Source organism: Alosa pseudoharengus, unplaced genomic scaffold (genome assembly GCF_046254945.1).
Source record: "Alosa pseudoharengus isolate Yale_2024_CS ecotype anadromous, Long Island Sound unplaced genomic scaffold, YU_APseudo_1.1 YU_APseudo_1.1_scf_2, whole genome shotgun sequence".
Lineage (NCBI taxonomy): Eukaryota > Metazoa > Chordata > Actinopteri > Clupeiformes > Clupeidae > Alosa > Alosa pseudoharengus.
Genome location: NW_027468663.1, coordinates 5,514,469 through 5,585,781, shown reverse-complemented (window position 1 = coordinate 5,585,781; position 71,313 = coordinate 5,514,469). Strand labels below are relative to the sequence as shown.

General features: G+C 41.0%; 5 protein-coding genes across 12 annotated transcripts in view; 3 read left to right on the top strand and 2 right to left on the bottom strand.

The window, feature by feature from the left end:
* wnt3a (wingless-type MMTV integration site family, member 3A) overlaps positions 1-6,204 on the top strand; it is a 13,673-nt gene extending 7,469 nt beyond the window's left edge. The window contains exons 3-4 of the mRNA XM_076295714.1: positions 5,255-5,520; positions 5,725-6,204. Of these exons, the coding sequence (XP_076151829.1) occupies positions 5,255-5,520; positions 5,725-6,204 (746 nt within the window). The remainder of the gene's footprint in view (positions 1-5,254; positions 5,521-5,724) is intronic.
* Positions 6,205-31,088: 24,884 nt separating this feature from the next.
* arf1 (ADP-ribosylation factor 1) lies at positions 31,089-35,233 on the top strand. Its single transcript, XM_076293484.1, has 5 exons — positions 31,089-31,186; positions 32,155-32,335; positions 33,120-33,230; positions 33,340-33,464; positions 33,577-35,233. Exons 2-5 carry the CDS (start codon positions 32,191-32,193, stop codon positions 33,736-33,738), a joined length of 543 nt encoding a protein of 180 aa, XP_076149599.1. The 5' UTR covers positions 31,089-31,186; positions 32,155-32,190; the 3' UTR covers positions 33,739-35,233.
* A 2,371-nt stretch (positions 35,234-37,604) lies between these two features.
* Positions 37,605-43,676, bottom strand: cunh1orf35 (chromosome unknown C1orf35 homolog). Its single transcript, XM_076293478.1, has 9 exons — positions 43,586-43,676; positions 43,267-43,483; positions 40,623-40,773; positions 40,445-40,490; positions 40,265-40,347; positions 39,492-39,564; positions 39,226-39,308; positions 38,953-39,084; positions 37,605-38,416 (listed from the first exon to the last, which is right to left on the bottom strand). Exons 2-9 carry the CDS (start codon positions 43,361-43,363, stop codon positions 38,152-38,154), a joined length of 930 nt encoding a protein of 309 aa, XP_076149593.1. The 5' UTR covers positions 43,364-43,483; positions 43,586-43,676; the 3' UTR covers positions 37,605-38,151.
* On the top strand, positions 42,647-53,014 carry guk1a (guanylate kinase 1a). Of its 8 annotated transcripts, XR_012988529.1 has the most exons (10): positions 43,744-43,853; positions 46,826-46,939; positions 47,040-47,081; positions 48,916-49,012; positions 50,284-50,422; positions 50,517-50,601; positions 50,718-50,803; positions 50,960-51,127; positions 51,252-51,321; positions 51,642-53,014. XR_012988529.1 is itself a non-coding variant. In XM_076293480.1 (8 exons), exons 1-8 carry the CDS (start codon positions 42,707-42,709, stop codon positions 50,993-50,995), a joined length of 624 nt encoding a protein of 207 aa, XP_076149595.1. In that variant the 5' UTR covers positions 42,647-42,706; the 3' UTR covers positions 50,996-53,014. The 8 variants fall into 8 exon arrangements, 4 of the variants coding, with proteins under 4 accessions (XP_076149595.1, XP_076149594.1, XP_076149597.1 ...); XR_012988528.1 differs by having other exon boundaries at positions 51,252-53,014; XR_012988527.1 differs by having other exon boundaries at positions 50,960-51,131; positions 51,252-53,014.
* ipp (intracisternal A particle-promoted polypeptide) lies at positions 52,742-61,352 on the bottom strand. The gene is made up of 10 exons (XM_076293477.1): positions 61,288-61,352; positions 60,301-60,752; positions 59,953-60,164; positions 59,146-59,365; positions 57,804-57,959; positions 57,266-57,433; positions 56,932-57,069; positions 56,701-56,823; positions 55,280-55,500; positions 52,742-54,185 (listed from the first exon to the last, which is right to left on the bottom strand). Exons 2-10 carry the CDS (start codon positions 60,665-60,667, stop codon positions 53,961-53,963), a joined length of 1,830 nt encoding a protein of 609 aa, XP_076149592.1. The 5' UTR covers positions 60,668-60,752; positions 61,288-61,352; the 3' UTR covers positions 52,742-53,960.
* Between the last annotated feature and the right edge of the window lie 9,961 nt (positions 61,353-71,313).

Sequence of the window (71,313 nt, the reverse complement as noted above, 5' to 3'; positions counted from 1 at the left end):
GGCCGTGTCTGTTTGTCTGTCGCCGCAGACGGATGTGTGCTTGTTTCCTCACGACCTTTTTGTTGGGCCCTGAAAAGGGACAGTGGACTTAACGCCTGTCTGTGGGCCCATTACTGCCAATCTCTTGGCTTAAGTTATGTGAAGGACGTTCCTCCAGAAGAGGAGGCAGTGGCTCTGGCCTGTCGCAGGCCTGAGGCCCTCGGGGCAGCGCAGTCCTGTGCGGAGGTCCCATGAGAGAGCCGCTGTTGCTTTCTTAGCGGGAGATCAAAGATGCTGAATCTGCTGAAGTGTCAAGGAGTGCTCTGAGCGGCAGACAGTGAAGGGTGGAATCATATATCGCGGTATGTTAATTATAATGCGGTCATTTTCAGAAAAAAAAAAAACCTTGTGTGGAAACTATGCATCATGAAAACATGACAGCATTTTAAGTCATATTTTTGGTGCAGGTTCTGACAAATATCCAATTAATCACGCCCTTTTTTTCACCTCCTACCTCTCTCACTCTTTCTCTTGTTCTTATTCAGAATTTCACATACTTTAGCAAGAGGCTTTAGCCATCATTTGCCATTTGTGATTTTTTTAAAAGAAATAATGGACAGGTGAATAGAAGAAACAGAATCTGTCCATTGCGATGAGTTATTTTCAATGGTGTCCCAAGTTAGTGCGGGTCCCTCATCTGAATGCTGACACCAACAGGCATAAGCCACACACAAAACCTGACCAAAAGGAGTAGGATAGTGTGGGCACAGCCGGGCCAAGGAAGCAAGGCAGTAGTATCTTTGGTTTTGTTTGAAGCTGGCAGGTTCTTCCCTGCCTCATGCCGCTTCTCCCTGTCTGTCTGTTCCACAGGGCAGCCCGCGGCAGTGTCTGCGTCAGTGTTCATTAATTTACATTAACCAAAGTGTCAAAACACGGCCCTTTGGAATCCGCACAGGATGAAAGGGGAGCCTGTGCAGGTGTTCTCTAGGTGCCAGTGGATTCTGAGGGCCTACTGAGTACAACAGAAGACACTTAGAAAGGCCTTAGAGTTAGAATTGTTACTTATCTTTTGTTGCCCTATAACTTAGTACTTTCTTTGCAACTCACATAAGTGGTAAAAAAAAAAAACATGCATTCCAAGAAGATTTCTATTTCACATCATTTGAGTGGTAACTAAAAATGAATCCCTGGTAGACTAGGGGAAACGTAAATATCAAACTAAAATTAAACTTTGTTAAACTATTTAGTGAACATAAATTTAGAAAGTGTGGGTCTGGCCCGGTCCCAGCAAGCAAATGGATCTGGACGCAGGCCCAGGTCTGAGAGAAAGTGCTGAGCAGCTCCATTTCAAGGCCCTCACTGCTGAGTTAAACTCACCCAGCAAAGGTCACGGAGCCAATGACCTCTGACCTGGAGAGGAGAAACTGTTACAATTTAGGATGTGCTAAGAGCTCCTTGCTTTTCATAAAATGCATGTTTCTTCATGCTGGGGGGAGGCCAGCACATCGGTATATCATTAACTCTGCTGAAGAAAGAAAGAGGGGGTGTGGTAAATGGAGTTGATGGGGGGACCTTAGCCCCACTCCCTGCTGGGCTCTGCTCGGAGCACAATATCTCCGCAACCATGAGATTAAGCCAGAGAGAAAGCGCCTTTCACCATTCACACGCCCTTTAGATTGTTTTATTAAAGCATCTGAATAGGGATTTCCCCGTCTGCCGACAAGCAAGGTCCAACCAATGCATAGTTCTCTGTTGCTATGACTTAACTTGGTCCTCACTAATCACTGGCGAGGGCAAATTTCATATAAAATATCTGGGGCCTTTGTGGGGCTAACGCGCCGTGACAGTGGCTGCACAATGGGGGATTCAAGCCCTCAGCAGGTAATATGGGCGACTCGCCATGCAAGGGTCCGGCTAAGAGCGTCAGAGGGTGGGTGAGGGGTCAGAAGGGAGGTGCGAGTTAGTGTCACAAGCAATCAGACCAATCAGGCTCCCTGTTGCATTCCTTTCTCAGGTATGCCTCGTCCTGTCCCAAGGTGGCATCTCGTTTTTTTTTTTTTTTTTTTTTGGGGGGGGGGGGGGGGGGGGGTTCTTTCTGTCCCTCCCTTTCTTCTCATCTGCCCCGATAATCTGCTTTTCCTCCCTGCGCCCCCACCGGTCCCTTCTTAGCCGTCTCTCCGCTGTGCAGCGTCATTGTCGGCCGGCCACAAGGAACTGACCCACACTTTATTGGCTTCCTGATAATAAAAAGTGAGTGACTGAGTGGTTTTAAATTGAAGTTGAATGGTGGCCTTTCAGACAATTCACACCCCATAGTGACCACAAGACCAGGGCTGGGAAAGACAGAACCTTACCCCAAAGGATATGTGCTATCAGAACAACAACAAAAAATACAGTTTTTCATTATTTCCTCTTTTATTGTATTGAATCGACCAGTACAATAATGCTTTGACCTTGATTGTTTTAATCATATGCTTAAATATAATCATTGGCCTCCATTTAAAAGAACACAAATCCATAATGTTGACTGTTTAAGAACAGACTTGTAAGACAAATATCCATAGACCTTTGATGAACTGTGAAAGCGCTGGGGTTTGGGGGTGGAAGATGCCAGTAGTCAGTCTGCCTCGCCTCACCTCCCTCTGTGCCCCTGATTTCTACTACTAGTTGAAACCTGCTATAAAGGAAGCTTTAGGGAGCTCTCTCTCTCTCTCCCTCCTTTTCCCTCTCTCGCTCCCTCTCTCTCTCCCTCCCTCTCCGTCTCCTTCTTTCTCTCCCTCTCCCTCCATCGCTCTTGCTCTCCCTCTTTCGCTCCCTCTCCCTCTCTGTCTCCCTCTCTCTCTCCATCTCCCTCTCCATCTCCAGCGGGTCCTCTAGCTGCTCTCTCTCCCTGTCACTGTGCAAGACTGCACAAGATCCAGAAGTTTACATCGTCAAAACCTCGCCAATCTCTGCCATGTCATCATAGAAAATGTTGGCGGCAAACAATAGGATTTGGATTGAAATGAAATAAAAGTGAATAGTGAATCATAGTGAATAACTTTGATTGATGTAACTTAGAATTAATTAGTACCTTATGACTAAACACCATTTCACTATCCACAAAAAACCTCAGGAAAGGTATGTCTTAGTCATGGGTAATGAGGCTATTACCCAACACTTGAAAAGTTTTCATTTGAACTGCAAAATGACTGGTAGTTGAGCTGCGGCACAAGCGGTTGCAGTATCCATACCACATCTGAATCCAGGTGCGCATGGAGACCCAGGTCCAAATCCAACCCACAATCATTTCCCAATCCCATCTCTCTCTCCCATGTGCGTCCTGACACTCTTCACTGTCCTATCTCAATAAATGCAAAAAAGCCCAAAAACAGATCCATCATTAACCTGCCTGTGCTGTCATCTCTTTGGATATGCCTGAGCCCCACTGACTCAAAGAGCCCAATGGCATAGACGAGCCCTAGCTCTCCTAATGTAGTCAAAATGACAGCCTCTACATACAAAGCTGTGAGCCAGGGCAAAAAGATCTAACCAGCTTATGGGACAGAACAAGTCATGGTTTACGCCTTCTAAGTTTGTATATTTTGATATGTAGGGCATTTTTACACTGTGGTGGTAGAACATAGTGGCGTAAGAGGAGAAAACAGGTGATGAGACAGGTTAACAAGTCATGGCATCATGACCAGACATCAAAGGACAAAGAGAGGGGTTGCTTGGCATGATATAAGGGAGGTCTTCAGAAGAATAGGCCTGAGGCTGCCTTACTCAGGGATGATTTACGCTGAACCAACACCACTATGAGGGCACGGAGCTGACACCGCCAAACCACAACTTAGCGAGGCTAACACTGCAGAGAGCAAATAGCAAAGACAGGCCTTCCCAACATGGAACCTTAATAAGTTAAAGATCTCCGCAAAACATTTCAAGTCATATGATTTACAAGACGTATTTACAGTATTTAGACTAAACAAAAGAGATGTGCTTGATAATGGAATTACATCTCTGACAGTAATGTTAGATGCTATCTTAACATTCACAATTCACTTAAAGGATTAGTGTGGCCAGCCAGTGTGCTTTACAGATATTTAGGGTCGACATTCATCTCAGTTTTTATCTTAGTTAAGGAACATGAAGTCTTGTCATAACAGGCTTAGCGAAGCTAGATGTACAGTATATTTTACTAGATTTTATAGATAAGTAACTGGTTGTCATCTGCATTGCAACAAATTGAAAATCTTGTTGATTTTCATTTCTTTGTGGAAAAGCATTAGGTCTTCTCAAGGATTTTTTCGAAATTGGATGAGGATATTCATTTGCCAAAGTTGTAATACTCTTGAAAAGGCATATAATGACTGCTATTTTAAGGCATTCAGCATCACCAAATAGTTTCACATGTGTAATTGTCACTTGTCAAAGAAGAGTGAAGAATGGGTGCCATAGATGATATGATCAAGGAACTAAATTCAGAAGTGAAGTTATGCATCAATATGTACCAGTTTTTGGGGGCATATAAGACAACTTTATTTAGTGTGGTGACAGGAGAGAGTAAGGTGAAGGCTTCTGTCTCATTGCCAGCAGGTCATAAGGCCATGGGGGTCAAAAGTATGGTAGCTGTCATTTAAAAAAAAACAATATCAAGGAGATTTGCATTAAGTGCCATTTTCTTTCTAGTTTTCCCAGACTTTGTTTGAGCATGTAAGTTTGGGCACTGTAACACTGCGCTGATCTTCTCCGAAAATCTCCCGCCCCCAGACCTAATGAATTAGAAAGCTAAAATGAGCAGGCAAGGGCGTTCCAAGCTTTATGGGATTTTATCAGTATATCTAGTGGTCTAGGCCAACCTTTTTACCAGGTATTAGTCGCTATTGTAACGGTCAGAACTTCTAGGGTTCTTGGCATACTGTAAGAGGGTTGACTGCACTTGAACACCTTGACCTAGATTCAACAGAACTTGTGCAAACAAAGCGGCAGTGAACAGACACATGTCAGTGCTACTGTGGTACTTTTTCCCTCATAATTCCCTTGATGTTTGTGCCCATGGATGGTTACATATCTACAAGTTGTTGTCTCAGTCCACATTCCACGTTTGGTATGCATGGTATACAGGCCCACTCACTTGTAAAAAATGGGCACAACTCGTGACGATGACAGACTCATCTTGTAGATTATGTTATTTGTTTACTGTGCTTTTGGTTTGTAAATATGGTGTAACTGGAGGTTCATGCATGCACTTAATTGACCTTATTGTTTTTCCTGTGCCTTTCTACCAATCCAGCAACCAGAGAGTCTGCCTTTGTGCACGCCATCGCCTCTGCTGGTGTGGCCTTCGCCGTGACGCGCGCCTGCGCCGAGGGGTCGGCCACCATCTGCGGCTGTGACACGCGGCACAAGGGCCCGCCCGGGGAGGGCTGGAAGTGGGGAGGCTGCAGCGAGGACGTGGAGTTCGGCAGTATGGTGTCCCGAGAGTTCGCCGACGCCCGGGAGAACCGGCCAGACGCACGCTCGGCCATGAACCGGCAAAACAACGAAGCTGGACGGGTGGTGAGCTTTAGATCAATTCTGGGATGGGACTTTAGACAGTGTGTCTTTTTGAGATTTTTTCATTCAAATGTTTTTCCTTCCGTATTACTGTTATTGCTCAAAAAATGCAAGACGTTGTGAGATATGTATTCTGCATTCGGTCACAGGTTATCAGCATTTCTAGCCTTTTGACCTTTGCCTCATCTCTCTGCCCCCCCCCCTCAGTCCATCACTGACCACATGTACCTGAAGTGCAAGTGTCACGGCCTGTCAGGCAGCTGTGAGGTGAAGACGTGCTGGTGGTCCCAGCCTGACTTCCGGGTGATCGGTGACTACATGAAGGACAAGTATGACAGCGCCTCGGAGATGGTGGTGGAGAAGCACCGGGAGTCGCGCGGCTGGGTGGAGACCCTGCGGCCCAAGTATACCTTCTTCAAGCCGCCCACCGACCGTGACCTGGTCTACTATGAGAACTCGCCTAACTTCTGCGAGCCCAACCCAGAGACGGGCTCCTTCGGCACCAGGGACCGCGTCTGCAACCTGACCTCGCACGGCATCGACGGCTGCGACCTGCTCTGCTGTGGCCGGGGCCACAACACCCGGACAGAGAAGCGCAAGGAGAAGTGCCACTGTGTGTTCCACTGGTGCTGCTACGTCAGCTGCCAGGAGTGTGTGCGCGTGTATGACGTCCACACCTGTAAATAATGAGCCGTAAAAAGGCATAGCCTGGCAAGGCACAGCGCGGCCCTCCCTACTACTGACCAAAACCAAACTTCACTGTCCACCAAAACAGCGAGGGCATCAAACACCCAGGGGACATTAGGATGAGATTTGTGTGGATAAAAAGAAAGAGAGACAAACACTGGTCAAGTTAAGCTTACTACTCCATGGAGTCACCCACCAAGGACCAGGCACTCACCTCCATGGTCCTGCTGGTCATGTGATGCTGAAACATCATGGAAGGACATGACTTTCTGAAGGCTTTGCAACTTTCTCTCTGAGAACAAGGCATGGCTTCATTCTAACCATACAATGTTTGAGTAAATGAAACGTGAATAAGGATAATAAGGGTGTTGTACTCCTCGGACAAGTAGAAGTCACCTGGACAGAATGGGCCTCGAACACAGGGAGACATATTACAATTGTCGCATAGCCTCTGTGATCTAAAAACTGTTGATAAAAAATGCACTGACAACGTGACATCTCTTGTCAAAACCATCAGTGACATCAGTGAGTTTAAGTTTCATTTCAATACTGAAAGGTACTCAAAGCACATATGCTTTTTTTTCTGTATGAAATATTTTTTTGTGAGTACAAGGTAGTTCCCGACAGGTGCAACTATATTAGAGTTAGCTTAAAGACTACACAGAAAGCACAATGTACTCATTTTACCTATGTGAGTGTTATCAAACATGTTGACTGAGTGAGTGAGTGTCTCTGTGTCGAGAATAGTGTTAGCTTTTTATTAACCTTTTGGTAAGAATGCACTTGCACCTGAGCGAATGTAGTGTTGCATTGTTTCTCTCTCTGTATGTGTGTGTGTGTGTGTGTGTGTGTGTATGTGTGTGTGTGTGTGTGTGTGTGTGTGTGTGTGTGTGTGTGTGTGTGTGTGTGTGTGTGTGTGTGTGTGTGTGTGTGTGTGTGTGTATGTGTGTGTGTGTGTGTGTGTGTGTGTGTGTGTGTGTGTGTGTGTGTGTGTGTGTGTGTGTGTGTGTGTGCATTTGTATGTGTCTGTCTCTGTGTCTGTCTCTGTGTCTGCTGTATGTACAGTATATATTTACTTTAACTGCATGACTGTCCATGCACATGTGTCATATGTGATGCCTTTTGTTGTGTCTTTGTTTTTATGTTACCTTAGCTTAGCTAGGTCTTACTGATAAGTACAACAACCAACAAACAATCTCCTCCTTATGAGATTATTTGGACCCTTTATTTTAACAGCTTGGTTCAGATGCATAAAAATCCTTTGCCTAATGCCCAATACTAAATTGATCCTGTATTAAGTAGGCTACTTTACTTTGGCTGCTGTCCAGGCAAGTGTCCTGACATTCAGGTTGAATGAAAGCCCATCAGGGAATTATAATGATCTGAGGGAAGGACTGGCACTTCATGAGAGGGAGAAAAGACAACCTCTTTGTGGTTGTGAAATGTAATCAGTATTAGTGGTGTTCCAAAATCCACTGTGTTTTACTAAATTTGTGTGACATTGTGGGAATAGTGACAATGATGCTACACTAATAACTTCAAACTTTTATCAAGCAAATGTTTTTATGTAATGTATTTCTGAACCATTGCTGTACCCATTTCATACATATCAATCAATAACCAACATTAGAATTCTGGACTTGTTAGACTGCTCAGGAAAGCATTAACAATCCTCATGCACCCAAATTATCAATGGCAGCACCATTGAAATTCCAACCATGAAATGCTGCTAATGAATTAACTGTGTGTGTGTGTGTGTGTGTGTGTGTGTGTGTGTGTGTGTGTGTGTGTGCGTGTGTGTGTGTGTGTGTACTTTGTGTTTGTGCATTTTCTTCTTTCTATGAAAGATGCTGTGTAGCTATAGTTTTGAACTAAAATGTGAAGTTTTCTACTAATTCAATTTTCATATAGCTATATGATATCCAAATAGGCATAACATACATGTAATGACACTGTCACTACCACTCAAATCTAGTGTCACTATTACACAATGTTTGGGAAATACATGTTCTTCAGATGTACTGGGTAAGCATTTTGGAAGGCTTTTGAAAACTACTGATTGCTTTGACAAATCAGGATTCTCATTTGATTAAGCATCCTTCCATATGCTACTATAAATTATTCTAAGAAATATCCCTTTTAAGTATTAGCATTATACTGTTCTTTTATGGCAATTGATTAAGAGAAAATCTCTGTAAAATGATTTTATATTCACATTTTTCAAGATGACGGCGTTCTCTACTCAGTTAACTTTGTATTACACATGAGAGGTGCACTAGAAACAAAGAATCCTCTCATGGTGTATGTCGTTCATAACAGGAACCTTAAACTTTCCAGACATTGGTGTATATACATCCAGCACTAAATAAAATGTAACAGTATTGTCAACTGTGTGAGACTGTTGTGTAACCATAGGTATACTACATGCCATATCCATGGGCCTAATGCATGTATGATACATTTAGAGCAACAATTATCTACTCATTCGTTTGTCAGACCCAATCCCACTACTACTAATTGTAAGATGTTGTTTTACATCCTTATTTACCGACTTTGAACAAACTACTGAACAGACATTAACTCTTGACATTATGAAATATCATATCAGACCATATGTGCTATATGTTGTCTCCATATGCCTAGCCATTGCTTGTATTATGTTTTATGTGTTCTGAACATCGATTTGCATTATGTGCATGGTCGTTAAATCCAAAGTTTTGTATGAATTACTTGTGTGTTTCTATGGATTTTTAAAGTCTGATTTTGTATTATTTATTTTACCAGAAATGTATATATTAGGAAGATTATATATTTGCTGACAAAGATCTTTTTCTGGACAGTGTTTTTCCTGTGTAGCACTGTAACAGTTTTACCTCAATGCAGTTTTTGTTTGTGCATATTTTTGTTTCATTTTTTTTCTTTACTGACAATAAACAGACCACACTGTGTGTCTCACTGTCTTCAATAGAGCTATAGATGTTAACTTTATAACAAAATAAAAACAAAAAACATATATATTTGCCTGGACTTTTTATCATCGCTTTCTTTTTTTCATGTAATACTTCAACACCAGGTAAGAACAACACCAAAAGAGAAGGATGTGAAATAGAGGGTGAGAAAGTCATCTGTTGTTTGTCTTGCACAGTTCTGATTGATGAAAATCTATGAAACTCACTCAGGCTTATTTCCATCAATTGCTCATAAATATGGCAACTGGATCAGGGCTGTAGTAGGTCCCTCGAATCCAGTCTTCAGTTTTTTTCTGATCTCTGGCTGGCTTCCAAAATATAGTTTGTTGTTAAGTGACTCTTAACAACATGACTGCATTAGATCATCATGAGACACCTTCATGTGAGTAATAGTTATTGTTACTCCAAAAACAATTGTTTGGCTCTACCATTGAGTAATACTGCTTTTTATTCCATTTCATTCATTCCATTTCATGTCCATTTGCACTTAAACATCCATTTGTACCACATTAATTGTAAGAATTAGTTTTTCAGAAGGGTATATTCACTTACATTTAATTCCAAAATCAGTGAGATCACAATTTATTTATTTATTTATTTATATATATAAATTCTACAGGCAGTCCCATGTTTCATTTTTTTTTTGGAAAACAATTCTCCTTAGAGGTCACTGCATCTATGTGTCTATCAATAACAAGACTATTATAAAGGATGTAAAAATGCAATTCTTCTCCTCACTAAAATTATGCACCTGAACATGTTGGTTTCCATAGACATACAACTTATGTCTTATATCTATACCCTTTATTGGAATGGAAACAAGCAGCATCAATTACTTTCAGAACTCTGTCCCCACAAAAGGCCACAAAAGTTCAATTGACACTGAATAAACATAATCTCTAGTCTTTTGAGATCTCGAAAGTCACTATTGTGACTGGCCTTTATAGGTTCTCACCCCTGCTGACCAGGGATAAGACAGGGGACCAGACAGATTCTAGAACCCAGGAAAACATAAAGAATGGGCCAGATTAAAATCTGGAAAAGACGTCAGTCATTACATTTAAAAGCTGGGAACAGTCCACATATGGGACAATGCTGTCATTCTCTGTGGATTTTCTAAAAAAAAAAAAAAAAGAGTCCCTGTTCCTAATAATAATTTGATTCTTTTGAGAGGCCGCAGAGGGGCTTCTGAGCCCTTAAAAAGATGAGAGGGAGCTGCCCAAGTGAGTGTAGGCTAGTAGCGAAAGAACGCTAAGCAGAGCAGAGTTGACTGCACTACATTATTGGTCTGACATGAATAGGGCCCACCAACACTACAGCTGAGCCGGGACCCCTGATAACTCATTCATCCCCTTACAATGTCCCAACCAGTGGCCCGGGATGAACTATCTAACAGCAGCATCCTAAAATATATTGACACACAACCCCCTCCTGGGTACACAGGGGTCTGTTCCCATTTATGCCTGCAGCCCAGCCATGCCGTTGGCATTCATACGCTGAGCTTTTGGGAGCAGCAGTTGGGACACCCATTGACACAAATGGCTGGCAAAGTCTATACACTATGGAGGTCCATCAGAATGCATACAATAAAAAAAGAACTGGATTATGCTAAAGGAGAAACAAATCCATTCCTATATAGATTTGTCAATGGAGAAAAAAAGAGATTTTAGATGTTTTTTTATGAAAGAGAAATTATGGCATGAATGTTTGGAATGGTGTGGCTGCAACCAGGCCCTGTAGGTTGATGCTATCCTAGTATCCCCCCAGCACACGACCTGTAGAAAAAGTACCTCTCGGCGTCTGGCACTACCAGCCCCAGAGGAAGAAGATGCGTAGTGGTTCTCGGGTTGAAGGGCTTCCTGTCACCAACTGACAATAACCTCAGCAACCTTACCCCTTTCACACAGACGGAGGGAGAAACCGACGCACAAAAAAAAGCATAAGGCAATTCACAGGGTGAACAGAAACCCGGCCTAACAGCCTCCGCTGGCTGAAGGAAATTGTCCCCCTTCCATCCAGCAAACCCACCAAACAAGCCTGTCACCAATGTGAGATACGCATTGTTAGCAGATAGTTGCCATAGGAGGCAACCCCAGCCAGTGTGGGAGATGGCACCAGGAGTGTGAGAACTTTGACACAGTCAGCCAGCCAAGAGGCACCACCCAATAACCATATAAATAGGAGACAATGGGCCTAATAGCAATCAGTGTCCTCCGCCTCCTTTTTATGTCTTGAATTTGCTCCTGTTGGAGAGGGAGAGGAGTCCACCGGGTTGTTACAATGGAGTCTCTGTGCATTTCAATAAACCTGTCTCCCCTCTAAGGAAGAGACAGAGCCCAAATACAAAGCGCTTCTTACGCAATGTGGAATGGCCAGAGAAACAGCAACAACAACAGAAAAAAAATACTCAAGTCACACTTCTGCTCAAACAGTTCTTTTGTGTTGCTCAACCAGAGGCTTTTGATCTCTCAGTTTCAAAGTTAGCTCCTACATATTCACATCATAACTAGTCTACCATTGTTTGTTTGAACTGGATTCCTAGAAATGCACCATAAAACTTTTGGTGTATAATTGTGACAAACATTTTTGTACATTCATATATACTTTTTTCCTAAAGTTGTCAAATAATTTGTACATCAAGGAGCACATTTCACTTCAATGGCAAAGAAAGAAGAGCATATTCTGGTGGGTAGCACTGGAACTGTTTGAAATCAACAGCGTTACATGTACATGTTTTTAGATGCTAAGCTGTCTCTCTTATGTGGAAAGCACCTCACGAATGCAATGTTTTGACTGTATGGTCTGTTTTGATGGCTCATCAATTTAGATATGTTTGTATAAAAGCACATGGCTCTCACACGTAGAGTTAGGATTAACTGAAAACAACTAGATATAATAACTACAGGAGAGGTCGTTTGCCACCATTCAGCTATGTGTTTTTAGCAATTTTATTTGTCTTTTTAGACACCTCACCTATGGTGGCAACTTGAACAGCTTGTACGTCATTTCTAAGGCAATAAAAAAAATGACACATAATCAGTCAAAAGCACCTGTCAGTGTGATATTTAACACACCTTTGAGGGCTTCTGTTGCCACACATAAAGATGTTTCCACATCAGTGATACCAGATTCCCGAAAGAAACATTAAATTATAACATTACATTAAATGTAATCCTCTGTATCCCTGTATATTTATAAAGTGTAAACCCATCATTGAGGATCTGAAAGCACTGCATTCTGCAGATTGCTCCATTACACACAGAGCTCCGACTGGATATGCATGTAGAACAGACACATAATTATGACTGGTATGATGCATACAAATAAATGTCTCAAAAGACATTACCAGAATATGAAGTATTAGGTGTGCCTGCAGAAGTGCACACATTAAAATGATTCTCTTTCAAGATTAGCACACTGAACTGTGTGAAAGATTTCTAGGCGAGCTGGAGCAGCTCGGGTCAAAGTGTTGCTGCTTTACAGGGCGGTGGATGGCCAGGACTCTGAGAGTGGCCTCTGTAGTGTGAGCTTTTTTTTGTGAGGAAGACTTTGAAGTGAGTGTTTTGATGTGCGTGTGCATGTCAGTTCAGAGCCAAGGGCTTTCTCTGACCTAGCAGAAGCAGGTTCTCCACTTCTCCACACAACACTTTACACCACAACCCCATTACCCACTCTGCTTCTGACACTTTATGGACTGTCCTGATGTAAACATTAGTTAAAAGAAAAGGACTTTTAACTACAAATGGTGTTCTATATAATAAATTGCTGTGCCCAACATCAAAGCAGAAATTTACATGTTTACTTTATTGCTCTGTGAAATTAACTGATAATAATTCTAGTTATAATCGGTAAAAATAGGACACTTTGCAATACCTTCTGTGACATACTAAATAGAGTCAACCACATTCTTGGATGGCCTGTCATGGAAACACACAGCATAAAAAGTCTCTGCCACACAGCTATCATTTAAAGGCTCTCCCTCCCCTCTAGTCTGCGACAGCTGGGAGAGTCCCAAATACGTAAGCCTTGCGCAGCTCAGCCACCTGTGCTGGTGTCACCTGCAGGTACTGAGGCAGGTCATCAGCCTGCCTCTCCCGAGGGGAGACCCATCATCATGAGCGCGTGACAGCACCTGTGAAGTACTCTTACTTTGTTTGAAGTGCTTGTTTGTATTGTTGGGGTGAACAAAAGAATTTTGCCACCTTTGTGCTTACAAGGGGACATTAGTCAGAGATAGAGAGGGAGAGAGAGAGAGAGAGGGAGGGAGGGAGGGAGAGAGAGAAAGATAGAGAGAGGGAGAGGGAGAGAGAAGATGAGAGCAAGGGTGGCTGCTCACACCAAAGCAAAAGGATGGAGGGAGGGCAGAGGTGTGCATTCCTTCCCTCAAGGTACAAATGAACAGAATATCCACAGAGCCACTCACCTGACTAATAAGGCCAAACGACAAGGCAAGAGATCACAAGGAGGGCGACTCGCTGTCAACAGTTCAGGTTACACAGTAGAACAAGGGGGGACGCCATGTCTCACTTCACAGACATACGTATCAATACAGCCAAAGATAATCAAGCATCATCAAACAGCTTCCCCCATGAAGGCAAGCACAACAGTTTGCATAGTAGATCACCATGGCGATTAGAACACTGACAGCTGTCATTGCAGTCATTCCAGTCTCAATAATGTATTTGAAATTCTGTAATATTTCACTGGTTCTCACACACCACAGTTCTCTGTGAAGTCACTCTGCAAGCTACATGTCTACAATCTCCAGAACAGAACATGCAGAAATGTGACTCCAAAACGAGTAGGAAAATACTTGGAGATGATATAACCAGAGTGCTGATGAGCACATTTTGAGAACAATAACGAGATATAACCATATCACCATACAGTATCCTTCACAGACACTTGTGTTGTTATTCGCATTCAGATTTGCTTTCATGCCTTTTTACCTTTTTCATGCCAGAAGAAGAACCTTTTCATGAGCGTGGTAGACAGTGGTCGTGTCATTGCCTAGGAGGAGCAGCTCCAGACCCTGAGCCGTAATCACTGCTCCACAGCACGACCGTCCCTACCTGCCCAGATGACACTGATAACGGGCCCGACACAGACAGGTGAGCTGCACTTAGAGAGGCTCGCTTCAGCTGAAGGGAGGGGAGGAAGGGCAGAGGTTGCCTAGAGGTCATACCGACAAGAGGGAAGAGGGGGAAGGGGCAGGGTGTGTGTGTGTGTGTGGGGGGGGGGGGCTGTCACCATTTCACCTCATGCTGTGTTGGGCAGGCTCTTTCAGTAATGACAATCCTCAGATCCCCCTCGGTCCTAAGAATGTTAAATCTTTGGTGTAGTGTAGGAACGAAAATAGCCCAACAGCATTTAGGAGCCCTTTTCCTTTAATATTACAGTTGAAAATTCTGTTGTCGGTGTGAATACAGTAACTATTGCTAATATTACACATTAAAAAAAGGTTTAAAAAAAATAATGATGAGAGAGTCCTACATTATATAAACTGTGTGTGCACGTATGTGTGTGTGTGTGTGGCTGGCTGCGTGTTGGAGGGTGCATCAATTTCAAGGTGGCTAGCAGAGGGAGAGGAGGAGTGGGGTTATCATTAGTGGGGACTGGAGCTGTCCTCCGCTAGTTCCAGTAATTACTTCACAAAGGGTGGTGCCTGCCTTCCCACTGGTTTTCCCACACTGTTGGGCAAGCAGAGAATTCCAAGCCCCCCAGACCTGCAATCTCCTCAGTTTTACCCAGCAAATTACTAAGTAGTCCCATTCTTCACAGCACTGTAATTGCATTTTAGTGCTGTTTTTATTGATGCTGGCCAGGTTGGCCCCCCTCTCATGCTGAGAGGAATGAACCAGCCTTTTAGAGGAGCATGTAGGCTAAATGAATGCTAGCGTTTGTTTAATGAAAACAGGGGGAGACATCTCTTTCTTCTCACTCGCCTACCTGCTGTATGTAGTTACTCAGTTATTACAAGGGTAATTACAAATACATGTTGACACAATTACAAATCTATCAACAACTGGCTTCATTCTTAGTGAAAGTCGTGCCTACAGGGAACAAAATCAACAACAAACAGCTTTATTTGGTAACATGACCAAACCTGTTCATCATTTGTCCATCAGCATTACCTACACAGAAGTAATTTAACTTCAAAAGATTAGGTCTGTGTGATATTGAGCAGTTCACTGAAACCTTATTCATTTGACTATTGCACTCCACACAGCCACTGAAGAGCCAGCAAAAACAGTCAGTCATTCTCCACTCAACAGGCCATGGCACACTGGGATGTTTACGTGTGGGTGTGTATTTGGTAATGTTATCTTACAGGATTGCATGCAGGCTTTGAAACAGGAGACAAAATTAACCAAATGCAGTGCAAATAAGTGTCTGTTGCTGATACCATGTTATTCATTCAGACTGTTTTTATTCTGCGCAAACTTGAATGTTTTTAAAAGATACTGGCAGCATGAAGCAAATATATATAAAGCCCTAATGATTAATTCGGTTTATTTGATGAAAGTTCACAATTGGCTTCCTCTGCTTTGCAAATGAACTTAAAATGTCCCCACTCAAGTGCTCTTTCCCACCCAAACACAATATTTCTCTATGTCCTCTTGTAGAATTCATTAGTATCTATGTCCACGTAAAATTGGTCCAGATCCGCTCACTAAACATCTCATTACTGGATTTAAAGACACTCGGTTGCATTCTTGGCTCCATCAAGCTGTTCTTCACGTCTTAGATATAGTTGCTTTCTTTTCACTGAGCCCACAAATTCTCAACGTTCCTCTGCCGGACAACCACACAGTTGCTGTTTGAGATGAGAAAAGGAGAGAAGGAGAAAAAGAAGGAAAATGGCCTCGGGATTAGTGGATCTGAACAGGATAAAAGGATAATGGATTCTTGGTGTGATCCAGTGTAGTTTGAAAGATGGAGGGTCTTAACCAGGATTTGAGACTTTACACTGCTTTGTGCCATTATTTCCATCCAATGGCATTTGTTCTGAATTGCTAGATTTTGGTGGTCCCACAATTGCTGACAACCATAATATAAAATCACACACGTTCACCAGGAACACAAACACACACACACACACACACACACACACACACACACACACACACACACACACACACACACACACACACAGACACACACACACAGGCGCCCTCCCTCACACAAACCCAATGTGTCATCATGAAGAGTTCTTTCTTAGTAGGCCTCATACAGAGAGCATTGTGCCTACACTTTAGTCTATCATAGAATTAGCCTTGGTTGTCATTTGGGCAAATGAAGCAATGGTCCAATCAATGCAAAGGGCTCAGTGATCATCACAAAGAGGAGGTCTCCATGACAGAACCATCCCCTGTAATTACGACGGTCCTCCTTTCCATTCATCTTCCACATAATCTGTAAATCCCACTTTCACTCGTATCTCCGACACCTGTCGTGACATCAGGAGTGTCAGCCGGCCTGTCAGCGAGGTTCAGCAAAGCGAAAAGACAAGCTCCCCAAGCTACCGCTGCCGCTGCCACCACCACCACCGAGTGCATCAGCCAGAAAAAGGAGAGGCCACAGCAGCCCTGGCAGCTACTGAGGTATTTTATTTTGCCCTGAGGTAGACAGGTGCGCTCAAAAACAACACCGGGAAATATGCGCAAGGCCTCCGCAACAGAGGCTCAGATGTTGGATTAGAGACAAAACACTAATTTCAAGTGACACTGAGAGATCACTGGGACTCATCAATTACTAGAAGTTTGTTGGATTGAAAGGGTAAGGAACAAAATAAGCATTTGAGTTTATGTTATCATCATGTGACATTTAGGTTTAGTGCTCATGTAGAATGTGGGTTTAGAGTTTACTTCCAGGTCAACAGCTCTAACCACAGACTGAACAATAGGAGTCGAGCGGAAATCTTATGCCAAAAAGGAACGATTAGTATCCTGTTCAAACCTTGTGGATAGAGGTGTCACTCACTAAGTAATAGTTCCTGGAGAGGAGTCAACTTCAGAACTAAAACAGCACCCACACCCAGACCACCGGGATCTGTCCCAATGACAGGTCCGAATGAAAGCATCATCAGTGCCCCTGCTCTCTCTCTCTCTCTCTCTCTCTCTCTCTCTCTCTCTCTCTCTCTCTCTCTCTCTCTCTCTCTCTCTCTCTCTCTCTCTCTCTCTCTCTATCTCTCTCTCTCTCTCTCTATCTCCCTCTCTCTCTCTCAAATCCCACATGGGGGAATCCAGAAGCAGCCTGTCAGTCTCCTGGATGCTTCAACTGTGACTGGAAATAAATAAATGGAATAAGGGTGGGCTACAAATCACCTACCATCAAAGTGACAATGGAGGCCACCATGCCAAGTGGAGAGGCCTTTGATTTCCGCCGGTCTAATCAGAGCCAGGCCTCCGCAGAGTCTGCTGCAGCAGGCTGTAAATACCAGGCCATTAGGCAGCCCAGGGACGGGATACGATTGCACTCTCCTTGGCTCCAATGAGTTTGTTTAATCAAGGTATAAACATGGCTGAGGCACGCAAATCCACTATTTAGTGCCTTTGTCAGGGCACACAGTATGTCTGTCTAGCTGGTCATGGAGTACTAGCATCATGCCCAAATTTCCACATTTCTTACTGTTGAATGATACTTTTTGTTATGCACTTTGCATAATTTTGACGATCTGGTTAAATAGTAAAAAATAATAAATAAATAAAAATCCAAAGAGAAACTTACAAACTTACAACCTTCAACCTACAATCACTGTTCAGCAGTCAGTCAGCCATATCTGACATTTAGGTACAAAAAATAGGTACTATTATTTATTGCATAACCCATCTCATAGCAAAATGAAAAGCATATCTTAAGGAAAAGCAACCACTAATATTTTAGATCTACTACTTTTTTAATGTTGAACAATTTTGTTATTTGGAGATAGTATCACAATTAAGAATACAGAACAGCCCTTCTTAGGGCTGATGGATTTGGGGTAATTATTTAATTGGAATTTTTCTTACTGATATTGAGAATGTGATTTGATTTTTGATATAAGTTAATAAAAAATGACGTTAGTCCGCACACTGAAAACTCCTTATAAAAAAGATTTTAATCACCACATGTGACGTTTCGGGCTGAATGCCCTTCTTCAGACATGAAGACAGCAAGAAGACAAGGCACATATATACACACACCAATCAAAAAGTCACCTGACAAATCACCTGTTACAGGTTATTATCTTAAAGTGCAAAGTGTCCATTAAAGTGCAAAGTATCCATTAAAGAGCAAGTGCAGACAAAGTCACATGACAATACTGTGTACTGTACATAGTGCCCCAGACAATCTTAAAGTGGTGATAAAATACAGGCACAATTAAGCAAAAGAGCCACAGCTTATATCACAGTAACATGGCCTAGTTTAAGAAGTCACAGTAACATGGCCTATCTTACCAGAGTAATGATAAAATACAAGTCCAGAAGAGCAAAAAACAAGCAAACAGGCCACAGCTTATACATCACAGTGATGTGACCTAGCTTGGGAAATCACAGTAACATAGCCTAGCTTGAGAGAGCAATGATCTGATACAGTTAGACACAATCAATGACATACAAACAATAAAGTACAGAGAGCCTCTGATAAATATTAGGCCATAAAGGTCGTAGATCAAATTCCTCATTCATTCCTTTGGGAGCTAGAGTGTCAAGCGTATATATCCAGAAGGCCTCCCTCTTTAGTAGTAGCGTATTGATGTCACCCCCCCTAGTGGGTGATTTGACTACTTCGATCCCCCAGTAGCGAAGTGTGGACAGATTGTGGGAGTTGAGGGTGAAATGAACTTACAGGGCTTTTGGAGTCATGATTTCTTATGTTGGATCTATGTTCAGATATTCTATTTTCAATGGCCGAGTGGTCTTGCCATATCTCAGGTCAAGATTCACTATACAGGGCTGCCAACTTTTCAAAAAACCTTGGAGTGAGATTTGGTGGGGCCAACCAAAATTTTGCTGCGAAAATTTTTGTTTGGCTCATTCAGCATTATACCGTACAGTAAAAAAAAACGTACATCAGGCGTGGACGGATTATGAACTTTCGGGCCCCTGGGCCCACATGTATTAAGGGCTCCCCACTAATTGTCGCATATGTGGAAGGGGGGTTTGGGGGTCCTCCCCCAGAATTTTTTTCATTTGTTTGATGTGATTTCCTGTATTCTGGTGCATTTTGGTAGCTTAGAAATCTAGACACACCCTAGCGGCAGCAAATTACATTTGCTTCCAGGGATAGTCTAGCAACTCTCCGTTGGCTTGTGAGCTCGAAAAATTAAACTTCTATCAAGCCAATCAAATCATCTATAGAGTCGTTAGGGGGGCATAACATAATGATTGATGGCAGAGTTGCAACGGTTTGGCTTGAATTCCCTGCTAAACAAAGAAGATGGATATTGCTGTTGGCCAACAGTGTGACACGAGTTTAGCTTGTTTTGAGATGGCAAAAGTTTGAACTAGCCAACTATCTCCACTGGTGGGAAAACGCATGGGACTCAGTGCTGTCCTATTGCGTGCAGAGGGAATTTGAAAGACAACCGATTATCCCGCCCCTCGGACTGAGCACTGCGAACGGTGAGTTCCCAGACCCTACATTTTAATGTGGGTCTGGCTCGTCAGGCTAGCATTTTGGGGATGGCCAATACTAAATTCAATCAGATTCATAGCCTACATCCTGATGTGTTGATATTGAGGCAATGATTCCATGCAAAGGCTTGGGCTTCAGGGCCCCCTGACACCTTGGGCCCCTGGGTCTGGGCTCAGAAGGCCCGTGCAGTAATCCATCCCTGGGACCAGGGTCCCAGAGTTAAATGAACATTGGTATCAAAGGGATCTAGCCTACTACTAGGACCATGGGCGTCGGAGGCATTGTGAAAGTGGGTGGGACATTTAATTTTTTTTTTGACTAGATGCAATTTCCTGAATTCTGGTACATTTTAACAAGTTATTTAGATACTTCTATATAACAAAATAAAGCCAGCCTACGAAATTAATAAAAAGTAAATCATGCATAATTTAAAAATAACTCAATAGGCTACTTGGCTACGCAATAAGGTTTCCATTACAGCACCGCAGACGTTCAATGAACGCATGAAAGCGGATGGTTTGTTTGAAATCCCGACACTCTTTCAACTACATGGAACGTAATAGTGATCATCAAATACCTCCCCAGATTTCAGTGCCCATCAGTCTCAACATTTAACAATATAATCAAACAGTCCAAAAGTAAATTAAATATCAAACTAAACCGTGAATCCAATGAAAATGACAATAAAGCACTAAACAGATGCTGAAAACAGCACTGGTATTTCGCACGGCAAAAGTGAGGGGGTCCAAACTAACAATTTTAAAAAGTGGGTGGGTGTTTTGTAAGGATTTAAGAAATGTTTGTATATTTTAACTTTTAAATGCATCAATCAGGTGCACTTTCAAAATAAATTCAGAGGTCAGACTTGCTTATTTTTATGGAAATATTTGTGCTGTAGCCTAAGCTATTTTGCACTTCAGAATTATAACCATGCACACACAGGTGGAATAGTTATTGTGATATTGCAATAAGTTCACAACCACAAAAACATATGCTACATTTCACAGTTCAGAAATGTTAAAAAATGTGTGTACATTTCAGCACTTCATGAAATTATGCAGAGGTCACCTGTGTTATTCAGCTAGTTTATTTAAGATAATATATATTCGTCATTGTAATGGCCATAGCCTATAACCTACATGCTATTCCCTTTTCAGGATGTACCCATATCTGCATGATGTGAATGTTTGCATATGGCTTATGTCAGGCTTTATATCAATATTTGTGTCTCGTTATTTGATTTTCTTCATATTTTTGCATTAATGTCACTAGGAAGCATGCCAATATAAATATATTCATTTATCTGTAATGGGATTGGCTGGAACCTGACAATATAAGAACCATGATAGTGGGATAATCTATGGTTGAGCAATTTACAAAAATGTATGTAGGCCTACTGACAAATAGTTTACATTAGAATACATTATTTCGCCCCAATGAGGCTATGTAGAAATGTGTTGCAATGTCAAAACCGGATTACTCAGGAACCACTTATTGCACAGAGGCATGCTTTATATCCTCGTATTCGGTACAGTTTGCTGTTTATTGTGATATTGGGTTTGCCACGTGTTGTGTGAAGGGTTAGTGAAATATTAAACCGAGAGTAATGGGTGTGCACTGTGTGCAAAATGCAAATATGATTAGCCTAAATTGCACGTATAGGTTCAATGTTAATTTTTTCTCGCGAATCATTTAGCACAGCAACTTGGCGCTAATATAATTGGAAAGCTTAGATTCCGCACATTCACCTGATGTGTGATATCATATGTAGGGGAGAGTGGGGTGAGTTGTGCCAGTTTTTACTTAAAGTGACTTTAAAGCAGGGGTCTCAAACACCCGGCCCGCGGGCCAAATCCGGTCCGCGCCCTGCCCAATTCCGGCCCGCGACGTATGACAAAATAATAATGTAATCCGGCCCTTGAGGCTATTAATTGCGACAAACAACGATACTGATTAAAATAGACGATAGATCCAGGTACGGTGACAAATCTCATTTGTAGGCCTACTCTGCTCCACTATGTGCAAGACATCCAGAGCTTGATTCAAACCCAAAATCGCTGCGCAAAGTTTTCAGGAAATACTACACGCGAGAAACACAAAGACGTGCATATGTAATGACGCGGAAGCGATGCAGGCCATAGTGTTGCAGAAATTGAAGCAGAAATTAAGCAGAAATAGGCCTACACCAAATGTTGAAAAACGTTCACGTGTGATGAAGTCTTAGGTAAGCTATGTTATTCACCTATTCTAATTCTGAAGGAGAATATCCTTTTGGAGATTATGATCGATCGTCTATGACAGTGATAGTCAAGGTGCGTCTGTGAATGGAGGTGCGTGTATACAACGGTGTCCACTAAGCATACCATGCTTGTTTCGACCCTCTGCCCAACATAGCTTGGAGGTTGCAGTGGTAATCGTGATGAGTGTCCGTAATGGATGTGGTACAGACAGCAGGGCTAGTAGAAATAGGGCTCTAAAGAACTACAAAGTCACCCGCAATATGATGCGAACTTCTGGGTACTGCAGATTACCCGCGATAGGAACTGTTTGACCAGAATACTTTATTGTAGGCCTATATTGTAGTAATCTATTACTAAACCACAACATCTTAGGTGTTGGTATACATCTTAGGTGTTTTCCTGTAAATTTGTTATGTGGGTAATATGAAAAAAGGAAAGTAAACCTGTCCAGTATTTACTGAAAGGTGCATAATTTTGAGGTGCTTGCCAGTGACAAATTAGATGGGTAAATTTACCCCCTTCATAAATTTTTGTTTTACTCAAAGATTTTTACATTTACAGTAGGACTTTATCTCTGACCACTTTCAAGCCATGGCCTTTTGAACTTTTGATATAAAAATCCAATTTCTTAACCCTGATGCCTAGTTTGCCAGGTTTAAAAAAGTTATGAGAGGAAATATTTTTATTTGGTGTGAAACACACACACATACCTGTTTTTATGTTTTTCATTTATTTTATAATTTGTATTAATATTTATTTTATCATTATTTTATTTATAAGCTAAGGTTGCTAGCACAGGTGTCTAAAACTAGATAAAAACACTTGCACTTTCTGTTTGCAGTTTTGTGTGGTATTTGAAAAAAAGAACATTGCATTTTCAGAAATAGCCGGCCCTCCAATCAGATGACGTTGGCAGAATTGGCCCCCAGCTCATTTGAGTTTGAGACCCCTGCTTTAAAGGGAGGCCATGATATTAATGCTTCCAACTACAATATGAACATATATTTCAGGATGTGGTGCATCTCTGGGAACAATCACTTTCAATCTGAAATATATTTAAGAGATATAGCTTTCTGAAAAAAAGTGGTCTTGTGGCACAACTTGCCCCCGGTGCGGGGTAAGTTGTGCCTTTGAAGAGAATGCATTGGGTAAATTGTACGTGCCATCGATTATTGAAGTAAAACAGTATATTTTGATCTCAGACACTGTAATGCTTTATAAAAGCTAGACAAATTCAATACAAAATTACTCATTTAAGGTTTATTTAAAGTTATTTTACAACATCAAAGGCCAATTTTCTACAAGCCTATTGCGCCACACGAGCACATCAAAGGTCATTTTCCATTGTCACACCAGTTTCATCCATGTTGTAGATCTTGTGTGGAGGGAAGTCATACCTGAAATGAGATTAAAGTTTTGTTGATCAGAGAGGTTTACAGCAGATTTAGGTGGTTGGATGTGGTTGTGTAGATGTCAACTCTGCCACAGCTACTACCTAGAGATGATGTTCCCCCTCTCCGGCTTCCTGGTCAGTGTGTGTGTGTGTGAAGTTCACAGCATTTCATGGACTTAGACCTTGAAACATTACTGCTAGTGCTTTTATATGTTCTGCCAGCTCCTTCTCCATACAGTATGCCCTGCCTGTCTTCCTCTTATAACTCTGTGGCATGATGGTATATTTCTATTTTTGGTCTAAAATAAAGAATGTCACATAGTTTTACTAATAAAATGTAAGAATAAAATGCACAATTACAATAAAATAATATGTTTAAAACATTATTTATAAGTGGGGGTGAGTATAAGTGGAACTTAACCCAGGGCCTTTGGCACAAATCACCCCAACCCCACCATTTTGGAAAAAATGCATCATCCATCAGATTTGAGCTAACATCATGCTACCTGTATAGACTTATAATGTAGCTTACCAAAGCACTAAAACATGTGTGAAATGTTTCAAACTTGTCTATAACTGTTTTGACACAACAATCAAAAAAATATGATCATAGAAATTTTACTTTGAAAGGCAAAAAACAGTTCTTTTAACTTAAATGTGCTTACCTCTCATGTAATGAGGCTCTCTTCTCTGCAGGATGATTGAAATGGCTGAGTCTTCAAAAATGTGTGGTCACATGACCAATTTCTTCTATAGTTTCCTAGAAATAGGGGGTGGCACAACTTCCCCACTGGCACCAATCACCCCACTCTCCCCTATAGGTTTAGCTTAGTTGAACCTCATCTGCCAGGTATTTGACCTACCACTTCAGCGTGAAAAATACTCAATAATAGGCCTACTCAAAGCATACCTGAAGCCGGGGAAATGCGGGGGGAATGCGCCTGGGATGGCTTCTGAAGTAGCATCGCAAATGAGAGAAAATTTAGAAAATTCCACAGACAGGGGGTGCTCTTGAACCCTCTCACAGTCTCTGAAAGCATAACCGTGGCTCAACAGGTAGATCTATAGATAGGCTAAACTCATTTTTCAGGCATCTGACCGACTGGGTTGACACTTCAGCGTGAGAAATCGGGGGGGTGGCGTGTGAAACTAATCAAATACGTGTGTCTCACGGCCAATGCGTGAGAGTTGGCACCAATGTATTATACTATATGATACATTTAAAACATGCGATGAAGCATAGGCTACCAATAAGATATCATAGAAATATGAACTACTCACACCCATACTTATACACCGATGGCTGAGGCTGCCATGCAATGCACCAACCTGCACATTGGATCCAAGGATGAAAATGGAAATATACAAATTACATCTAATAGCTTATATCTGATTAGCTAGCATGCGGAGCATGGTACCTCTGATTGATGAGCATGACTGTCTGTCACATAAGGACAACATGAATTTAAAAATTCATATTATGATATATGTATTGACCATTAGGTCAGAGTCGCTAGCTACACACTTACTTGCAACCTTTGCGATTAGCTAATTGCATTTGTTCAATTTGCGATGTCGATTCGATTTCGATTAATCTTTCGGCCCTACTCCTCATCCCCATACTCCGCCTAGAACATTCTGCGTTCCAAGAGGCATGCCAGGAAGTTCATGATCTGACTACATGGTCCACATGGAGAATTAGCGTGGGGCGAAGCCCATTTCCTTATGTGACCAAGGACGGATGCAAAATGTTATGTAAATCCCCTTAACGACCTTTTCAGGCCACCAACAATCGCTACACAAAAGTGATTGGCAGCCGACACCGTGGGGCTCATTTATCCGGTGCCCCAACCCGTCTCGCTCCACATCGCCCCCTGCTGAGAGAGGCGTGGGGTAAAGTGCCCAGCGACTCTGTTTGCCAATGGGTAGAGCCAGCATGGACCCTCTCATGGCAGCCACAGGGGTTGTCGTCATAATGTTCCGTTTGTTTCCTACCCCGCACCACCTCGGAACTTGGCCCTGGGCATCTTCGGGCAGATCGGGTGCCGAAGGGGAGGCGTCCACGCCTGTCCCTCTGGTTTCCCATGCGGCCCGGCCTCCCCTGGGCCCATTGTGCTCTTCACAGACGCACTGTTGTCTCGAGTGCCCCTCCTGGTGCTCACAATGGAAGAGCATGATATGGGCATTGCCATTGTTCGGCTCAGGATTGTTATGATGGGTGCCCCTCGCCTTCTGAGGAGGGTTTGCTATGGATCCACACTCCACTTACCATTGGCCTCGCCTCAGAAAGGCCATCTTTTGCTTATGAGGCCATAATATCCTTTTGACAAGCACAAGCAGACACACACACCACACACACACACACACACAAGGACCCTCACGCCAAGAGCCCGCTGTTCTCAAGCCCCTCACTGGGAGGTTTTCTCATTTCTAAGCTACATCTCCAGGGGGGGTGCTCTGGTTCCCTACTGAGCTGCAAGCCCCACTTCCTACTGCGAGGCCTGTTTTGTCCCTTGGCGGTCTTCCTCCATTCAAGTCCACCCTGACCAGCCTAACTCCCCAGTGAGGCCACGAGAGAAATCCAAGGATTTTCCTCCATTTGTCTTTGGATGACCAGACGAATAAGTAACTGTGAGATTGATGACTTACACCACAGTTCTGTGCCAGCTCATTTGAACAAATGCTGATTCTCATATCTATTCATTTCTATGCACTTTCTAAGGCAGTGATTTCACTTGCTTGTATTGATATGAAACATGCTCTCAAAGAGAGACTTGTGTATGTGTGTGTATGTGTGTGTGTGTGTGTGTGTGTGTGTGTGTGTGTGTGTGTGTGTGTGTGTGCATGATTGCTCTGTGTGTGTGTGTGTGTGTATAAATGTGTGTGTGTGTGTGTGTGTGTGTGTGTGTGTTTGTGTGTGTGTTATTTGGGGGGTATTTCTGTAGATGCTCTCCTCTGTTGTAAGACCTACATGGGCAGACCTGTATCATTAGGTTTTACAGAGGACAAGGAACAGTCATTGATGTGAAGAATTGGGTTACTAAATACCACAGCTCGAGACTTACAGCTGCCATGGACAGAATCTACGCCTGATTACAGGCCATGGTATGTGGACTTGACTGATGGTTATGAACTGTGCAAATGATTGTATGACTTTGGCACCAAGGCATCCATTACATTATTGATTGATTGCATAATGGCTGCTAGTTAGTAATACAGAAATGCATTTTAGATTTTCCTACATGTATTTATTTTATATTTGTTATATGCATACCGGTAATCAATACATTTGTTGGTATGGCACACAGTAAATAGTGATGGTATTACTTCCAGAACAAATACTTATTGGCAGAAATTAAACAACTTGAAGAATTTGAAACTTTACAACTAATGCTGGCTCTTCTTGATAACTGAGGCTAGGTTGGCAGGTGAACAAAAATGATGATAAAATGGAACATGCAACAAAGTTGAAAGCATGCCATGCAGGTGTGTCTCTGCAGTGGTCTGCAATTGTATTTTCCAACTTCATGAGCCATGTAACTGACTGTCTTATGGAAACACATTCTCTTTCTTTAAGTTCTTTACTGAATCAGTACAGCTTCAATGTACGAGCTTGTAAGATCATAATTAGTAAGATACCAGAGCTGTTCACATGGAAGTAAATTATTTTAGATTAGATTTAGTATTAGATTTTGAGAGAGGATTCAGTGCAATTCCACAGGCTAATAAGTAGACTCATACAAATATAACTAATGCTTAAAGTTTGTACTTCTCAGGTGTTACTGCACCAACAATAACAAACTGCTAATCACTGTGTGATATGAGGCCACTATAACTTCCACCAGACCAGGTTTTAACATGAGGCTTTTGCACATGTTTCACGACTGAACAAAAAGTATTGTTGTTTACGTGTAAGGGTATTTTCAAGAAATCACCCAAATATGTGCAGGATGTTTGCATGTCCTTTGGATAGTCCACTTAGTATTCCATCAGTTTTCTTTATGGTTTTCTTGATTTGTGAAAATGCTGTTAAATTAAAGGTTCCTTATATTCTACCAGTTTGTTTTCAAGATCACTACTGTAACGGTCATGCTCCAAGATCCATAATTCAGATCTACTATATTTCAACTAAATATGACCACATATATTTTCTCATTGATGTGATAGATCAGGGGTGGCTAACCAGTCCAGCATGAAGAGCCAAAAAACATTCCACACTACTCAGACACTACACACTACATCAGCAACAGTGAGTTATAGGCCTATGCCTAATAACATAATAATAGGGTTACAGTTTAAATAGCTCTTCTCTTTTTCATTAAAAGTGAATGCTACAAATTATAATTTTCAGGAATGAGTAACAAGTAACAAAAATATCTGAAATACATCACAAATCCCCCCTCAGTCAATGACTTATTAGCATGACCAATGCTCCAATGTAAGAACTGGTGCCAATGTGACCTTTGAGGGTGTCGAGTGTTCCGTTAATTTTCTAAAAAGAAAATGAACAAAAAGACAACGAATCTGCTTCTCTGACAGACCTTTTAAAAAGCCTACATTTACCTTGTACTTGCAAAGGTCATTGCCTTTGGGTAAACTCTTTTTCAGGTTTGAAGCTTTATGGGTCAGTTAAGTCATGGCATACCAAGTACCAAACTAATGTGTAGAACACATTTTTTATACGGTGTTATTACAAAAAGACAAATCCTCCTTTTAAATGTCCTTCTATCTGCGCTTAGCTACGTTTTCCTGATTGCAACAGTAGCAGTGAACCAGGCAGACAAATATGTGTCTGCTTATGTTTCTTTTGGGGCTAGATTGATATCCATCGCATGACGGTAAAATAATTTTAATTACTGTAAAAATAATGAAATGCATTTTGATTTATCAGAAATATATTTCAAAAATAAAAAACCTCTTAAGTCCAAGGAGAAGTGAGAACATCAGGAGGATGCACAAGAGGAGGCAAAGAGCCATATGCGGCTTGCGAGCCACAGGGTAGCCATCCCTGTGATAGATCATTAGGTTCCATCTCATTACTTATTAATATCAAAAAGAGAACATAATTGTGCCGCAAAACTGCATGGTACTAGAAAAAATCTATTATTCAACTATACAAATGATTTATTCAATCTGACATGTCAAAATTTGATGTTGGATGTTATGTGCCTCTTTGGCCTATGGGAGGCGACAGGTCACCTCTAGTCAACAAGGTGAAACTCAAAAGTCTATCCACAATGTTAATATTCCACTTTTAGTCTGGATTTGGTGCTTTGATACTTTTTATTGAATGTATTTAATGGATACATACATTGCTTGCGATGTCATTTTCTAAAGGTCGCGTTCAATGGATTAGAGTTCTGTTTTGGAAATCCTACTCCACATCTGATGAGCCCTCTATTCCATTTCTCATGACACTATAGTTTTAGGATTATGTAATTCTCTATTCAGTCCCATGTAGCAAACTACAAAATCATAGCACAAAAATTAAACCAAAAATGGAAATAAGATGAACACAACAAGACCTCTTCTTAACTGCACCCATTGTCATGAGTATTCTCAAGCTATAGCTGACCAAATTAAAGTGCCATTGCAGGTTTGTTGTGTAAACACAGTCATGTCAACAGCCGTGTTTTTCAACTGGATAAAGTACATATCAGTCTCAAATAATTACAGGTTTAAATTGCTACAAGGACATGGTTGGCAAAGGCATCAACTGTAGCCATAGGATACAGAAAATATACCACTTGTGATTTGACCTTCATCCTCAATTGGTGGTGTATAGGCAAGGCAGGATTAATAATGCTAAAACTGATCATGCTCAGATTCAGATCCTGTAATGTAAACACAAATGACCATGCAAACACAATCAACAGTGACCCTTCTGTTATATTTCCACACACACACAAAAATAATAATAATATTTTGAGTAATTGCATTGTAGAGCAGGTACTGAGAAAGATAAGAACATTATAGGCTACAATACATACTGTCCTTTAAATAGGCCTAATGGTCAATGAACAATTGCAAATGAGCCATCAGGAATAGGCAAGACTTACCAGGAAGTTGAAAAATCAAAGGACTGTATGTTCTGAGGAGGAAAATAACATATATTTATGTATTATATTTATTTATTTATTTTTTCCAAAAATGTCTGCTTGACGCTTTTAGTCAAAATTATACTGTATTCTAACCAGAAGGATGAAATTTGTGCACCTCTGTCACAGTAAGACTTTGCATCAGTTAACACCTGGCTTCTCAGCATACAAGGCCACTGTGTGCGAGTTTGGTCTGAGGGTGTGATTCCTGTGCCAGGGGAGACTCAAGGTTGGGTCGGTGGCCTCCACCCCCAGAATGGCAACAGCTGCTTTCCTTAGACCGTGAGAATACATCATAAAAAGCCAACTATCTGAGAGATCCATGTCCCTTGCCCTCAATTTATTCTGATGGTGTGGTCCACCAACATGAATATGTGCCTTTGTATGCAAAGAAGGAATAGCAGCAATATCATGTCCAAGCAGTTCATTAAACCACTAAAAGCACCTGGCAAGACCCACAAGGCAAGACCCGTCATGCACAGAGACAAGGTGGTTGTGTAATGACAGGCTCAATTCATAACCAATTCAAGTTTGAATGAAAGATTCAAACATCTATGGCAGGTGTTGTTGTTTCACTGACTTGTTGTGCTTGACACTCAGTCAGTAGACCTCTTAGCCAACTGTAACTTGTGTGTTGTGCTTGACACTCAGTCAGTAGACCTCTTAGCCAACTGTAACTTGTGTGTGAGCTGAAACCTTCCATCAAGCTTAGGCCATACCTCCATCAGCATTGGAGTAGTCTGCAGTGCCCACCCAGACCCTACTCATTGACGGATTATGAACTTTTGGGCCCCTGGGCCTAGATGTATTAATCCTGATTTGTTGATATTGAGGCAATGATTCCATGCAAATGCTTGGGTTTCAGGGCCCCCTGACCTCTTGGGCCCCTCGGTAGGCCTGTGCCGTAATCCCTGACCCTGCTGTAGCTGAACCTGGAAATAAAGTAAAATTATCCCGTCTTAAATAGGCGTCCTAAGTCAAAACTAATTTTCTATGAAAAAAAAAAAACTGAAGTCTGGCGTGAGCACATACAGCTTAAACTGATGCATGTTGCATTTGCATCCTTAGGCCAGTGTTTTTCAACATTTTTTGTGCCACGGCACACTTTTGACACTTAAAATGTCCCACGGCACACTAACATCCTGTGTGAAGAAAAAATAAACATATCATAGCCTAAAATTTCTAATAATACATATGGCCTTATTATGGCTTCTATGCAAGACCTGCTCAATAAAACAAGCGCCCTCTGATTCATTTGTAGGTGACTATATCTAATTTAATTGTTGTTATGAACTGGATATGTGATGATTCTGTGAATACTGGATATGGGACCCCCATTGTACAATGCCTGCATACCACAAATAGTGCAATCATACAATCAATGAGGGCATGTGGTTATAAATTATTTGATGCAACAGTTGCTTTTCTGGACCAGTGAGTGACATTTGGGTAATTTTCTGCGGCACACCTGATGATCTGATGAGCAGCAAACCCCAATGCATGAAGCTGGATATGAGAATTGGTCCTCCACCCCACAGAGGTAGCCTACTAGTGATGCTCTCATGCTTAACTGCTTACGGACGTGTTGACGTGGCCGACAAATCGCCATTTTGAGGAAGGGAACGCCTTGAAATCCGTTCAAACAGGGGAAACAAGCAAATAGTAAGACAAGAAATTATTTGTAAAATAATTTACAGTGGTTTTGTTGTAGCTGATACACCATTTTAGAAATGTATATACTAATGGATATGAAGAGTCTTAGCTTGGTATTTACTAGCCTAGCCTACTTGGCGTTAAGCTCGCGACTCGTGACACTCGACTGAGATTTGTTGTCTGCAAGCGGTCAGTAAACTAGTTATGCTAGCGCGCTAGCTAACTCTTTGACAATGTCGAAAAGGCTACATTTAGGAACCAATGTCTGTCGCTGCGTTTTCATTTTCAGTATTGATTAATCGGATTTGGTCATCAGCTATATGTATTATGACCTCAATACACTGGCTAACGATAGTTAACCTGCTCTGCTATAAAGATTCAGTGGCAACATTGTCCCGCAAGCGCAAACGATGTTGCTACCTCTCGTTAACGTTACCTTGCTAGCTTAAAGATGAGAATGTTTTGGTCGCTGACGCTGACAGCAACATAGTCGCACTGAAATATGAAACATTCAAGATGTAACGTTTGCGGTATTTGGTATGAAGCACCTTCATAACGTTAAAAGTAATAGCAAGCTAAAGTTAAGCTGCTGATGACTGAACTCTTTCAAGGCTGCAATGGTTGTTTGGATAAAACAAAAATAAGTAGACAAACGGATTAAGATAGCCTGTCCTCATTGTTTTCGTTAGTTGGTTTACATTTACAAGTAATTTAACTCCTCGCAAATCCCTTACACTCTGGCCAGATAACAATAGCTAACGTCAACAGATCTGACAAACTGTCACAAGTCGAGCAGCGAGGTCATGCAAATTCACGAGTTGTAGCAGAGTAGGCCTAGGCTATGTGTAAAAACATTGCGGAGATGTTAATTTTCCCTCACCTTATGCTACCTCACAATTAATGGGGTAGGTAAGGCGCTCCTGAAATTGGGGGGGGGGGGGATTTAAATGATTAATTTATGTCTCTCCATTTGGCAGATTTCCGAGGAACAATTCCATCCTTCAACCTGAACCATGGGTAACCTCTTTGCTAACTTGTTCAAAGTTTTTGGCAAAAAGGAGATGCGAATTCTCATGGTTGGTCTTGATGCTGCTGGCAAAACGACTATTTTGTACAAGCTCAAACTTGGTGAAATTGTTACCACTATTCCAACTATTGGTGAGTCACTTGGAATTATAAGTAGCCTATTGAAACAGTAGATTGTTCTTATATAAGTATACTCTTTTGATCCCGTAAGGGAAATTTGGTCTCTGCATTTATCCCAATCTGTGAATTAGTGAAACACACTCAGCACACAGTGAACAGAAGCACACACTAATCCCGGCGCAGTGAGCTGCCTACCACAACAGCGGCGCTCGGGGAGCAGTGAGGGGTTAGGTGCCTTGCTCAAGGGCACTTCAGCCGTTCCTACTGGTCGGGGTTCGAACCGGCAACCCTCCGGTTAGAAGTCCGAAGCGCTAACCAGTAGGCCACAGTTGCCCCTAATCATTATTTGCACGTATAAGTATATATACTCTTTTGATCCCATGAGGGAAATTTGGTCTCTGCATTTATCCCAATCCGTGAATTAGTGGAACACACTCAGCACTCCGTGAACACACAGTGAGGTGAAGCACACTAATCCTGGCGCAGTGAACTGCCTGCTACAACAGTGGCGCTTGGGGAGCAGTGAGGGGTTAGGTGCCTTGCTCAAGGGCACTTCAGCCGTTCCTACTGGTCAGTGTTTGAACCGGCAACTCTCCGGTTACAGGTCCGAAGCGCTAATCAGTAGGCCACGGCTGCCCCCAACGTGCATGACCTTCAATAAAGTTTACCTCAAAGCTAATGAAACCATCTATGTAAAGTGCACAGGCAGAACAATGATGAAGACCAGAGTTTCCCACTTCTGTAAAAAAACTAATACTCTCTAGTGTGTAATTGTACCGTTTTCTCTGCCCAACAGGCTTCAATGTAGAAACTGTGGAATACAAGAACATAAGTTTCACAGTTTGGGATGTGGGTGGTCAAGATAAAATTCGACCGTTGTGGCGCCATTACTTCCAGAACACACAGGGTAAGCTTTGCCAACACTTTTTATGTTTTTGTCTGTTTTTTTGTTTTGTTTGTTTGTTTGTTTTCAGGAGAAAAGTTCAGATGACTGTATCATATACTTCTCTCATCAGGTCTCATCTTCGTTGTGGACAGTAATGATAGAGAGCGTGTCAACGAAGCCCGAGAGGAACTTATGAGAATGTTAGCTGAGGATGAGCTCAGAGAAGCAGTTTTACTAGTATTCGCCAACAAACAGGTATCTGATTCCCACCTCTTTGCACTGTATTCATCTCGAAAGAATGATATGTTCTGTGACATTCTGTTCTGTGCTGCTAGCTTGTTTGAGACAACTGTGCCTTTTTCCTCAGGACCTCCCTAATGCCATGAACGCTGCTGAGATCACAGATAAACTGGGACTGCACTCCTTGCGCCACAGAAACTGGTACATCCAGGCCACTTGTGCCACCAGTGGTGATGGCCTGTATGAAGGACTAGATTGGCTTTCCAATCAGCTGCGGAACCAGAAATGATGACCGCATGTCCCATCTCTCCGTTGCTCTGTCTCCTCTCCATCGCTTTTACTCCTCGTGTTGAAAATCAAGCTACTTTGGGGTTGAAAACATAAGGGTGGCGGATGCCGCCCTCATCTCATGTCTGGTCACAGAAATATTTTACTAATGGGAGGATAAACGAGTTCTAGCCATCAGGTCTCTTATTTAATGTAAATAGTCTTGTTTTGGTATGGGGCTGCCTGATGCACTCTTATGCAATATGTAACGTACTCAATATTTCCTTACGATGTTATTTAATAACCCTTTAACAGGCGTTTGATGGAACATGTTTAGGGAGTGAAAAAGGGAGAACAGGAGCAACCTCTAAAGGAATCAGTCTTCTTAAGCACTCCTGTCTCAGTTAGTAGATGCCTTTATGGATAAAATCTCCTCTAACACTTGTGTAAGATTGCACATGTACTGAAAAGTGGGGGAGCAGTTCTAATCATTAAAACTAAATGCCAGATGCCAGTGGATACTGTACAGATACACTACCTGCTACCTTTCCTTTCCTTAATTAATGACTATCATATAAAATGAATGAATTATGAAACAGTTGTTGATACCATAGTTACACTGTATCCTATTGAAAGCAAATGGTCTGTTAATGATCCAGCTTCAAACAGGACTTCTAGTCGGAACCTATCAGTTGTTGAGCTTTATCTATCTGTATTTGGATGCTATTGAAAGGTGTTTTGGAGCGATTTCTATGCATTTTACGTGTGGGCTGTCAAGGTTGGGTGTGATGGCCTTTGCTTTCACCTGCTTTAGTGTAGGAGAACATCATTGTGTCTCAGGTTAATCATGTTCTGCCTTGTTTAAGAACCTGAATGAGCAAAACCGCATGGTAGTGATGGAATGAGTGAGGCTCCGATTGTTTACATTTTTGGCCTACTCAATGCACATCACCCTTGATAACTGGTGCCTAAGGCTTATGGGGGCCCTGTAAGATTAGTTGGTAAACACGTCACTGTCATTGAGCATTGCAATGAAATAACTTCTCATACATGTTGTTCAGTGTGATCTGAGTTCTCCAGGCCTCCATGGCTCTCCTCATGCCTTCTCTCATGTCAAAATCAGCACATGGCCCTCCATTGAATGTGGCATGTTTATAGCAATATGAAATCTATCAGATTTATTCTACAAATACAGTGCCAGGGTGTACTTGTTAAGCTACTGGCTATGGTCTCCAAGTCAACTGTTAAAGTGTACTGTTTGATAGCTTTAGATACCTATTGAATGATTTACCACCTTACTATACAAGATCGTGTGATACGGAAAACTTGAAGCACCAAATCTATTTGTGTTATTTTGGTTTGCTTTAAAGTGCTTGACTTGGAGTTCAAAACGGTGTTAATCTTGTAGATTGGTTATTAGTGTGATTCCTTAACATGAATGTTTTATTTTTTACATGTCAATTTTTCTCAGCTTTGATTTTGACAGAAAAGCACTGTAATTAAAGCAGTTAGAAGAATGGTGTGCTGCTGGTGTTTTAAGGATGTTGCCATGTTTCTTTTTTATTTCCATGCAACTTTCTATATTAGTTTAAACCACTAGTTTACATTCAGTGGGCTCCTGGTTGTACCTGTGTTCCTGTGGTTCATAGCTACCTGAACTTAGAGCCACTTTTGAAATAGGCAGACAGAAGACATGCCGTGCTCATTAACGGATTGATCATTATCAATAGATTGTCATCAATGAAATATTTGATTTATTATTAGTTTTTTTTAATGGTCAGATCCTTTAAGAAGGTGAGGTCCCTAAGACTAAGGTTAACTTGCTCATTTAAAATCACTATGCAAAAAATGGTATGGCGCAAGCATTATTTTAGCTGGAGGGGATAGATTCCAGTACAATAAATTCACAAAGCAACATGAATGGAAGTAGTGTCTCACAATGTGATGCAATGTTTTTAAAAATATTATTATTAACTGTAATATTGTCTTTTGTGCTGAAGACAGCTGCCTTTGACCAAGATTAACCTGAAAAAACCTAAATGACTATGCTAATGGTGGCAAAGAACAGACAGTTCACTTGGAATAAACAAGATATCATTAGTCAAAGAGCAATCTCAATGGTGTCACTGAGCCATTTTAGAATGGCCTGGTTGAAAATAATCCAAAGATCTTTTCAAAAAGCTAAAGTTTACTGGAAATATTTATTGGACCTTTTGACCTCATTTGAGGGAAAGGGGTGCTGAAAATCCTCAGGCCAGCAACATTCAATGTGTGTGTGTGTGATTGCCCAATTAGCTCTACAATGATCTCACTTGCAATAAAGGCAATGTGGAACAGCTTGCAGTGGTACTGTCTATTACAAAGGCCAGATGCAATTTGCTTATCACATACTTGTATCAAATAGATATCTAAAATCCAGATCCAAATATTTCTAATAACATAAACATCTTATAAATTACTATGACAAGTATAATTTCTGACATTGCTTACATCAGAATAGAATTAAGCCAAATACAGCATCTGCTGCCGTTCCATGTGGTCACATAACCCCATCAATTCTATGGGAAATAGTTGGGATCTGAAAACGACTGCCATCCTCTGATCCTAATTATCTGGACTCGGGCTTTGTAGAGAAAATAGTTTTGAGGCTAATGTTTTCTCCCACTGGCTGTGCCCTGCCATCGCTGGGCTCAACCTCCATTGTGGCTGCCTTCCCCCTCGTTCTCATGGGGGCTTTTCTTCTGAATGACTCTTCATGTAAGCTGCGCTGCGCTGCGCTGTGCTGCGTCGTGTCATGGAGCCCTCCACCTCCCGCTGGCTCCCATCCTCACTCACACACCCTGTCGCCCACCGGCCGGCTCCTAAACAACCTCCGGCGACAGACACCTCCCTGCTCACAGAGGCTTTTTTAATAAGTGACAAATGGAAATGGCTGGGCTCTGTGTGGTCAGCGGGGCCGGCCCAGTCGCCAGGGGTGTGCTGGGAGGACAAGAGGGAGGGAAACCAATCTAGGACAACGTTCCTTTGGCCTGATTAGGGTGCCATGGATAATGCAGCCAAGCCCGTAACGCATGGCAGGAGAGTATGATGGTGGGAAAAGGAGGGGTGCGCTCCTTCTCTTTCTCTCTCTCTCTTACAGGGTGTCTTTGTCTCGCCCACTCCCGCTGCTCCATCAGCTTGGGTTTGTGTGTGGCGCTCCTGTGCTACTGGGGCTGTATAAAGGGACCGGCCTGGTTTTTTGCACCCTCTCTTTTGTCTGTGCTTTGCTCTTTTTTAGTGCAACCCCAGGTGCCAGCCAGTAGAATGCCCCCTTTCACAGTGACTCAATGCAAATGCAAACACTACACTCTATTATGACCATTGGAGTACATTCCAGTGCCGCCTCACCAGCCAGGGAGCGGCACTCTGGCCTGGACAAAGGGACAACTCTCACTAGATTGATTAAATAAGGGGAGGGCCAGTACAAGGTAGAGTAGCCCAATTAACACATTTCGACCCAGATGCCATGATAGCATCTCTTAATACTTTGCAAAAGTTTTTTCCACTTCATCCTACATTAGAATCCATGAAAGTAAAGTGACAAATTAGATTTTTTTTTATGATACTGTCTGGTTTGAACTTGAGTTCATAGGTCATGTTTTGCATTGTGCCCCACAGTGCAGTCTGTCAGAGCCTGTAGAACCTAGTAAGTCAATGGAGATGGTGACCTAGTCATCACAGAATCCAGTGTGAAAGGACACTGCTACAACTACCTTAATATAACAGTTACTAATAAACAAATGTATACTCTTCATGCCAGTTTGTCATTTGGGACAGGTGCTAACTGTAGCAACTCAACTGTCCACATGCAGACTGATACAGACTGGAATGACAAACTAAAACTGGTGCTGCATGCTTCCAACCTTCCGATTTTAATACACATCTACAATTTTGGTATAACAATGTTTTATGAGGTCAAAAACAAAAAAAAATGCGTACTTCCTATTCAATCTGTGGTAGTCCTACATAAAAACATTACACAATTAAAAATTCCCAGAGGCTTGCATTTACTGGCTTTCATCCTTTTTTGCTCAACTTTACTGCCAGTGAAGACCTCTCACCTCATCAGCAGCTACAATGAGGCAGAGCTCGGTCACTGTGACATCTGATAACTACACACCTGACCATAGCCGTTTCCACAGTGTCTGTATGTTGACATGATGGGTAGTAGATCTTTGAATGATGCACAAGAAAACCCTTTTGATGGACCGTGTATTTTGCTATGACTCCGATCTGAAGTATTCCACTTGCTAAAGCCAACTTGCCCAACTTGCTGTATGTCTCTGAGAAAGAGCATAGTTAAGAGCATCTTGTTGCAGTCTTTCTCTCTGCATTTCTACATTGGTGAGTAGAGTACGGAGGGTGTGTGTGTGTGTGTGTAAAGTTGACAGGGGCATTAGTCGTCTGAGTCCGTATCATGGCGCCGCCGAAGGCATTGTGCTTGGGATGCTGGGGGGGACCTGCGCTTGGCACTGCGGTGAGGGTGGCAAGACCCCCCGTCAGACGAGGACTCGGAGTCATGCCGCCGCTGGCGTCGCCGGCTGGGAGGGGAGTGGGGGGGGCACTCGCCCTTTGCCCCCCTTCCTAAATGGCTGTCATGGGGCCTGGCTCCACTCTGACTGCTCCATGATGGATTATGACTATGGTGGTCCTTTCTCCGCCTGTGAGGCACAAAACACACCCAGACAATCAATGATTGGGAAAGGGGAGGAGGCTGGCTTGTGTGTGGCAATGTGAATGTTTGTGTGTGTGTTTGGGGGGCGGGGGGTCGTTGGGTGCAGCACATGCTACTACTAACAAACATAAATGATCAGCAACATAATTTACTGAATATACAAGATCTGCAATACAGATGGCAATTTGTCCTCTCTAGCCCTTTTCACAGGTGCAGCTTGAATATTTCACTGTCAAATTTCGTTGTATTTTTGTGTACAATGACAAGAAAAGCTATTCTATATTGTTATTTGTTGGACATATGTCTACTTCTTTATCACTGTAAAAATGTATTGTCAAGTGTCAAAAACAAGAACTAATTTCTTTCCATCTTTCTGTGTACTTCAAATGAGTCATCAATTTCAGCACTAGCCCTTTACACAACTGTGCTTTGGCGCCCTCTAGTGTTGCATCCAATTGGTTACTCATTTTGGTATCCAGTCACCATCTCAGTCCAGTAGAGCATAAGGTACGGACTGGTTACCTCTTATAGTCATCGTCTGAGTCGGAGATAGAGGAGGATGAGTCTCGTCTGTGGCGCTTCTTCTTCTCTTTTTTCTTCTTCTTCTCCTTTTTCTTCTTTTTCTCCTTTTTTCCCTTTTTTTGACTCTCATGCCTTCAGGTCATTTGAAAGACAAGATTATGATTACCAGACATGGAAGAGAGATGCTGCATTGTATTGACACCAACCACACGATGATAAATTATATAAACAATTATTTTACTTTTTAATTCAACAAAAGAGTAGCAATATTACCTTTGTTCTGAATTGTCTCGATCCTGAGTTCCGTCTGTAGTCTTTTTTGAAGAGGCTACTTGAGGTCCATCAGATTTCTGATGCTATAAAAATGCTCTTGATTATTTTCCTTGCATTACAACAAATACCAGCTTGCTGCAGCAAAGGTATGTATATTACAATGATATGGGTATTTGATTCCCAACCATTTATTTGATATACTAATGAATTCATACTACTTATCCCCAACATTCATAAACAATATGCAGACACAAATAAATGTTTACCGTGAAGACAGAGAGTCCTAGCTTTGCTGCCTCTTTTTCTTGTTGGGAGAATACCATATTTCTTGACCCGACACTAAAGACAGTGAAAAGTAACAAACTACAAAGTCATTCCTGCTTCTTGATAAAATGAGCATTTCGTTATGTTTAAGTCAGACCTCTTGTCTCCATAACAGCTTTAAATGAATGGTGCTGGGCACTGTTTATCCATGACATGTGACATGACTCGGCACCAAACATGTTTAATTCCAAACAATGTTGCAATAAATCATTGCTTCCCTCAAACAGGGGTTATCAGTACAAATCCTGGGACTTCCCTGCCTTGTAGGTAGATAGACTCTATATTATAGGAGGTAGGTAGGTAGGTACTCCATTCATCCCAAAGGAAATTATGGCATCCATTAGTGTATGTTATATGTATGCATGTACTATGTAGTTGTATTTGCTCCAACTCCCACCAGCAGACTGAACTCAACCATGGACTGAACTTCTGAATAGCTGGACAAGTGAATCCAGAGCATTAGTGATGGAGTGTCAGTGTGTTAAAGGAGGACACAGAAGCAGGTTTGAGAACCCCTACGCTGGAGCATGGCAACCAGGTCTCTATGATCTAGGCCAGGCAGATCTAGTCCACGCCACAGATCTAGGCAACCCTTGATGGTTAATATTAATGATAATTCAAACAAAATAAATTCAAACAGCTGAATAGCAGCATACAAATTAAACAACCATTGGAGAATCAGGGGGACGGGATTGTAAAAGACAAAAGCCCTCACCTGGAGCTCCCAAGCCCAGAGACTCGATCCACATCCTTCTCATCTCCATCTCCCCCCTCTCTTTTGCACACGTCTGCCAAGTCCTGTTGGTCACATGACAGTATAGATATAGTATGAACATTGCTATAAATGGAATGCTGGAAATAAAAAATGACCTGTTCATTGTTGTCTGGCACAAACCTCTTTAGTAAGACCAGTTGGTTGTTTCTTCACAACCTTGTGCCCCCTAAAAAAGTAATAAAAGTTAACTGCATTCAATGCTCAATTTAGACCTGGATGTTGTCTCGGTTAATAAGAAATCTGAAAATAGAAAACAATATACACAGCATGATGGAAAAGATTAGAATGATTTCCTTACAATGCTGCCATCATTGCCTCCTTTTCAGCCTCCCTTACAGCAGCAAGTTCCTGTTCTTTGGTTAGAGGGGCCCCACTCTTTTTATCTTTAGCATACCATGTCAGGTCTTTTCCTTTCTGCCATCGACCAACAGGTGCCATAAGAGAATTCCCTGGAAAAATAAATGGGATAATTATACTGTAATTCTGCCCAGATTTGACCACAATTAAAAAAAAATATTCCTGACAATGAGTAGCCTATATTGTAATGGAAATACAAACAGTGTTCACAAAATATTAGACATGAGTACATGTAACCACAAAGATATGCAAAATATAAATATAAAAAAGAAACACACAGGTAACAAGGTCAGCAGTGAGTAACAGTGTGGACAGCATGTAAAACGCCTGAACAACAATAGCACCCAGTGTTGACAGTAACAAGGGTAACAATGTGTTATGTTAAGCACTAAGTCGGCCATTATTACTCATGTAATGAACAGGCGATCATGGTGACTGGACAGGAACATATTTTTAACATACTAATTAACCATATTTTTAAAATCTCAAAAAAAAAGAAAAAAAAAAAAAAAACTATTTCCACTATAATTAAACATAACAGGGGGACATTGTATGCTTTACCCCATCAGTAAGGGGCCAGTAAGGGGACACTTTTTTCGCCTCCAGGCAGAAATGATGCAACTGACCGTTACAACACACCAACGTTAAAATAATCAAGGCGCAAGCATAAAAAAGTGAGACTTCTAAAAAACACCAGGCGCTCAAAGTTAAAAATAGTCATATTTTTATTTAGCTAAATATAACATATCATAGCAACAACATGTACACTATCAATGTACAGGGGGGTGTCCATTTTCATCAGAGTAACAGGGGGACAGAGTAACAGGTGGGACGGACACACAAAATATTAAAATATATTTTTATTTGAACAAATAACATGTGGTGGTGAGATGTATTATAAATAGTTATTTGCAATAATAGTTTAAAACTGAATTTGTTTGATTTGTATTACTTATGTTTGCTACTTAGGTTGACAAAACATGACAGTTTGAATTGCTTGAGTCAGAGTAATTATTTTAAAGTGAATTAACCCTGAGTACATCCACCTTGTTTTATATAGTGTGTAGGGAATCAAATGGCACCGTTTGTCAAGATTAAACCAGAGAATGTCTAATAAGGGGAGAACTGCCACTCTCGGAAAACTTCCGGTTTCTGAACTGGTTGCAGTTCCTTCTGTGGTTCCACACGAGGGCGCTCGTCCACGAGTGCAGAATGCATGGAGGTCTATGGAGCTGTACCCCTCAAAATCCACTTTTCTCGGGATATAATTTTTTTTCAAGTAATTGTATTCGAAAGGGGAGGCAAAGAAAATACACTTGGTGGAGTATTATATTTTTAAAAGTCACTTAATTGTTCTAAAAAGCTTTTCAAACGTGTCAATGACGTCACTCATTAGCACAATGCTAGCGTGTTATGGGCAACAACGACCCAAACTGTAAGAAATCAAAAGGACATAAGTACTCGTTCATTCAACTTTTGACCTATAACCCATGTTGAAGTTATACAAACTACAATCAAATCTGAGATTTGTCAACGACAATCAGGTGAAAGAGACAAATTTAGCCGTCTAGCTCCATTGACTCCCATTCATTCTGCATTCATGGCGATCGCCCCCAGTGGAAATATGGTGGAACTGCAACAAAAATACGTACAAATCGGTACAATGGGACTTAATACGGAGTGGCAAGGCTCTCCGTAGACGGGCTCTGATTAAACCATGTGATGAAAATATAGGCAAATACTTCTTGAGCAGTGACGTTATCACTCTACGTTACTGTACAGTCGGCCCTACAAGATAAGACAGAAGCCTACTACAGGCGCTCCATAGGCAATCTGTAGTGGCTTCAGCGTGCCAAATTGCGTAAATCGACAAGCCCTCTTCAGAGAGCCTCCTCGTATTGCCACCGCACATGAGAGCGAGACTTGCTGCTAACAGTACACTTGCTAGCACTTTCGACGTAACTGTTGGTAAAAGCACAGCGGAAACCTAGGGGGAAACAACCCATTAACCCCACAGGAAATGTAATGAGACACTGCATTTATGAAAAGGGTAAGTTGGCATAATTGATCATGTTTTTAGACCGTATTTCTAGTAAAACCATTCTGAGAGACTGATCCAGTTGGCACTACTGCCTTGCGACCTATCAGCTAAAGTTAACGTGGCGAGGACCAAAGTTAGTGTCCAAACTCGTCACTTTCTCTGATCAATGTTGCGGTATTAGCTCGTGAGTGACCTTTTCTACTAGTAACTCTCAACTTACCCAACGTTACATACATATACTAATAACTTTTAAGGATAGCAGCTACATCGAAAGGTTAATGTTAATGTGAGGTGGTGCCACCAATATCTGATATTCAGCTTAATGATAACGTTAGACTTATTACGCAGTGTTAACGTCTTAGATGGTATTTAAATGCTAGCTGATGTGGTTTGGTCTCAATTTACCGTGTGCTAATCATTGATTATTTGCATGTAAAGCAAACAGATCAACTGGCGTTGCCAAACGTTACCCGCGAGAAAACAATAGCATGGGACATTGGATAATGTTATATAGTTAGCTAGCGAGCTAACGTTAGCCACTTACCCAAGTAGTTCTCTCTGTGTTTATCGGTTTTAACATCATCCCAATTGAATTGGTCTTGGCCACCTCTGACACCCCCAGATCTCGAAGAACCAAACATGGCTTGTTTAATCTTAGTTATTAGCTAGGTATAGAAGCTAGTAGAGTGCTTTTACACGTGGAAGTTGACATCTGCTGAAGGCCTTCTTGTCGTTATCATCCGGGGAGTTTCTGGTTCTCTCTGCATAGACGGTAAAAGTAAAAGGTTATCTGTGGTCACCACTAGAGCGGCAATGTTTCAAGATGTCATCCGATACTTGTTCTCAAAGAAGGAAAACTTCACTTTTGTTAGCGCTGTTGGTGTGTGACGAAGTGTCCGTCTTCTTTAGCGAGATATTGTAGTAAATCCGGAGCTTTGGTAGATCACCTTTGTGTATCGTCACACCAACCAACGAGTTTATTTTGGCCCGCCGTGATGACGTAGATCATTCTCTAATGGCTTTCATACGGAAGGCTGTTACTTGACTGCAGGTGGTGGTGAAGACATTCTTCGTTTTCTGGAATACACATTTGCCTGATGTATATGAGATTTTTCTCCCGTATTGCTTCAGGTAGGTTGTTTGAAATTGCATTCACTGTACTGCAGTCGTAGTAGACCTTATGGTCTAGCCCGGTTTCATCACCGTAGACTGAATGCTAACGTTACTTGCTCTGTTCACCTCGGTACATTATCTCTTGCAATGTCTCTCGCAGGACTTACATGTCAGTTGACATAAACATTAGCGATGGAAATGCATACTCGACTCTGTTTATGTGGGTAATGTTAATTAAGTCATGTAGTGTTTGATCCCCAGGGTCTGATGATAGTCTTGAATTGCATCAGGCTATACTTATCATGAATATAATCCTACGTATTTTAAAAGTTGGCAACACAAAATAATACATTTTTTTTTTTGTAGATTGCAGAATAGCCTACTCCTAAAACTAATGAATTGGTTTCACATGTCAAAAGTCATGTGAATCATGTGCTGAATGGTCTACTATTCATTAAGATTTAATTACAGATGTTTTGTAACCAATTAAAAGAAATTGCATTAGTTTAAGTTCTGCTTTTAAATCGTGATATACCATCAATGTAGTCTCACTTGAAATGTTTTAGAATATTCTATTTTGATACTGTTTGAAGTAGACTACACAGTTTTAGTCTATCCTGCAGAAGTCCATGTTGAATTATGTTAAAGATGTCAGATGATTGCCTAAAATGCTGATTTAACTGAAAATAATCCTGAAATGAATGTAGGCCTGTATATGTCAAGTTTGTGGCAGATGCCAGTTTGTCCTTCAATAACATTAAATTGGGGTCTGTACCCAGGCAATACTACTTGATAGTCTTATTTTGAATAATGTAAAGTTGTCTATTGCTTCCAACCAAGCCACTGAACCCTAGCTCTGATTTTGACATGGCATGACATGACAGCCACCTTGAGCTGTAGAGAATGCTTCTGTCATCCGCAGCTGCAAAGGCGTATAGGGTCATGCTGGCCCTGCTACTGCACAAAGACAAGAGAGCTTGTCTTGCAGCTATGTGTTGTTACCATGGGGTTTCAGTTAAGGTTTTAAAAGCAATAAAATAGTGACTTAAGCCAGGACGCAGACCTGATGTAAGTTTTTGTAGAACTGCATAATTTTATCATTAAATTGCAACTATTAATGCTCCATTTTTTTCTCTCTCATATGCTGTCTCGATGTATTTTGTTGACAAAATAGTATACATTGCCAAATGGATTATAATATTTTCTTTGATTAATTTACACATTACGCTTCATTTACTTTGACCCAGTCAGGCTGTGGTAGAGAAATCAATAGCTGGGTTTACAATGGTAAATACCCAGGGAGACAGTATAGCTTTTTTGATAAAGATTAATTTCACCAGTTTCTGTGACAGGAGAAGCAAATAGTTGAAGCTATTTTAAGCATCCTTTGAGTTCCAAGGAGTCCTAGGAGTTTAAGTATCCTTCAAATTTGCTGGGCTACCCTAATCAGTGCTATCTTGATATCGTAGGACCGTTGTCTAATTGACAGACACACAGCAACATTTCATTCCCACACACTGAAATACGTATGTTATCGAGGAACACAAAGCACATGGTTTTGTTGAATTCCTCTAGTTTGAGTAAAACTCATAAGGACAAAAGCTATAGAACTAGACCTAAAACATCAACACACTAGTCTCATTTGCTATTTTCAAAAATAGAAATCCATTTCGTCATCACAGATGCACTGGTAGGAAATGCAAATCATTACATGGGCAGCATCCTGATTTCTTCTAATGGTTCTGCAGTTCTACAAGTCAGTAGGCTGGATTTCCTGGATAGTGATTGGAGGTTTGCTGGTACTTGCCTACGTATCAAGACGCATAACCACTCCTCTGTAATGTAGTACTGTAAGTCATTCAGGGGTTTGTTCCACCCTCACTCACTTTCAGTTCTTCCTCTACAGGTAAGAGATTCTTCAACATAACCAGTGCTTCTCTAGTTAGGAAAAGTCTTAAAGGTAGTCTTTCGGCATTATTTTAGCAAAGAATTCTATATTAAACTCTTATGAGTATGAGTCCTGTTATGAGTAGCTGGAGTTCTGTGTCTTTGCTATGAACAGCCTGTTACCAAAATTGTTGTTTGTACCTTAAAATAATATTTCCGTGGTTCATCAACTCGTAATAGGGGGAACGGCACTTCTGCATTCGCTTCACGGCCCTCTATCGACACTATGTAAGTTTGCCAGATCGGGTAGCGGATCTGTAGTTCGATGGAATGAGACATAAGAAACTACAAATTTGACATGCATGATGTCGCAATACATCGTAGCCTACTTTCATAAAATCATGCAACATATTCTACCTTGTCTATGGACATAGTTATTTACAAAGCCGTTGGATAAACAAATAGCGTGCGTGCGACAGAGGAAAAGTTCTTTGGTGTTGCTTTAATGGGAACAGTGTCAAACAGGGCAGAGCGGAGTAGTTTTGCCAGCGACTCATTCCATTCACAAGGATTGCCTAAGTTCACATGGTGGTGCCATTTCCTATTTAAACATGCTTCCTTAAAAATATCCCGCAGTTGTGGTACTGTTAGTTTGACTTGGTACACAAATCTGATTTTAAGCTGCTGTTTGTGGGTGATGCTGGCAGTTTCTGAGTGGAATATGATCAGTGATGATGTTTGTAATAATTTCCAGACCCCAGCTGAAGAGGCTTTAATTAATTGATTGTTGATTGTATTCACCTTGACAACAAGACTTCTTGCCATGGACCCTTACGTGCTGATTGGTGCTTGGTTGAACGTGTTGTGCCTGTTAATTGTGCTGTGTACCCATGAGTGTGACTAGCTGAGTGATTCATCCTCTTCCGTACATCCCCAGAGTGTTTGGGCACTGCCTCATCTTTTCTGTTGACAATTTGCCTGACACACCAAAAACGTTCAAACTGGTTCGGTTGCATTTTTTTATCTATCTTTTTTTTTCTAAGACCCATCAGCCAGTGTCCATTCCTTCTTTCTGGTCTAACTGGTCTCTCCTCCCTCTGCAGCAATGGCAGGACCGAGGCCAGTGGTGTTAAGTGGACCGTCAGGGGCTGGGAAAAGCACACTGCTTAAGAAGCTCCTCAACGAGTTTGATGGAGTCTTTGGCTTCAGCGTTTCCCGTAAGCATGAACCCTCTTGACTCTCTCCGCACACACTCTATTTGGGCAATGTGTCAGCGTTGAATTGAGTGTCTCAACTCATTTAACTTTCTTCCTCCAGATACAACAAGGAATCCCCGCCCAGGAGAAGTGAATGGCAAAGGTAATGTTGGTTAAATTTTCTGACTTCGTAACAGCCTTGTTTGTCAATTTCTAGCATAACCTTGGGCAGTTTGTTGTATACAGTACCCTCTGGAATTATTGGCACCTTTGGTAAAGTTGATTAAAAACAGGTATAAAAAATAATCCGTTGGTGATTTATTGTAATCTTACAATGAAAACAATGAGGAAAAATCCACCCTTGAAGGGAAGCAAATTTATTCTGAGAAATAGGAAAATCTCATAAAGAAATAAATATTTTTAAGAAAAACACGTTGCTCACAAATATTGGCACCCCTAGAAAAATCTTATATACAAAATTTAACAGAAGCATTTTCCTATCTAATTTCAACTTATTTAAGTTAACCACTGTTTAAAAGTTACAGAAAAAGGTATCATCATGGGGTCACCAAGTCCCCCAAACAATCTTCAAAAGTGACCTCACTGCTAATAGATTATTTAGAGGGCATGCCAGGTAAAGGCCTGTCCAGTCATTTAATTACCAATGTAAACGGCAGGAGTTACTGAATGGTACAGTGTCTTTGTCTGGAAGTGTGGTCTATTGTCAGATGAAATAATAATTGCGTTCTTTAGCTAGAAACACTTTAGGTGTGTTTGGCGTACATAGAAGAACGACTATACTGAAAAGAACCCCATACCTAATGAGAATTATGGTGGAGGGGCTGTGCTATTGTGGGGCTGTTTTTATTTCCAAGGGTCTTAGGAACCTAATTACGGTGCATGGTATCATGAACACCAAAAAAAAAACCTGGACATTTTCAAAGGAAATCTGTCAATCTCTGCCAAGACATTACAAGTTGGTCATGATTGGATCATTCATCAGGTCAATGAACCAAAGCAAATGTCCAGATCAAAACAAATATGGTTTACTGAACACAAAATCAAGCTTCAGCCATTGCCATCTCAGTCCCCTGATCTAAACTCCACAGAAAAACAGTGAGGTGAGTCTAGTGTGGACCTAGGAATCTGGACGATCTGTGGAGATTTGGTAAAGACGAATGGCCTTAAATCCCTTGCTTTGTATTCTCCAACTTTTTGGGGTGTCATAGGAGAATATTACAAGCTGTTTTATTGGCAAAGGGAGGCTTAAGAAGGTATTACAAGCAGGGTTGCCAATAATTGTGAGCAACGTGATTTTGTTAAAAATCTTTATTTCTTTATGAGATTTTACTTATTCTCAGAATAAATTTGCTTCCCTTCAAGGTTGGATTTTTCCTATTTTTTTCATTGTGAGATTACAATAAATCACCAACAGATTATGTATGATACAGGTTTTTAGTCAACTTTAGCAGAGGCGTCAATAATTCTAGAGGGTACTGTATTTTATCACTCTTGAATCCTGATTCCTAGATAGGATGCTCAAAACAGACCAGAAAATAGGATGACTTGAATAGGATGAAGTATTGCATGGCTTGAGTCCTTTTAGGCAAGTCCCTCCACTTGGCAGCCATATTTTAACACATTTTGGACACTTATTGGGCATTTATCTCAGGCAGAACAGCATTGGCACGATGTATTCACATGTCAACTTTTGGCGACGGAATATGTGTGATTGCCATGTGATTGCCATGTTTGCGTTACGAACTCAACTAACCCCATACATTTCTATGGGAGATTTTTTGTGTGCTCTGTCTCCTAATTAGAACATCTCTGGTATACTTCCCTGACACCTGAGACATGCTAGCACCCATGGGTCTCAGCCTCCCCCCCCTTCCAATTTCTGAGGTTGTGAGTCCAATCTGGTGCGGGGCTCATCTACACAAAGCAAGTTACATTTGCACATACATGTCTGTTTATGGCTTTTGCCTTTCCTGCAGATTACCATTATGTGACCAGGGAGGTGATGCAGGCAAGCATTGACAATGGGGAATTCATCGAGAATGCTGAATTTTCTGGGAACATGTACGGAACAAGGTAAAGATAACTTCTTATCACACAAAAAAGCACAATGTTGTAAAAATTTTTATTTTAATGTAATATATAGGAAAAACAAGGACTTAATTTAAGCCCTGTTTCTATTTAAGGGGAACTATGCAGTTTTTTTAGCTTAATTTACCTTAAAGGTCCAGTATGTAGGAAATAATGGAAAATAAACTGTAACCATTCCAAAAATGATCCCCATATGTTGTCAGAGAGTAAGGAAACACGATGAATTGAAGTAATGGCTTATTTGACAACATTTACTCTAACCCGTAAAACCCATGAAAAAAATGAGTTACGGGGCGGAATCTCTTGGAATTTTCGTTTATGTTTTGAACGATAATTCTAGAATAGCGTATTAATAATGGGCTAGCGCGTCCTCCTATTTGGGTTGCCAAATTAGCAAAGGCCAACTGTCAACAGCTGTCAGTTGTAGTCATGAACGCCTACGAGAGGCAGGCAAATTTCCAAAATTAAAACAAGAAACAAATTAAGTGAACATCGGAGGAGCTTCCTGAGACGGTGACGTCTTCGTCAAAGGAAGAATATCAAGTCTGACGCAGAGCTGGCCATATTTCTCCACAACAGGTAGCCTAGGCTAAAGTTCATCGGCATCGCTAACTTCAGCTAAATATGTTACGTTGGTTAGAGAGGTATTTTTTATTTTCACTGTTTCCGTAATGTGTAGCTGGGTCATGGTTGGAGAAACGTTAAAGCAGCTGCAGGTCAACTAACGTTAGCCTTCATTACATCTGGCAACCCAGAAGAGGCTCGCGTCTGGTAGTCTTGAGAACGTTCACCAATGTTTTGATTTTGGCCTACAGAACGTTCGGTAACAATCCTACAAATCGCACCTTTAACTGAACAGCTTCAGAGTCATTGGAATGGTTATATGACTTTATTCGGGTTGAATGGTGGCCGCCTCGCTTCCCCTTAACGCCTGTGAGCAGAAAAACAAGGTAGCGATGGAGTTTCTCAGGCATTGGTCATGGCAGAGCTGGGGAAAAGAAGCAGAAAGCGAGTAAACCGTTGTCGGAGGAACAGGGAAAGAGGAAACTGCAGACTGACCAAGCGAGGTGTGTCGTAAAATGTATACTCTGAAGCTGTAGGGGGAGCTCTGTAGCGAAAACTGTGAGCAAAAAGTGAGGAAACAGTAAAGAAATGGCCAAAATTGCATAGGGCCCCTTCAATATTGTTTGGCAAGGTATGGTCAGTGCTTTGGTTCTATATGCTCATGTACACTGTATACTCCACCCCAACCCCAGCAAAGCTGCCGTGCAGGCTGTGCAGGCAAAGAACCTGATTTGCATACTGGACATTGACATGCAGGGAGTGAAAAACATAAAGAGAACAGATCTGAACCCAATCTACATCTCCATCCAGCCCCCATCAATGCAGGAGCTGGTGAGTAGACAATAACCACAGCGCTGTGGCTGTTTTCATCGGCCTCGCTATGTAATGTCCCACCATACTAAAACATGATTTGTTTTTGCTGTAGGAGAAACGTTTAAGGGATCGAAAAACAGAATCGGAGGAAAGTCTACAAAAGCGTTTGAAAGCAGCATTTGTTGATATGGAGCTGAGTGAGTTGGTTTTTTTTTTCATAGTTATTCCAAAATTATTTACAAATTCACAGTAATTGTTTTTTTTTATTATTATGCTTACTAAAACAAAATGTTCAAATGTTTGCACCCTCAAGGTAAAGAAGATGGACTATTTGATGTTGTCATTGTAAACAATGATCTTAATGAAGCATATGGGAATTTGAAAGAGACTCTTCTTGAGGTAAGAGTCCTATTAATAACATTGCCATTAACATTGCCAGGGCCAACATTCTGCATACAATTGAAACAGGAAAGGAAATAAACATGCTTTAACCTAAACATGTCACTGTCACCCTTTTGATAAAATATCTTTTTTTTCTAATCTTATTTTCCTCAGGAAATTGAAAAAGTAAAAAATACGTCCAAGGCCTAAGATACCACGCAAGCCTCCATACTCCTCACCTCTCCACTCCAGGCTACAGCTACAGGGCTTCTCACATAAACATTCCGGCACTAGACTCCCAATCCCAGCCAGACTCTCTGGGCAGAATGCTCTGAATGAAAAGCAGGTTTGAAATCATGTACAGTGATAGTATGATGGTCAATAATCCCATATAATGATTAGTTTCTTTCCTGAACTAGTATAGCCTCTAACCCCTGATAAACCTATCTTTGTGGTGTCTATGCAGGGGCTGGTGTTCATTTATGCAGTTTTGGAATATTTGGGCTGTAAGTGCTGGCGTAGTTTACACATTCCAGGTATGCCTAGCATTTCTGTCTCTCATTTATCCCAGTAGGTGTCACAGATGATTTGTGGCTCTCCGTTTACCTGTCAGAATGCATTAGCACTAGCAAGAGTGTGAGGGAGGTGCTGACACACAAACAGCCGTGTTTAAGTGTAAATATTGTTAAGACTTAGTGCTTCTTTAATTCCATTGTCATCTTTTCTTTTGATACCACCATGATTTTATTTGTTATCTATTATTTGCCTTTTAGTGTTTTCAACAAAACTAGATTCCTCATTAATACAACAATCTGTTTTCATTATCATTATAATCAATGCAATACTTTTCTTAAAGGAAAACAATAATTTCTGACTCTGATTGCTGCGGCCTGATGTTGTTTCTTTAATGGATCAGTGTGCTGCCCTTTTGTCCAGCATTTTGTCTGAGGACGGTCATCGGCACCAAGTTGATTGTTAATTGCTGTACTGTAAAAAATCCTGGTGTTTACCACTTGTCAGTAATGGGACATCAACAAAGCGTGCATTTCAGTTGCATGCCTACGGCAGCTACAGTATGAAACACAACCAGAAGTCATGCTATTCCACACCAAGAAGCCGACTTCCTTCACTTTCAGCAATCAGGTTATGGATCCTGGCTGTGCTCTGCTGCTCATGAACCCATGCAAGCCTGTTGATATGAAGCTTGTCTATTACTAGACACAGATGTCCTGCCAAGTGTCATGGACTTCTTAGTCTTCAGAGAAGACCCAACACCACATGTAAAGAGAGATCTGAACGGTAAACACATGACCAACATGCTGTTTTTAAAAGGATGTAAAATGTGTGTGGCTATTTATTGGGAAAGCCGTTATAATAATTGGGTTGTGTAAGGATATTGGAAATGGTCTACGTTTATGAGCGGAAGATGTTTTTTCTCGTTTGCTTTCTCCTAAATCTTAATAATGATCAGGTCTCCCAGGTATTTCCACAGTTCAAAGTCTACCTATTCCAACAATTGTTTAACTTAAATATTTATGGATGTGATTTTCAGTTGTTTGAATTTGGTTTTGTTTATTTATTGGACCTCAGGTTGTATTTTGTCATCAAAATTAATTGTGGTGTCATTATGTAATGTGATGCACCTTGTAAAGAAAGCGTATAATCATGCATCATAGGCAGTTGATTCAGGAATGTAGTAAGAACATTTAATGTTATCAGAAAGGAGAATTCAAATGGATAAAAACTTAGCACATTTGGAATCCACAATACTTGAAAAGTGGTTCAACAAAATTCCACAAAGTTGTTTTTTTTTATTATTATTATTATTGTTGTAGCCATTGTCCTAACACGTTTTATACCTTTAGCTGTTTTTTTTAACGAAATGTTTGCTATGGAGTGCATTAGTAACTAATATTTAGAATGAATTAAAACCTAGTATTCATCGATTGAGGCCAGAACATGCCTTTTATAACAGTGCTTTCACAGGGTCAAATGCATTCCTCTTTACACACTTAAGTCCTGTATTGTTTCTTGTGTATAAAAGCCATGCTGGCCACTGACACTTTGACATTGTAAAGGCCTCTAGTAGAATGGAATTTAAGTCATACAAAAGTCTCGGAACAGGATGAAAACTAACTCAACTACCCCCTCTGTCTACATATGTCTTAGTTGTGTTTGTTATTATTTACATTCACTGTACAATTCCAATTAAAGTCCAAGTTCTGAAAAGGTTTTGTGAGAATTCCACATTTTTATTTTCTCTTCATGTCCTTACCTTATCACAGCAGAGTGGTTTCCTCAAATAGATCCTGTGCTTCACATGGATTATGTATGAACATTTTCAATATAAATTAACATTTTTTTTTTAAAAACTTTGTTTTTGCTCTGTCCTGCACAATGTCTTCAGCAGTACCATCAGACCAGGGAGACCACAGGTGTTCCCAAAGTGGCCCCAGAAAAATAAATATATACACAGAACAATGAGGTGGTTCAAAATGTTATTTTAAATTCATGTTCGTCTGATAGGTGTTCCACTGCACACAGCTTCATCAGTTGTAACATTCAACACATTCACAGAGTCTTCACTATGTGAAAAGATATATTACTCTTTGAATTTAAATGAGCTGAAATGCTTTGAAAGGTTAGATTCTGTTCCCATTCAACATTTTGTAAGGTTGATGATGTGCTGCCATGTGTTCCACAAGACAACCTAAACTATGTTGTGTGATGGTGCTAAACTGTAATGGGGAGGCCTTGTATTTTTTCATTCCAGGATCTGAGATTAGAGAGGAAAAACCTGTCTCAGTGAGACAACACATACAATGTGCTAAAACAAGTAGAAAGTGAGATATGAAGTTTAAATAGTCTGGCAGCGATAATGAGATGAAGGTTTACAGTCATGTAAACGCCCATCACAGACGGACGTGATGGCAACACTAGAGTTCGTTGGAGATTCTGTTGAAGGCAATGGACTCTGAGATAAAATGTTTGATCGTAAAGTTCTCCAAGTCTCTGATAATGATGGTGTATCAAAGTCATGAAGGACTGATTTTGTCTGCTGGTTTTTTCACAAGGGCCCATCCACTGAAACAACACACATCCTTCACATTCCTTTGTTGTGTGCAAAGCGTCGGTCCATCTCGGGCCTTAAATTCACATTAGGCCCAGGGGCTCCTCAGAGCACAGCCACACCCCCATCACATCTGCTGGTGATCATGTTGCCGATCTCTGTCCAGGTGTCCAAGTGTGGGTCATAGATCTCCACCGAGTCCACGGTCACCGGGGCGGAGAAGTCCCTGCTGGACACGCGTCCTCCGACTGCATACAGCAGTCCGTTCACCGCCGCCACCGTAACTCCAGCACGTGCCACCGACATTGGCGCCACCTCTACCCACTTCTCCTGCAGAGAAGAGACATAATGCTCTGCAGTTCAATAGGCCATCATAAACAATCACACACACTTAATTAATGGGGGGTGTCATCGGCATCGGTCTCCATCATAAAATGACTTTAGTAAAACAAAGTGCAGTGCAATGCTGTTCTTTGTCTGATGTTATGTATGATAGTGTTTCTGCATGTGTACTAGAGGGCATGTGGTGTGAGTATGTCCTCACCTCCTCATAGCAGGACTTCTCCAGGGAACCCTGGGTCTCGTTCCAGTCCCCCCCCCACCCCCACCGTGTAGATGGGATTGCTTATCCTTATTTGTATTGTATCTTGTATTTTTTATTTCTCATAGTGTGTGTGTGCGTATCTCTGTGTGCCTGTATATATGTGTGTGTGGGAGTGCATTATCATGTGTAACATACTGTATGTGATCCGTATCATCTGCCTGTTTAGTCTAGCCTAGAAATCTAGACGCACCTTAGCGGCAGCAAATGTCATTTGCTGCCAGGGTAGTTTAGGAACTCTCCGTTGGCTTGCGAGCTGGAAAAATTAAACTTCGATCAGGCCAATCACATTGTGTATAGGGTCAGTAGGCGGGCTTAATATAATGATGGCAGAGTTACGACGGTTCGGCATGAATTCCCTGCTACTTGAAAACAAAGAAGATGGATGTTGCTTTTGGCAAACAGCGTGACACGAGTTAAGCTTTTTTTAAGTTGGCAAAAGTTTGAACAACTAGCCAACTAGCCAACTAGCTCCGCTGGTGGGAAAACGCATGGAACTCATGAGTTGTAGCGCTATCCTATTGCGTGCAGACGAAATCTGAAAGACAACCATTTTTCCCGCCCCTCTGACTGAGCACTGTGAATGATGAGTCCCCAGACCCTACATCTTGATGTGGGTCTGGCTTGTCAGGCTATGTTTAGTCATTTGTTAAATGTTGTCAGGTGTCTATTGGATTCTGATCTGTGCCCTGCCAAGGGACTGGAGATGTAAATCAGACTGATGACGGAAATCTGGTACAATATATCAACACTGGAAACATTTATGTTTAAAATTGTACTTGGTACCTTAAAAATAGAAAATCCATTTTATATACGAGCTCACCTCCTCAGGGCAGTACTTCTCGACCGTCTCCAGGGAGCCCAGGGCCTCGTTCCAGCCCCCCACCGCGTAGATGCAGTTGTTGAGACTTGCCACGCCTACATAGGCACGCCGGGTCACCATGACAGGCAGGGCGCTCCAGCGGCGCGAGATGGGGTCGTACACCTCGGCTGAGCGCAGCTCAGTGCCCTCGTCGCTGATGCCACCGATTACATAGATGAAGCCTGACCGCGGTCACAAGAGCAGTGTGGAGAACAATCATCATAAGGAATGGAGTTTATAGGACTGTCAGTGAGGATAAGAGCAGGCTTCACTCAATTTGTCTACTTTTAAACTTTGAGTGCTGGCCTGGATAGTTATACATAAAGGAGAGTAGGAGAGAGGTCGCACTATGCATATACAAGAAGGCACACGCCGAAACGCGCATGTGCAAATAAAAGAGTTTATAGGACTGGACATGGGGACATTCAGAGACTGCACATTTACAATCCATTCTTTACACCTACCTTTTGAACAGAAACAGCAGTTTTAAAGAAGCCCTATGCAACAATTTTAGCAAAAATGACCTTAATTATGCAGGTTGAGAGTCGTTCTGATGGTTCTACAACACTTTCTGGGTTGTTTGGTGGGTGCTTCGTCTCCCTCTATCGCTTCTCCACGGAAAAACCGAATATGCAACTTTCTGAACCCGGACCGGGTAAATCCGGATGTAACTCGGCGGAAGTATCCAATCGCGCCTCGAAAATGTAGTCAGATTGTAGTTTCTAAAAAGACTGCAAAACGGACACCGACTTGGCTTTGTTGCTGTTGAAATTGTAAGTAGCCTACCCTTGGGTGAACTTCGTTTTTGTAATGTAGTTTGATAGTCTCTTGAGCAATGTGTGTGCTCGACCGTTTTATTGTGAGCCCTGTATGTGTTTAGCTTGGTTTCTTGCTAGCTAGTGGGGGTTTAGCGTAGCACGAAGCTGCAGGGGGAGCTATGTCGTGAAAAATGCGAGCCCAAATCCGGCGAAAACCCAGAAACAGCAAAGGAATAACCAGACCTGCATAGGGCTTCTTTAAGAGTACTTCCCGAGATGCTTTATATGTGTATGTATTATTTTATCTGACCACCAGATGGCGACAGAGACCAATTTCATCCAGAGCCATAATATATCTAGGGCTAAGATTTCATCTGGGTTTTTATGCAACAGCCTTAAACTGCACTCAAGGTGGTGGTACTTAAAAGTTATCTCAATCACAGGACTACTCTTGGTCTTTTCCATTTCAGCCAACTAAACAGAAGTGAATGGAAAGCAGGATTGTTGTATACAACCTTATTCAGTACCCAAATTCCCCTCCTGTACTGACTTAAAATAGTGTTACATTACAGCATCAGAAGCTCACTGTTCTTAGTGGCATACTGAAGAATTTTATGTACTTACCCTGCAGCTCACAGCAGCCAAAATAGTAGCGAGGCACAGCCATGGTTCCTATGACCTCCCACTTATTCTCTGCAGGATCATACCGCTCCATGGTCTTCCCAATTTCTGAGCCAATCCAACCACCTTATTGAAAAATAATAGGTTGTATGAAGCTTTCCTTACTGATGCAACTGCTAAAGAAATAAAAAGTGTTTTGGGCATAAATATGCCAGTGTCTGCAGAGGAAGTTACCTAATGCATACAGAGCTCCGTGACACGGGCACACACCCACTCCACAACGCGGGAAAGTCAGTGAGGCCACTGCAGCCCACTGTTTGGTCACTGGGTCGTACCTCTCGGTGCAGTCAAATATCATTGAGTCCTTCTCGCCTGTTAAACACAAACAATTAAATCTGACAGGCCATTCAATCTGCCACCGTGATAGGCATCTCTCGTAGGGGGAAACAAACACTTTGCCAGGTATTTTCTAATCATAATATAATGTCACACATTCAAACACATTCATCTTGAAACAATTACTCCAACTCAAACAGCGCATGTTGGTCACCCACACATACACACACACCTCCCACCACGTAGATCATTCCCTCCAGCACGGCCACCCCCAGTCCACTGCGTGCCTGGTGGAGAGAAGAGACAGTGGTCCAGTACTGACTGAAGGAGTCAAAGCGCTCCACACAGCTCAGAGCCCGGCTGTCGCTCCATCGTCCACCCTGCAGACGCGTGTACCCTCCTGCCAGCCAGCGCAGAAACACCAAATAAGGGAAGAACAGAAACACAGACAGACAGACACATAGATTATTTAATGTAGCCAGGGGATAATCATTCTCACACATCTTTCCATGTTCCATAGCAAAAGAAGGATGGGTGTAGCACCGCACAAAAGGCAGAAGCAGAAGTGTCAGTTAGCAGTTTCTGATTTTAAATTCCTCAGGATTGACTCAATTGACTCTGACCGCCGGTCATTCCCCGGCCCCATCACTCTCTCTTATTCGCTTCCTGTTTATCTCCACTGTCCTCCGCATGAAAGAAATATATCTTTCTATCTATCTATATATTTATCTATAATATATATATTTCAGACTTGACACTCAAACACATACCAATAGCATAAAGGTACTTTCGGGCTTTTCTCCTGGGTCTGGTTTTGGCTGGCTGCAAAAGGCTGCAGATCTTGTTTTCCTTTGGGGATTTGGAGACCTCTGTGTAATCTTTCAGGAGTGTCTGCAGCGCCACTCGCAGGCTGAAGTCAGTAACACCTTAAGGAAAGCAATTCAAATCTTTAAAATACTTGCAGTTACAGTTTTTCTCAGTCGCTTTGGTGCTATTCTCACATCACTATTAACATTTGCACAGCAGTTAGTGCATTTCTCAAAACAATTAGTGCAAACTGCAAAACCTAGTGGATGACCTGCAAAAGTGCGTCACTTGCTCAAAATGGATAGTCCATTCCTCAAAAGCACGTATTCGTGTCAATGAAACTGTCAGTGTCATCAAAATGAGAAGTCCTGACACCATCGTTTATGAACAAGATAGTCAAATGGCTTTGTCATGTTTTCATTATGACAGTTCTCTCAGTGTTTTCCAATGCAAAAAAAAGGTCAGAACTCGGTGACGCTACCTGAACATGCTCAAGACAACACTATACAGTACTTGTACAGCCATTTGAAAACTACAGTAAAGTTACACATTGCTGTAGTTAGGGGAGTAAGTGAGTACAAGACACTGAATACGTACATTTTTACTGTATGCTCTTTGTAATTCTACAGCATTGTGACAGAATTTGATAACTAGTTCAACAATTTTGTATGTAATGACTCAAGCAATGAAATGAAGACTATTAGTTTTATAGGGAACGACTATTCAGTATCCATAAGTATAGTTCATTTTGACTGACATGACATAAGCAAATGATAATGTTAAAAAACAGCAGAGAATTGTATGAAAGCAACTGATACATGTCCAAAAGCATTTGCAATTTGTTCAGAGGAAGGAGAATTTGCTACTCTGATGTGCACAAATGACTAAATGTTGTGGAGGTTGAACTAATAGTTATGAGAATTTTCATTCTGATCTGAAAAAAGCACCAAAGCGACTGAGAAAAACTGTAATTAGTGTTTAACAATACAATTGTATTGCTAATGAGTGAAAGGTATACTTACATATCAAATGAAAAATAATTTCTAACTTTGAAAGAGAAAGACATATATATATATATATATATATTATATTTATATTTTATATTGTATATTTCGGCACTATCAGAAAAGGCTAACTAAATGTATGCTGCATCTCTCTACTGCATCTCTACAGTGTGATGGGAAACTCAGACAACTTTAATGTGCTCAAAGAGACCATTTGCACGGCTCTATGTACAGCACAGAATATACAGAACAAACAATGCACATCAAGGCAAGGAGCGAGGTGCGTCAAAGACGCTCTCACCTTCAATGTATTTGAACAGCCTCTGTGGGGACAGCAGGGGGAAGCGCACTGCGTCCAGGACCTCCACCACATGCTTCTTCCTGCGGGCCACGTCCTGTAACACCCAGTCCATGGCAGCCGTGAACACCTGGTACTCGTCCTCGATCCGCAGCTCCTCACTGCGCAGGAGCTTCACCAGCTGGTCCTTGGTCAGGTTCGGGAACTCCTCGGCTGCACACACCTGAAGTGGAAGCAGATGGTCAGTGTGTTACGGCTCAGCATCCAATTGGATAGACCTAACCAATCAGGGCAATGAAATGGGTGAATCCTGTAGGGAGAACAGCCATAAACATCATTCTTATCGCTATTATCTGTTCGATTTTTTTTTTTTAAAGTTATTGTGCAGTCAATATCTTGCACAACAGACACCATAGTGAAATCTAAACATCGTGCTTCTGTAGCGACACCCTTTTTGATGTAAACAAAATCAACTAAGGTGAATGATTAGGCACTGTTGCTCATCTGTCCATCCTCTTATAAAGCACGCCCTAGCGATATGATTGGCCCGAACACCTCTAGTTCAGGCATAGAGACTTGCTAATGGAACGACTACAGACTGAATTTCCTGAACTCAAATGTTATGGGCTGGGTAAATTCAAGCTGGCCTCCAGGCTACCTTTTTTTCCTACTGCATGAGAAATTCATGTATAATACATACCGCAAGGCACGGCAAGTTTATTAAATATAGTGCACTGCATACACAGGGATAGAGAGAGAGAGAGACAGAAAGAGAGAAAGAGAGACAGAAAGTCACAACTCACATCTCACCTCAAGAAAGTGAACATGAATGAAGTTTTCTGTGAACTCGAGCAGGTCCATGCAGGCGATCTGCTCCAGGAACTGATAGATCCCCACACAGTTGGTCGCATCCATCTGCCCACGGAGGAATTCCCCACAGATAGCCACCACCTCGCTCAGCTGCAGCATGTCTGCTGCCACCATTAGCGCCTGCACGTTGTCCACTGTCACATCTATGGAGCCTATAAAGTATTTCAAGTTAACCATCATGAAGGACAGTATTTTTTAATTGATAGGCTACATATTCTTAAATCCAGTCTCAGGAGATCAAAAAGCACAAAAAGCACAGGACAGAAAGACTGATGATCACATGTGTACCTGTATATATAAACTCCAGCAGCTTCTCAAACACCTCGGCCTCCACCCCTTCAATGCGCACCTCTTCCTCGTGGGCCTCACTCATGGCCCCTGAGAAGAGTGCAGCGAAATAGGGCCCGCTGGCAGCCAGCACCAGCCTGTGTACCCCAAAGAAACGGCCGCCCACACACAGCCGCACATCACAGAAGTCTGCGCGGAGGCGCATCTTGTTCATTTGAGCCAACAGCAGACGCGCATGCTGCTCTGCGGCGAAGAGAGCCCGCTCTGAAGTGTGGCCGGACATGACAACGCCCGATGTGTCACCCATAGAGTGGGACGCAGAGGCCGCCGTGGTGGGAGAAGTCTTGGGCCTGCAGCCCGAGGACATTGACCTGCTGACAATGACAGCAGCTGCAGGCTATCTCTCCTACCACTCCACAGTGCAGACACAGGTACACCATCCAACACTAGACCTGAGAAAATATGTTTAGTACATTTCAAAATTAATTAGGGAAACATCATATGAAACAGTAATGAATCATATGAAAACTATATTCTACCAATGCAGTTTCATTTTCAGAAGTTACATCCTATATTGCAAAAAAACCTGCAAAAAACCTGCATAGTGCATCACCCTTTATTTTCATTCAGAAGTCATCGCTGTAGTTAGATGTCAATGCATTCTGCAGCAGGTCAAATATGGTGCATGCATACGGGTGCACTTCTCTCAGTGCTTTGCTTTATTCTTGGCGATTGAGTTTTCTTTATGAAACATTCTTACTTATCCATTAACATGATGTTATCTTACTTATCCATTAACGTGACGTTAGCGTCCCTTTCCCTTCCCTTCCCCTCCTCCTCCTCCTCCCTTTTTCTACTCCACAACAACCGTATAGTTGGGGACTCCAGCTAAGACATACAGCTTTACCATAACATTTCATACCGGTGCGTTATTGCTCATATTCTTCAATAATTTAGTGATGTATATACGTGTGACAATGAACTGACCAGTAAATTACAACTCTTATGACTCCTCCATCAGTAACAGCGCCTCCGTTGTGGCAACTTCCGTGTTTACAATCTATTGCTCCAGTCTCAGCAGCCCAAACGTATTGCTAGGCTAGACATATCGAGCGCAGAGTAACGCAATGATGGCCTATTTAGTCTACTGTAGACTAATAATTGTGGGGAACAAAACGAGGGTGGGTGGGGTTGCATGGTTTCTTATTATGGTTGTGGGTGGAATAGCTATATGGTTTAGTGCATGGAGGTATTATATAAGGTTTAGTGTACGTTGAAGTGGTCTGCAGTGCCTTCAGGGGTTGTGTGCGCCATTATTGGCCGTGTGCTTCAACTTGATGTGATTCAGTTTACAGTTTTTCTCAGTCGCTTTGGTGCTTTTTTCAGATCAGAATGAAAATTCTCATAACTATTAGTTCAACCTCCACAACATTTAGTCATTTGTGCACATCATAGTAGCAATTTCTCCTTCCTCTGAACAAATTGCAAATACTTTTGGACATGTATCAGTTGCTTTCATACAATTCTCTGCTGTTTTTTAACATTATCATTTGCTTATGTCATGTCAGTCAAAATGAACTATACTTTCATAGTTCATATAGGATATATTCTGAGTTGAAGGTTATCTGTGCAATTTGTTATTGTGATGAAATGCATTAAACACCACAAGTGACTCACTATGTTAGAAATAAAAATATGGTTGTGTTTTGATTAGAATTTCCGAGTTACATGTTAACTGTAATCATGTTCCCATTAAATACGTTAATAAACTATAGTATGGCTTCTTTAATGCTCAAACATGTATTTAGAGAACACTTTTATTTGTTTTAGTGATTACTTTTGAAATCAACACAATTTAGGGAAAATAAGCAAAAATAATCACTATTTTATGTTAAAATGCTGATTATGCGGCTTAGAACTCATAATTGAGCTTGGTAAACAAAATATTCAGAATCAGCACCCTCAAATTAGGTAAGAAGGATGGTTTACCAACTTTTCCTCAAATTTGCCGTCAGAAGTTCTCTTCTGTGAAGCTGCTCTCCCTCTAATTTACAGTCGCTTTGCTTATTCAGATCAGAATGAAAATTCTCATAACTATTAGTTCAACCTCCACAACATTTAGTCATTTGTGCACATCATAGTAGCAATTTCTCCTTCCTCTGAACAAATTGCAAATACTTTTGGACATGTATCAGTTGCTTTCATACAATTCTCTGCTGTTTTTTAACATTATCATTTGCTTATGTCATGTCAGTCAAAATGAACTATACTTATGAATGCTGAATAGTCGTTCCCAATAAAACTAATAGTCTTCATTTCATTGCTTGAGTCATTACATACAAAATTGTTGAACTATCAAATTCTGTCACAATGCTGTAGAATTGCAAAGAGCATACAGTAAAAATGTACGTATTCAGTGTCTTGTACTCACTTACTTACCTAACTACAGCAATGTGTAACTTTACTGTAGTTTTCAAATGGCTGTACAAGTACTGTATAGTGCTGTCATGAGCATGTTCAGGTAGTGTCACCGAGAATTGCACTAACTGCTGTGCAAATGTTAATAGTGATGTGAGAAAAGCACCAAAGTGACTGAGAAAAACTGTATTTATACATAGATATATAGACTTTATTCTTGCACTGTTGCACTGTTTGAGTTACTCGTTTGACTTACTCATTTGCACCATCACCATGACACTCATTCACAAATAGCACCTACCTTACCTTATGCACAGGACCACAGGCTCAGTCCCTGCTTCAGTCATTGCAAGCGCACCTGATTGATTAATCACCCACTATGTGGATACTGTTTTTTTAGAATTGATTTAGATTAAGTTTTATTTAGTATAATTTGTATTTTAGTATATTAGTATATTCTTTATCTTCTACAATCCTTATTGCTTAGTTATGTTTTTTTATATTTTATACTTTTAATTACTTTTTCTGCTGTTAGTGAATGTGTGTGTGTATGTTGTCTGTATGCTACTGTGACCTTGAATTTCCCCTAGGGATCAATAAAGTATCTATCTATCTATCTATCTATCTATCTATCTATCTACATATCATGCACTGGTACCCCCAAAGGTGGATTAGGCATCAATATCTAGCCTATGTCTTGTGTGAAAGTTGGCTAGGCCTACATGTAAGGATTCCATTTCACCCCATTTTACAGTTTTTCTCAGTCGCTTTGGTGCTTTTCTCACATCACTATTAACATTTGCACAGCAGTTAGTGCAATTCTCAAAACAATTAGTGCAAACTGCAAAATCTAGTGGATGACCTGCAAAATGGATAGTCTATTCCTCAAAAGCAGGTATTCATGTCATAGATATGCCAGGGCAGGCTATACTGCCACCTACTGCAGGCTACAAGAGGGGACATCGTAATACATACTACCTTTTTTATTTTTAATTATTAAAATATTAAAAGGCCTTGTTCATGAGTATGTGTGAAGAATTACATAGATTTATGGTAAAATATGCAACTGTATTAGTTGTTAGATTCTGTTTTCTATCATTTTCCACCTAATAAAATACATATTTGTCTGTCATTTTGAAGAATAGCTGCCATGGCCCCCAGGGGCCAAATCCGAGGTGTCTTCTAAATCCGATCAGACCTCCTTTGTGAGTTTCTTTACCAAATGTGATACTTTTATCATATCAGATGACGCGATAGATGAGGCACTGATGCTGATCGGCCCATCATTGTACCGATGACAGACCATCTCGAAAATTTGATTGGTCTGAACAGCTCTAGTTCGGGCATAGTTGCTCCTCAACGGTACAATTTCAGACCGAACTTCCCGACCTCAAATGTTGTGGGCAGGGCTAAATTTGGTTGGCTTGGGGTGAGTGAGGGGTTAGGTGCCTTGCTCAAGGGCACTTCAGCCGTGCCTACTGATCGGGGTTCGAACCGGCAACCCTCCGGTTACAGGTCCGAAGTGCTAACCAGTAGGCCACGGCTGCCCAGAAAAAAACAGCACAATTATTTGCTGCTTACATGTTAAAACACTGATTATTTAAAAAAAAAAAAAATAAAAAAAAAAAAAAAAAAAAAAATGGCTTTTATACGATAAACTAGCCAGTGCTAATGTAAACAGAATTATAAAGTTTACATGACTTAATATGTAAACGTTATAAATAGAAATATCTGTAGCTTAATAAATATCTGGCAGGCACTGTAAATGAGTACAACCAGCAGTAGCCAAGAAAAGCAGAAATCTATATTAACTAAGTCATAGTCATATACTTCTTACTTTCAAATTTGCAGGGGATATGAGGGGAAAGGGCAACAAACAATATCAGAACAACTTCATTACAGTTTTTCTCAGTCGCTTTGGTGCTTTTCTCACATTAACATTTGCACAGCAGTTAGTGCAATTATCAAAACAATTAGTGCAAACTGCAAAACCTAGTGGATGACCTGCAAAAGTGCGTCACTTGCTCAAAATGGATAGTCCATTCCTCAAAAGCAGGAATTCATGTCAATGAAACTGTCAGTGTCATCAAAATGAGAAGTCTTGACACCATCGTTTATGAACAAGATAGTCAAATGGCTTTGTCATGATTTCATTATGACAGTTCTCTCAGTGTTTTCCAATGCAAAAAAAGGTCAGAACTCGGTGAAACTACCTGAACATGCTCAAGACAGCACTATACAGTACTTGTATAGCCATTTGAAAACTACAGTAAAGTTACACATTGCTGTAGTTAGGTGAGTAAGTGAGTACAAGACACTGAATACGTACATTTTTACTGTATGCTCTTTGCAATTCTACAGCATTGTGACAGAATTTGATAACTAGTTCAACAATTTTGTATGTAATGACTCAAGCAATGAAATGAAGACTATTAGTTTTATTGGGAACGACTATTCAGCATTCATAAGTATAGTTCATTTTGACTGACATGACATAAGCAAATGATAATGTTAAAAAACAGCAGAGAATTGTATGAAAGCAACTGATACATGTCCAAAAGTATTTGCAATTTGTTCAGAGGAAGGAGAAATTGCTACTATGATGTGCACAAATGACTAAATGTTGTGGAGGTTGAACTAATAGTTATGAGAATTTTCATTCTGATCTGAAAAAAGCACCAAAGCGACTGTAAATTAGAGGGAGAGCAGCTTCACAGAAGAGAACTTCTGACGGCAAATTTGAGGAAAAGTTGGTAAACCATCCTTCTTACCTAATTTGAGGGTGCTGATTCTGAATATTTTGTTTACCAAGCTCAATTATGAGTTCTAAGCCGCATAATCAGCATTTTAACATAAAATAGTGATTATTTTTGCTTATTTTCCCTAAATTGTGTTGATTTCAAAAGTAATCACTAAAACCAAATAAAAGTGTTCTCTAAATACATGTTAGCATTAAAGAAGCCATACTATAGTTTATTAACGTATTTAATGGGAACATGATTACAGTTAACATGTAACTCGGAAATTCTAATCAAAACACAACCATATTTTTATTGCTAACATAGTGAGTCACTTGTGGTGTTTAATGCATTTCATCACAATAACAAATTGCACAGATAACCTTCAACTCAGAATATATCCTATATGAACTTAGATTGCGGGAATAAGCCTAATGCAGATCTGCATCTACTGTCAGCAACAACCGACAAGTAAAAAACATTTTACTTCTGGATTTGGTATGTGTGCTTGCCTCCATATAGAGCTTGATAATGTGCTCTTCTAATATGCCATTGAGCAGCATCACTTGTTGGTGGTAGAGCTTCCGATCCTCGACATCTAGAAAACAGAGTGGCTCTGTCATAGTGTTGTCACGATACCAAAATTATGACTTCGATACAATACTTGCCATAAATATCTTGATCAATACTGAAATGATATCCAAATCCTAAAATATCTGGAAAAAGAAAGGACGCAGGCCTCCTCCAAGTGTATTGAGTCATTTGTGTTGAATTTGGTGCACTTTTGGTCAATTCTGGGTTTAAAACTTCTAAACTTCCTACATAATTATTATTTTTGTAGTCAGTGAAATAGTAGTTTGTGTGTGATTAAGTCCTTTATTGTTTGTTATAGCTCATTTATATTGTGTGATGTTTTGGAAATAAATTACCTTTAAATAGCCAAAGTAGGCTAGATCAAGATCAGTGTTCAAATTACTGCATGCCAATCACTTAATGCTATGCAGAAGAGCCTAATTTTTAGGCCATCTGATGTAGGATACCCTAGGCCTTCCTGTGTTTATGGGATTTCTTTGACAGTTGCAAAGGGGAAAAAGTGAAGATAGTCTTCTTTGCTCCCAGTGTTATTTAATAAGTACGTTTCAACCACTCTTTGGGTCTTAATCAGATGGGCCTACACCATTATTACATTACATTACATTACAACAGTTAAGAGGGAATTCACGCTGTAGATTCCACACTCCCAAGTCTGATGAATGAATCGCCGTCAGTAATTCTCTCAACAATTTTAGGACAACTTAAAAACGGTAGAGCACAGTAAGAATAGTCCATCAGTGAGTGCTGTTTTTAAACAGTTGAGTGTCAGTTCAAGATGGGTGGTAAGTGCTAGGATCAGCAAGACTTGTTGTAAGTGGTGCTATGAGAGGATATGTTCTCTAAAGAGCTGGGTCTTCAGGAGTTCCACAAACGAGGAACAACAGATGAGAAAAGTTTGGATTGGCCTGAGCGTATCTGTTGCAATATCTGTGTGCATTCCTACATTAGGTCTATTTCTTTGATGGTCAACATCATTTGCTACCACATAAAAAATACCAAATAACAATACAAAAGTTTCTTACAAATTTTCCTGCATACTTCTTAAATGTGCTGCAGTCAGATGTGTGTCCTAAAGACATGACTAGATCTTGAGCATCTATTACCAGTGTTGAATGAGCAGTTTTTGCAGTAATCACTACTGGACATTCCACATTGCTAGACAGCACTTGAGTGAGGATAGACTTATTTCCACTTCACAAATAACCATCGCTATCTGCAATAGCTACAGTACAGGGACAATAATCAGTTTATAGCTGAGGATTTGTTCTAGGTCCACTTCCCTTTCAGCATCATATGCAGTAATGATGCACTGGAGAATGTTTCTTTTTGTTGCACTAAAGGATATCTTGTCTATTTTTTTGCAAATAATGCAATCTCCATAGCACTCTTTAGCAACCCTCAAATATGCCCACTCTTCCATTTTTTGTATGGCTGGAATTTGAATGATAGGAAAGAGCACCAGTGAGATGTTTTAACTAGGCAAGCACAGTCACCTTTACAGTACAAAAAAATACAGTGTAAATCCTCTGTAAAGACTGACAACTGTTCATAATAGTTAGTGACAAAGTACTTTCTACAGAAAAATGAGCAGTCACCTACTACTCTATCAATTTATTATCAAGGAATCTATTTTGCTTCTAAACGTCATACTGAATTTTAGCTATTATTTCAATTTATATTTTAATTTTAGCTTATTTTAATTTGCTACTTGAGGGTCATTGGGGTAATTCCTGTCCTGTCCTACAACATATCTGATACATAAAGAGTATATTAATGCCTTATTTTTTGCAATTCCTATGGTATCTGATGGCAAAACCAAAAAGTATGTGAATTATGCTAATTATGCTAATTAGCAAGCTTACAACTCAAAATTGAGCTTGGTAAACAAAATATTTGAATTCAGCACCCTCAAATTGTGTGAAATAGCCCCTTTACCGACTTTTCCTCAAATTTGCCAACAGGACTTTTTCTGAACGTTTGTTAGCTATCTGCTCTCCCTCTAAATAGGCCTATGCACAACTTGTTTTCGCAGCCACACATTTTGAAGTCCATTAGTTGGTCCTATGCAATTACTGTGTATGTTCTTAGAAATAAGATAGCATTTTAAGGTATTTTTTCATTTCTATTTTTTATTTATTTATTTATTTATTTATTTATTTACAAAGTTTAGTTTACCTTTGGTAACGCATTACAGTTTAAAATTAGTTTTGTTCTTTATTATGAATTGAAAAACGAATAAATTCCGACTTTTATTTTGAAGGATTGTGGAATGGCTGGATTTACCGTCTCTGGCTCCACCCAGACTTGCAGTCAGGGTTGCCAGATTGGGCGGTTTCCCGCCCAATTGGGCGGTTTTGCAATCTATTTTGCGGGCAAAAATGGGTTTGGGCGGGTGTATAAAAATTGGGCTGGTTTCGGATCAGTTCGGCGGGTTTTTGTAGCCGAAACACATAAGCACTTCAGACCCTTCTTCCAGCGACCCTCAGCAGGCAGCAGTCTCTCACTCACTCACTCACTCACACACCCTCTGGCTGACGTGCCCCCTAAACTCACAACAGACACTCTCAGCTCACGTCACCTTATGTATCGAAACATGCATTCTAGCTATAAATGGCATAGTGCATGGTATTTCCATAACCGCGAGATATGCGCTTCACAATGACGGCAATAAGTTGTTAGATATTCATAGCAGACAGTAAAGCCCAGCAGTAATTTATCTAAAATAACACATATTAAGTACCATTCATGATGTTGTCAAATATTGAAGTTGTGGGAAGTTTAAGCTGTATGTTTCTTTCGTCCCTCATGTCGTTTCATTTATCCCGGCCAGGAGGGACGAATGAAACAAAACGCACGTTCGATTTCTCCTTAAATAACTACTGAATGGTTTTGTTCAGACCTGAAAATGCAACTGTATTTGACAGAGGACAGATGTAGGTTGCTTGTGACAAAATATTAGCTTTCAGTGTTTTACGATGTCTTTGTAAATTACGTTTAATTAAAAAGTGTTTCAGTCTGGTTCTCCCCTACTGCGGCGCAAACCGCCCTTCAAACACACAGCTCGCGGGGTTTTCAAATTTAGCTAGCTGACTGACAATATCAATATGCCAAAGTGGGCAAAGATCATTTTCTCATTACAGTCAATCTCTTTATGAGGGTGCACACTGCTGAAAGATTACCTACGAGACAGGATGGACTTTCCCCTTCTTTCAGGGTTGATGGATGTGCGCACAGGTCTTGCGCGAATGCACTCTAAAAAATGCTGGGTTGAAAACAACCCAAACTGGGTTGTTTTCAACCCAGCCGCTGAGTAAAATGTGGTCCAACACAGCATTGGGTTATCTTAACCAAGCAAATTGGGTTACTAAATTTAACCCAACAACTGGGTTGACATTTAACCTATATGTTGGGTTATGTTGACACAACTGTTTAGTTAAAGTTACATAACGTTTGGGTTAAGTAACCAAATCCCCCCAAAACTACTGGTTGATTTTTAAAATACTCTGCTTGTACAAACTTGTAATAACTCAAAGTTTGTATTTACTTACTTGAAAGTCACACCTTCTGTTAACAGCTTTAGGCCTGATATAGACAGTCTATATTAAATGTCCATCAAAAGCCATGCAATGAAATAAAAAAGTTAAACATAATTATTTATTTGATAGTTTTCTTTATTTTTGAATAGATAGCCTAGTATAAAATGCATGTGATACTTCCATGAAGGCAGGCAGATTCCAAAGTCCGTTTTGGGGGTCAGTCCTGTCAATCAAAGAAAAAAAGAGTGCATTTTAATCACGGTTAGCCTACAAAACTTTATATCAAGACGTGCATGAACCATTACCAGTGCATGATGTTGACAGACATAAAAATCCACCAGGAGACAAATTATTAGTGCAACACACTCGGAAACCATGACCACCTCATATTATGGAGTTGTAATACCGGTAATACAAAACGTGCGTTTAAATGTCAGATGAGCTTGATAACACTAGCAGGTAACATTACCATTAACGTTAGCCTAACATTAGGCTGACAGTCAGCAGTGCTAACGTTAGCTAGCTATGTTAACACATTCTTAGTGAATCCAAGTTAATGTTACCACCAAGAACCACCCAGTAAGTTACATGGCTATCATATGAGGCTACCCTGAATGATTTAATAAGATGTTGTTTGGCATGATTATTATCGTAAGTTACGTGTGTTGTGAAGAGACTACTTCGACTGTTAGCTAGTTCTAGTTGACAAACGTTAGCCACGAAGCATATTTAATTAGCATGAAGTTTCCAAGTCTGCTAACGTTACCTACCAGCTGCTGGTATGCTAATTGTAGTTCGTTGTAAAAGTTTGTTTTGTTTCTGTTCAGCAGTTCCTACCCAGTGAATACAGAAATATGTTTTATGAGTCTGTCTTTGTGTAGATTTAACATTAACAGTAGCTAATATTAGCTGGAATGAATGACACCTGCTAACCTGCTTGAAGCTGAACGAAATGGCAGGCAGAATATTCCTTGATATCACGAAGGGTATGTCTCTGGGTGGACTTTTAAAATCCGTCTGGATAAAAATAAATAAATAAAAGCATATACATACCTTCCGAAATCACCTGATTTCCATTCCATGTTGACAGCTGCTGGACTGGACGGTTGAAAGAATATGCCTGCCTGCCGATTTTTTTTCTCTCAACCTTCAAATAACTATGCAGCTGTGTTGAAGTCACCCTGGTGCTGGGTAGTGTACTCCACGTCAGGTGGGGGACAGGGGGGAGCACAGCCCTAAACTATCAACCCAGCAGTGATAAACTATCAACCCAGCAAGCTGGGTTACAGAAATGACCCAATATGAGTAAAAACAACCAAACAAAACGACCCAACAGCCTCAACCCAGCGTTTGGGTTGAAAAAATAACCCAGCATTTTTTAGAGTGTGGCTTGACATAGGACTACGGCCCACGTTCCGTCCAGCCCGACAGTTGTTGAGGAAGTTTGACAAAGCCTACTAGAACTTTTTAATTATTTTTAGGCCTAATAACAATTGCTCAAAGCAATTTTCACGAAGGGCCTAGGCCATAGGCCTATGTTTTTTGTGTAGAGATGGCCCGCCATGCATGAACGTTCTGCTTCTGCAGCGCACTGACACCCCTGTTCGTTCAACTCGACTTTCATGAAAACTCTAGGTTTAACTGCCTGTCAGGTAGGCCTGATTGTTCTAAATTACAGGTGTCAAACTCAAGTTTGCCTTTAACCTATATCTGGCGTATGAAAATAT

Excerpts from the sequence above, each read along its gene's own strand:
- arf1 (XM_076293484.1), top strand. The coding sequence starts at position 32,191 with ATGGGTAACCTCTTTGCTAACTTGTTCAAAGTTTTTGGCAAAAAGGAG. Across the intron at positions 32,336-33,119 it reads TACCACTATTCCAACTATTG|GCTTCAATGTAGAAACTGTG; the intron begins GTGAGTCACTTG and ends TCTGCCCAACAG. Across the intron at positions 33,231-33,339 it reads TTACTTCCAGAACACACAGG|GTCTCATCTTCGTTGTGGAC; the intron begins GTAAGCTTTGCC and ends TTCTCTCATCAG.
- cunh1orf35 (XM_076293478.1), bottom strand. The coding sequence starts at position 43,363 with ATGTTTGGTTCTTCGAGATCTGGGGGTGTCAGAGGTGGCCAAGACCAA. Across the intron at positions 40,491-40,622 it reads GAGGCAATGATGGCAGCATT|GGGGCACAAGGTTGTGAAGA; the intron begins GTAAGGAAATCA and ends TTACTTTTTTAG. Across the intron at positions 38,417-38,952 it reads TCAGACGATGACTATAAGAG|GCGGAGAAAGGACCACCATA; the intron begins GTAACCAGTCCG and ends TGTGCCTCACAG.
- guk1a (XM_076293479.1), top strand. The coding sequence starts at position 43,820 with ATGTATATGAGATTTTTCTCCCGTATTGCTTCAG. Across the intron at positions 43,854-46,825 it reads TTTCTCCCGTATTGCTTCAG|CAATGGCAGGACCGAGGCCA; the intron begins GTAGGTTGTTTG and ends CTCCCTCTGCAG. Across the intron at positions 46,940-47,039 it reads CTTTGGCTTCAGCGTTTCCC|ATACAACAAGGAATCCCCGC; the intron begins GTAAGCATGAAC and ends TTCTTCCTCCAG.
- ipp (XM_076293477.1), bottom strand. The coding sequence starts at position 60,667 with ATGTCCTCGGGCTGCAGGCCCAAGACTTCTCCCACCACGGCGGCCTCT. Across the intron at positions 60,165-60,300 it reads GCTGGAGTTTATATATACAG|GCTCCATAGATGTGACAGTG; the intron begins GTACACATGTGA and ends AATACTTTATAG. Across the intron at positions 57,960-59,145 it reads GCTGTTCAAATACATTGAAG|GTGTTACTGACTTCAGCCTG; the intron begins GTGAGAGCGTCT and ends GCTTTCCTTAAG.